This window comes from Macaca thibetana, chromosome 10 (genome assembly GCF_024542745.1).
Source record: "Macaca thibetana thibetana isolate TM-01 chromosome 10, ASM2454274v1, whole genome shotgun sequence".
Lineage (NCBI taxonomy): Eukaryota > Metazoa > Chordata > Mammalia > Primates > Cercopithecidae > Macaca > Macaca thibetana.
In genome coordinates this window covers 92,147,339-92,218,833 of record NC_065587.1, presented here as the reverse complement: position 1 = coordinate 92,218,833, position 71,495 = coordinate 92,147,339, and the positions used below count along the sequence as shown (strand labels likewise).

Sequence of the window (71,495 nt, the reverse complement as noted above, 5' to 3'; positions counted from 1 at the left end):
TATAGTTGATTTTAAAAAGCTTAGTATTTTTTAAAATTTCCAAATTTTTTACATTGACTGAATCAGGCCAGTAACTATTTAAAATCATATTGTTTTAAAATTTATTTTCCAAGGATCCCAGATACCCGCACTTTCTTCCTTTCTAAATACCTATAAATAAACCAAGAAAACAGATAGGGTCCAATCTATAGGAGCTTTATGAAACAGGAAAGGATCCCATGCAAGGGCAGAGACAGATAAAAATCTCCACATGGTAAATAGATGTGGGCAAGTGGATAAAAGTTTATTGAGTGCCATGTACTCAAGATAGAGGATGCAATCATAAGAGAAAGCAAAGACAGTAAACCACCTCCCAACCTCTTAAACCCGAAGCCATCCTGATTTTCCTCCTCTCACACTCCATGGCTAATCAATCAGCAAATTCTAAACAAACTTTCATAGACCCAGAATCTGAGCACCTCCCCAATCTAATCAACATTATCTCTCATTCGAGGTATCTCAATAGACTAATAATGGACTCATATGGCTCTCACATCTCCACCCTTGCCACTGTGTTAAATTTTCTCCTTTTGTCCCCCGAGGTCTGCACTCCTCCTGTCTCTACCTGGCTTGTCTTGGAAGACTGACCTCCATGAGCTGCTTCAGTGGGCACCCTTGCCCTCTGACCTCCATGGGCTGCTCCAATGGGCACCCTTGCCCTCTGACCTCCATGGGCGGATCCAGTGGATACCCTTACCCTCTGACCTCCATAGGCAGCCCCAATAGGCACACTTACCCTCTGATCTCCATGGGCAGCTCCATTGGGCACCCCTGCCCTTTGACCTCCATGAGCCACTCCAATAGGCAACTTTACCCTATGACCTCCATGGACTACACCAGTGGGCCCCTTACCCTCTGACCTCCATGGGCTGCTCCAGTGGGCACTCTTGCCCTCTGACCTTCATGGGAAATTCCAGTGGGCACCCTTACCTTCTGACCTCCATGGGCTGCTCTAGTGGGCACCCTTACCCTCTGACCTCCATGGACTACACCAATGGGCACCCTTACCCTCTGATTTCCATGGGCTGCTCCAATGGGCACTTTTGACCTCTGACCTCTGTGGGTTGCTTCAATGGACACCCTTTTCCTCTGACCTCTCTGGACCATGCCAATGGGCACCCTTGCTCTATGACCACCATGGACAGTGTCAGTGGGCCCTTCTGGCTTCCAGTTGAGTTTGGCCAAGGGGGAATAAAATCAGAAAAGTGGGAAGCAGGAGTAGAGCGAGGTCAGGGAGTCACAGCGGGTTGGCTGTGTTCCTCCACCTAAGGTTGTGGCCCCAACAGGAGCTGCCTTATTGCTCCAAAAAGAAGGATATTAAAAAGCAAGTCCTATAAATAAAAAAACAAAACAAAACAGAAAGTTCCAAAATTTATGTAAATTTTGAAAAGCATACAGAATTCTTTTACATAGGCAAAAGTTTTTAAACATAGGTAGAAATGTTACCCACCAATGATAGAAGAGTGGTTATCTTTGAGGGGGAGCATAATAGATGTGTAGCATTTTACTTTTTAAAATAAATAGTAATACCCTTTAGGATGGCTATTACCTAAAAGTCAAGAGATAACGAATGTTGGTGAGGGTGTGGAGAGAAAAGAGCCCTTGTACACTGTTTCTGGGAATGTAAACTGGCACAGTCATTATGAAAAACAGTATGGAGGTTCCTAAAGAAATTAAAAATAGAACTACCATATGACTTAGCAATCCCTCTGGAAATAAAATCGTTACTTCATAAAGATAGCTGCACTCTCGTGCTCATTGCAACATTATTCACAATACCTAGCATGTGGAAACAATGTAAGTGCCCATCAACTGATGGATGGATAAAGAAGATGCAGTACACACACACAATGAAATATTATCCAGCCTTAAAGAAGAAGGGGATCATGTCATTGGCCACAAGGATGAAACTGGAGGAGGCTGTACTAAGTGAAACAAGCCAGACACAGAAAGAAATATATGGCATGATCACACTTATATGTAGAATCTAAAAAAAAAAAAAAGAGTCAAATATACAGAGAGAGAATAAAGTAATGGTTACCCACAGAGCAGGCTGTGGGGGGTTGGGAGATGTAGGCTAGAAGCTACAAATTAGCAGATATAGGATGAAGTTTAATGTACATCATGAGTTAATTAAATTACACTATATTTGGAACTTCTTTTAGATGACTAGATATAGTTGTTCGTGTCACAAAAACAATGCATAATTATGTGAGATTATGTTATTTTACTTCACTATGGTAACCGTTTTACTATCTATATGAATGACATAATACCATGTGATATATTTTAAATATATCCAATACAATTTATTTTTTAAAATAAATAAAAATAAATTTTTAAAAATAGTGAAAATTAATGTAATAAAATGATAATATTTGTAAAATTTGTGTGGTAGGTGGATAGGCATTTGATATATCATTCTTAGTACTTTCTTGAATTTTTGAAATATTACTTAATTTAAAATTACTTCTAATCTTTTATAAGAATTCACTCTCCAGATTTAGCCACCTGCTTGCACTTGGCATTCTGCTAAGCTGTCTGCTCTTCATTAAAAGATGAGGATTTTGGCCAGGCGTGGTGGCTCACGCCTGTAATCCCAGCACTTTGGGAGGCCAAGTGTAATTCAGCACTCCTGAACACCTGAGGTCAGGAGTTCAAGACCAGTCTGGTCAACAGGCTGAAACACTGTCTCTACTAAAAATACAAAAATTAGCTGGGAGTAGGGGCACATGATTGTAGTCTCAGCTACTTGGGAGGCTGAGGCAGGAGAATCTCTTGAACCTGGGAAGCAGAGGTTGTAGTGAGCCAAGATTGTGCCACTGCATTCCAGCCTGGGCCACAGAGCGAGACTCCGTCTCAAAAAAAAAAAAAAAAAAAAAAATCCTCTTTTTTTCTTTTTTTTTTTTTGAGACGGAGTCTCACTCTGTCATCCAGGCTGGAGTGCAGTGGTGCGATCTCAGCTCACTGCAAACTCCGCCTCCTGGGTTCACGCCATTCTCCTGCCTCAGGCTCCGGAGTAGCTGGGACTACAGGCACCGACCACCACACCTGGCTAATTTTTTGTATTTTCGGTAGAGACGGGGTTTCACCATGTTAGCCAGGATGGCCTCGATCTCCTGACCTCGTGATCCACCCACCTCGGCCTCCCAGAGGCTGGGATTACAGGCATGAGCCACCGCGCCTGGCCTAAATATGAGGATATTTTTAATTGGTATTATGTCTGAGCAGTTTTTGCCAATCACTTATCTGCCACTATTTCCGGCTATCCATGTCTTGTGCTTGCTTTAGGTATTTAGTAAATAGATGAAAAAATACACAGGGCACAGAAATATGCATATATAAGATTTTTCAACATAGTTTCATTTATGAAAGAAAAAAATTGGAAATAATTTCTATGAGAAGATTACCAAGACAAATGTGAAAAAGAGGAAGTTACATCAAAAAACACACAGTATGTCAGCAGTTATTTAAATAAAAAGGGAAAGAGAAAAAACACTATGTCATTTATGTAAATTGATAGTGAAATTATCTTAAGGCTGTCCACACAAATGATCCCAGTGGAAACTCCTTGGCAGGGGGCAGAATTGGGGCATTATCCAGGAGTCCAAGGGGCATGACCTCACTGTTATCCCATATATTTTTATGAGAACATACTTTTAGAAAATATTTATATATATTTTAAAATATTAAATTTCAATCTGAAATGTATCCCTGCTAATCAACTGCGAGGAGAATAAGGGAACTTTTTTATTAAGCCTGGCTCCTCTGTGATGAACTTGCCTTTGTGACAGTTTCCATCTGACAACACCCTGGCCTGGCTGGGGTTGTCCCCCATCTTGGCCTAAAATAGCAGCAGCCTGGACCTCTGAGACTATGGCGAACATGCAGGGCCATTGGGCTGGAGTCTTGGGTCTGTCCCAGAGCCTTGTAGGACTTCCATGCAGTGGCTGGACTAGTGGAATTGAGACAGGAATACTACAGGGTGGTTGCAGGAGAATAGAACATTCCAGGCAGCAGTTTTGCCTGACTAGCAAAAGGAAATTGTTGAAATAGCTGCAGAAGCGAGGGGCCGATGATACCCTGAAAACCAGGGTGTGGACCAAGCTGGCTAAGACTGACTGGACCCAACATGGCACTGGATTTGACCTAAGTTTCACCTAGGACTTCATTATGTGCTCGTTAACATACTAAATACACACCCATCAGCACTGTGGAGTTCTGGGAACACCCATATTTGGTGTAAAAATGGGTGGCACATCAGTCCAAGAAATCTCCATCTTTTTCCAGGAATTTTCATGAATATTCCAGCTTTGGGTTAAACAAACCCACAAAGGTAGGAGCACCAAACCCTCTTGCACATGACTCTGTCAGGTACACACCCACACTCTCCACATCTTGAGTGTGTTCTTTTTGCTTTGCAATAAATCTATGTATTTTCACTATTTTCAAATTTGTCCTTGAATTCCTTCTCATGAAGGTATCGAGAGCCTGGACACTGTCCAGGGTCAAGGTCCTGCCGGCATTTGGGGACTTCCCCTAGCCCACTGGTATCAGAATCAGCCAAAAAGCATTGCTTCCAACCCTACTTCAAAGCAATCACAGGCTTGTGGAGTCCCTGAAGGAGAGGAAAGCTCTTTCAAGGACTGCAGTGGGGGAAGGTCATGCTGTACCTGCTACTGGGCCAAGACCCCTCAGCGAATGGTGCTGGAGTTGACAGTGCACCAAGGTGGCAGCCATCACTTTTTTCTCTATCAGGTCTGATGGCAGCTTCTGTTTCTTCCTCTTAGGAGCTAATTAAGAATGTTTACTCTCTTAGAAGCACCATGTTGTGAGAATGTCCAAGTGTAGGATGACCAATACATCTTGGTTTGACAAAATTTTCCTGGTTTTAGTACTGAAAGGCCTACATCCCAGGAAAGCCTACAGTCTTCGACAAACCAGGATGACTGATCACTCTACAAGTTTGTCTCATGGGGAGTCCCTGAGCAGAATGAGAAGGATGCCTGGCCAGCCCCCCATTGTTTCAGCCATCCCAGTGGAGGTGCCAGACACATGAGTAAAGCAGCTATCTAGAATATTCCTGCCCCAGTAGAACACAGCCCAGGTTGCAGAATAGTGAGAAATAATGAGTTTATTTTACTTTAAGTCACTAACTCTGTGTGTGTGTGTGTGTGTGTGTGTGTGTGTGTGTTGGTGTGTTGGTGGTGATGGTAGCAGCAGCACATGGAGAGTGGCCACTGCCAAGACGTCGGCTGTAGCAGGAAGGTGGGCCCAGGACTCTGGGACAAGCAGGAGCCACGCAGCTTCTGAGTTGTGGGAGGCAGGAGGCCCTGGGTTCAGCTGCAGCTGCCCAAGTCCAGGGATAGACCTGGGCATCTCTTTGCTCTTGAGGGCCTGGGAAGTTCTTCCTGCTCCCCACAGTCTTGGAGATGCCTGCTTATACTGACTGGCCTCTCCCCCTCCTGGCACCTGCTCTGATCATGGAGCAAGGCTGGGACGGAACCCGGAGTTGTTGCAATCCAGTTGGGTGCACGCCGGCTTAGGGCAGCTGTAATACTCTGACCCCCTCCAGTCTTTGGGCACCAGGGAGCACAGGAGAGAGGCTGAGGGGGGTGCTGAGGACAGCTCAGCACTGGCCTGCTGGTGCCACTTGGCATGAACAGCCTGGGCCATGAAGGGTGGTGGAAGGCAGACAGGCTCCTGGGCAGAAGGGGGTGGGTCCCGGGTGAAGCCCCACCTTCAGGCTGGGGAGGACCTGAGGCCTCTGGGCTGGACTGCCAGTCCTGCAGACCAGAGCAGGAACTTGTACTTATTGCTGGGCCCACCCATGGCTGACCATAGACCAATCAGCACACACTTCCCTCTCTGAAGACCATAGACACCGCCAGACTCAGATAAAGCAGAGGACAGACAAACAGCTGCAGAGAGGAGCTATCCAGATGACCAGTTGCAGAAAGGAGCTACCCTCTCTGCTGAGAGTTGAACGCTCTGAATAAACTGCCTACAGAGAGGAGCTACCCACCACGGAGTTTCCTCTGAGCTGTTCTAACACTCAATGAAGCTCCTCTTCATCTTGCTCACCCTCCACTTGTCTGTGTACCTCATTCTTCCCAGAAACAGGACAAGAACTTGGGCAAAGGTGCCACCAGTCGTAGAGGTTTCCAGCCAGAAAAGCAACACCCCAACGATCCCATAACATTCGGGAAGGGAAGGTTGGCATCAGTAACAGATAATAGAAATGATGCTCTGTGTCTAGAACCTGGTCATCCACAGTACTGAATATGATGTGGTACACAAATCTTACCAGGGCAAGGGATTCTCCTTGTCTCAGCCACATACCTTTTGCATTTTGGGATCCTCTTGAAAAGCACAGTTTTCATCTTCTGAAATTTTCTTGCAAATGGTTCGGGCAATTTTGACCTCAATATAGTACTCCAAACTATCTGTCACCTGTCAATGAATAATGTAAAAATAATATATTATTAAAGAATATGTAATATCAATTGTCATCTCTGGTAAATAAACATGTCATTGACTACTCAGGGGAAAGAATATCTTTCTGTCTTCCCCCTCTTCAACTGTTTTCTGTCCAGAAGTTTTGGGGTGATTTGGAAGGTTTCTTATCTTGATATCTCTGTCTCTCTCTCTCATCATAGTATTTAATTTTAAAGTAATGGTAACTGTCTCCAAAATAAAGCAAGAAAATGATTCCCCCAAAAATTATTTTCCTGGGGAAGCTAATGGTTTGCTTATTAGAGCTTGGGAAACAGCAGAGCTTCTAGCATCTTCATGCCTAATCCATAGATATTGAGGAAATAAAACTATGACCCAGAACTAGAACTCGCTTAGTGTGTATTTGTATTGATTCTCTCTAAAGTCTCCTATTCTTTGTCAATCTCAGTATCCACACCTTATTGAAATACGGATTCCTCCAAAATTTCTGCTTCTCAGGGCGTTCTACCTGCACGAAGCCCCTAGCAGCCCTTCTGTTCAAGGAGAGCCTCTTGGGGAAACAGAACAGCTCAATGGCAAAAGTGGAATTTATTTAAAAATGAACAAGAAAACAAGGTTTACAAGACTTGGGGGAGAGAACATATTAAAGAGAATGACCAAGTTTAAACACAATAACTGGTCCCAGAAGAATCAGAGACAACTGACAAAATATTTAAAAAATTTTTAAGAAATTCTAGAAAAGTTTCCTAGGCATTCAACAAAGGGAGTGTGGGAGGCAGAATTCTAAGATGCCCCCAGGAGTCCTGCTCCCTGTTGTGTGTGCCCTGTGGGATCCCTAGGACTATGAATAGGATGGATTTTACTTCTGTGATTAGGCTATCCTCTAGGGGAGAGCTGAATTAAAACAGGGAGATTGACTTGGTTGACCTGACCGATTCACATGAGCCCTTTAAATCTTGGATCGAGCAATTTCACTTTTGGATGTACACCTAACTTCAAAGACACACACATGTACAAATACAGGTACACCTCATTTTATTGTACTTTGAATTATCATGTTCTTTACAAATTGAAGGTTTATGGCAACCTTGAGTCAAGCATCTATCGGTACCATTTTTCCAACATGCACGTGCACATTTCCTGTCTCTGTGTCACATTTTGGCAAGTGTCAAAATATTTCAAATGTTTTCATTATTATTACATCTGTTATGGTAATTTGTGATCAGTAGTCTTTGATGTTACCATGTAATTGTTTTGGAGCACTAAGAACCATGACCATGTAAGTCAATGAACTTAAATCTATAAATAGGTGTGTCCCTACTGCTCCACAGACTGGCTATTTCCCATCTATCTCCTCTCCTTAGGTCTCCCTATTCCCTGAAACACAGTAATACTGAAATAAAGCCAACTAACAACCCTACTGTTGCCTCATTGTAATGTGAAAAGAAGAGTCACACATATCTCACTTTAAATGAAAAGCTAGAAATGATTAAGATTAGTGAGGAAGGCATGTTGAAATCTAAGATAGGCTGAAAGCTAGAACTCTTGCACCAGTTAACAAAACTATGAATGCAAAGAAAGAGTTCTTGAAAAAAATTAAAGATGCTCCTCTAGTGAACACGTAAATGATAAGACAGCAAAACAGCCTTATTGGTGATATAGAGAAAGTTTTAATGGTCTGGATGAAAGATCAAACTAACCACAACATTCCCTTAAGCCAAACTCTAGTCCAGAGCAAGGCCCTAACTGTCTTTAAGTCTATGAAGGCTGAGGGAGGTGAGGAAGCTGCAGAAGAAAAGTTGGAATTTAGCAGAGACTGGTTCAAGAGGTTTAACAAAAGAAGCCATTTCCATAACATTAAAGTACAAGGTAAAGCAGCAAGTACTCATGTAGAAGCTATAGCAAGTTATCCTGAAGACACAGCTAAGATCATTGATGGAGGTGGCTACACAAACAAGAGATTTTCAATGTAGATCAATCAGCCTTCTGTTAGAAGAAGATGCCATCTAGTACTTTCATAGCTAGAGAGAAGTCAATGTCTGTCTTCAAAGCTTCGAACGACAGGTTAACCCTCTTGTTAGAGGCTAATGCAGCTGGTGACTTTAAGTTGAAACCAATGCTCATTTACTATTCTGAAAATCCTAAAGTACTTAAGAATTATGCTAAATCTACTCTACATATAAGAAAACATCAAATCTTGGATGAAAGCATTTTTGTTTACAGCACGGTTTACTGAATATGTTACGCCTACTACTGAGACATAATGCTCAAAAAAAAAAAAAAAAAAAAAAAAAAAAAAAAAGCACATGCACAATTCCCTTCATAGGATTGCTGCTCATTGATAATGCACCCGGCCACCCAATAGCTCTAGTGGAAATATACAAGGATTTATATTGTTTCCATGTTGGCTAATACAACATCCATTCTGTAGGAGTAATTTCAACTCTCAAGTGTTGTTATTTAAGGAAAACATTTCATAAGGCTGTAACTTCCTCTGATGGATCTGGGATCTGGGCAACTTCTTCTGATGGATCTGGGATCTGGGATCTGGGTAACTTCCTCTGATGGATCTGGGCAAAGTAAGTTGAAAACCTGGAAAGGATTCACCATTCTACATGCCATTCAGAACATGCGTGATTCATGGGAGGAGTTCAAAATATCAACATTAACAGAAATTTGGAAGAATTTGATCCAATCATCATGAATGACTTTGAAGGACTCAAGACTTCAGTGGAGGAAGTAATTGCAGATGTGGTGGAAATAGCAAGACGACTAAAATTAGAAGTAGAACTGAAAATGTGACTGAATTGCTGCCATCTCATAATAAAATGTGAATAGATGAGGAGTTGTTTCTTAGAGATGAGCAAAGAAAATGGTTTCTCGAGATGGAATTGGTTTCTGGTGAAGATGCTGTGAACATTGTTGAAATGACAACAAAGGATTTAGAATATTACACAAACTGAGTTGATAAAGCAGCTGCAAGGTTTGAGAGGGTTGACTCCAATTTTAAAAACAGTTCTACTGTGAGTAAAATGTTATCAAACACCATCACATGCTACAGGAAAGTTTTCATGAGAGTAAGTCAATCAATGTAGCAAACTTCACTGTTGTCTTATTTTAAGAAATTGCCACAGTCTCCTCAACCTTTAACAGCCACTACCCTGCTCAGTCAGCAGCCACCAACATCGAGACAAGATCCTTCACCGGCAAAAGATTACAATTGGCCTAAGGTTTAGGTATCATTTGCATTATTAACAATACAGTATTTTGAACTAAGGTACACATTTTTAGATTTAGGGCTATTGGACACTTAATAGACTCCAGTATAGTGTAAACATAACTTTATTGGCACTGGGAATCCAAACTATGTGTGTGACTCACTTTAGTGTGATATTCAGTGTATTGCATGGAATACAATGCAATGGATTGTATTATAGAACTGAATCCACGAGGCACCGTATCCACGAGGTATGCCTATGTGTGCATAGTGTCACTACTCATACAGTCAAAGACGGAAAACAACCCCAATATGTATCAACAATAGCAGGATAAATACATGGTAGTGTGCTTATATGATGAAATTCTCTACAGCAGTAAGAATGAGCATACTTTTTTTTTCTTTAAGATTCCACACATAAATGAGATCATGCAGTATTTTTCTTTCTGCGTCTGATTTTTTACTTCACTTAACATAAAAAGGGAAGTGGGTCAGGGAAGAAATGGAGAGACATCGGTCAAAGGATAAAAAGTCGCAGATATGTAAGTCAAACAAGTCTAGAGTTCTAATGTACATCATGAGGACAAAGTCAAGGTTACTGTATTGTATTTGGGATTTTTCTGAAAGTGTGGATTTTGGGTATCTTGATCCCCATAAAAAGGTAACAATGTGTAATGATGGATATGTTAATTCACTCGACAGTAGTAACCATTCCTTTATCTACAGGCATATGAAAATATCATGTTGTATACTTTAAATATATACAATAATTTTTTAAAAAAATAAAACACTTGATTTTGAAAAAAACAAAAGGAGTATATTATTGCTACATGCCACAACATGAACGAAACGTGCAAACGTAATATTGAAAGACACAAGCCAAACCAAAATAACACAGTATGTGGGATCTCACACCTATGAAGTTCAAGCAGCAGGTAAAGCTGTGGTGTGAGGGCTATACACTTAGGCAGTGTTCACGGTAAAGGTTTCTTCCAGGGCAGAGCAGGGAAGAGTGGCATACATAACTCCACGAAGCCTGAGAAGTTCTCTCCAGACTATACGGGGAATCATTTCATTTTAAAGCATTCATTTTAAAGTGATTCATTCTGCTTGACATCTATGCGTTATGAACTTTTCTGTTTTTGTGTTGGTTTCACAATGAAAAGGTTTTAAGGAATAAATGGGAATTCTTATTTTTAAAAGGTTTTTAAAAGAATAATGTAAAGGGCTTTTCCTACTCAATAGCAACTCTACAATACCGACTCAGGAACAAATAAAATAATCAAGGATCCTACAACAAACCCAGTTATATTTGGATACTTAGTCAATGGTGAGCTGGCTTTTCAAAACACAGAGGCCTTTTATAGAGAGGGTTAGGGAAATTTACTATTTTAAAAAGTTAAAGTTAGATCCAGTACCCACATCATAAATAAAAAATAATTCCAAGATAAATTACTGAGCTAAAATTATAAATGTCTTAGAAGAACCGTGTTAGATACGAGTTCTAAATTTCTCTTCAAAGAATCAGTATGTCAGTATGTTCAATTCTTTGCCTTCTACTTTTAAACTTAACTTCCTCATAAAGCAACCTTTTTCGATCACCTGCTCCACCCTGACTCATTCAGATTACCTGCTCTGCCCTGACTCATTCTCCACCCTGACTCGTTTCGATTTCCTTCTCTGTCATAACTGTTTTTCCCGCCAAACCACTCACCCCGTCACTCTCTTTAAATTAGCCAATCAGAATTAGTTTAGCCTGTGCAGTCTAATCCTAGCCAGTAGGGGAATGACAGGGCAGCAGACGCCATGTGCGTCAGGAATAAGAACTTTTCCCCTCCCTTGTCCAGGTGTGGGCTCACCGTTGCTCCATCTGTGAGGATGCACCCTGCTATAGAAGTAAATTGCCTTGCTGAGAGGAAAAAAAGAAAATTTTATATTCGAGTGCTATTTCTTTTGCGGCACTGAAACTTTATGTATAACAATTGTAACTGTTGTACTCAAAAATGGAAAAGGACTTCTTAAGCAAGATATAAACTCCAAACAACATATGAGAAGAAAAAACAAATGTTATTATGTCAATTTTTAAAAAAAATCTTAAAGACATTGTAAGCAAAATTAAACTGCAAGCAACAGACAGGCAAGCACAAAATATTGGCAGTACATACAAGAACCATAGTTTAATATGAATAGTACATAAAGAACATCTATGATTCTGTAAGAGCAAGACAAGCAATGCAAAAGAAAAAGAGAAACAATTCTTAGAAGTAAACATATATTGCAGATAAATTCAATGAAAGACAATTGCTCACTCTATAGGGGAATTTAAAAAATGTTATTTTTGCCTCCATCAGACTGGCAAACATCTGAAAGACAAAATGAGACCGCAGCTGGAGAAAATGAGAAGCAAGAGGTACTCAGACCTGCAGTATTGCCAAAAATCTAACGTAATTTAGCCCTTTTAAGAGGCAATTTGCCATTATTTTGCAAATGTACTCTTTAACCAATGAATTCAAATTCAAGATACTATCGGTATTAGTCAGGGTTCTCCAGAGGGACAGAACTAATGGAATAAATTTGTATATAGAAGGAGTTTATTAGGGAGAATTTGTTGACACGATTACGAGGCAAAAATCCCATAGCAGGCTGTCTGCAAGCAGGGAAAGAGAGAAGCCAGTAGTGGCTCAGTCCAAGTCCAAAAGCCTCAAAACCAGGGAAGCTGGCAGTGCAGCCAAAGGCCCAAGAGGCCCCAGGGACCCACTGGTGCAAGTCCCAGAGTCCACAGGCTGAAGAACCTGGAGTCAGATGTCCAAGGACAGGAGAAACAAACATCCAATGCAGGAAGAAAAGAGCCAGAAGCCTCAGCAAGCAAAGCCATCCTTGTCTCCCACCTGGCCTGCATTGTCCTAGCCTCACTGGCAGCAGATTGGATGGTGCCCACCCACACGGAGGGTGGGTTTTCCTCTCCCAGTCCACCGACTCAAACATCCATCTCCTCTGGCAGCACCCTCACAGACACACCCGGAAACAAGACTTAACCGGCCATGCCGGCATCCTTCAATCCAGTCAAGTTGACACCTGATTTTAACCTCACAATATCATAGCAACACATAAAAAGGAATATTCATTGTTTCACTTTTCCTATCAACAAAACTCATGGTCCATTAGGAAATGGGCAAAAAAAATTTATGGCATATCATCTCATGAAATATGACGACGAGGTGGATCTAAGTGTGTTTATGTAGCTTTTTCAAGACATGTTTCAAGTGGCCAAAAAAGTAGAGAATAGCATAGAAAGCATGATTTTATGACTATAAAGTATACTTTTAAATAATTCAGACACATATGTAAGTACATAGAAAACATCAAGAAGGATAGAGCATGCTGCTCTTAGTGGTGCCCTCAAGAAGGACAAGCCAGACTGGAAATGCAAGAAATTGAGGGTTTGCTTTCATTTTTTTTAAAAAAACTTCCAACTGTACTCTTCAAACTTTTTGGTGACTGTATATCAAGTTTCTTAACCTCAGCGCTATTGATATTTTGAGCTGGATCCCTCTTTGTTTGGAGGCTGCCATGTGCATTGCAGGATGGTTGGTAGAATCCTGAGACTACACTCACTAGATGTCAGGAGCAGCCACCTCTAGTCATAACAACAAAAAAGTCCCTCCAGGCATTGCCGAAACACCCCTAAGGAGCAAAAGCCACTCCTAATTGCAAATCACTGCTGTATATTTGAGTCGTATGTCATGAGTTGAAATTACAGTAAAAAACTAACAGCTCTAGGCCGGAAGCAGTGGCTCATACTTGTAATCCCAGCACTTTGGGAGGCTGAGACGGGTGGACTACGAGGTCAGGAGATCAAGACCACCCTGGCTAACACAGGGAAACCCCATCTCTACTAAAAAAACACAAAAAAATTAGCCGGGCATGGTGGTGGGCACCTGTAGTCCCAGCTACTTGGGAGGCTGAGGCAGGAGAATGACATGAACCTGGGAGGTGGAGCTTCCAGTGAGCGGAGATTGTGCCACAGAGTGAGACTCCGTCTCAAAAAAAAAAAAAAAAAAAAAAAAAAAACTTACAGCTCTAATTCATACTTGTCAGCTACCAAAGCAACCACTAATCCTATCTTGACCCACACTTGCTCAGGAAATAGTAGGCAGGTGGAGTCCTGGCTGCTGAGGAGCCCCTCAGTCTTTACACAGACAGGCCCGTCTGACTCCTGGCCATCTGAAGACCCCTCCCCTCCGCTCCCCTGTGGCTACACTTTTTCCCCCACCTTCGCTCCATTGGGCATTGTTCAGAGGCAGGTGCTGATGAAGAAGAGCATAGCAGCCTGAGTTTACTTTTATTTATTTTCTTTTATTTTTTTGAGACAGGGTGTAGCTCTATTGCTCAGGCTGGAATGCAGTGGCACAACTACAGCTCACCGCACCCTCGAACTCCTGGGCTCAAGCAATCCTCCAGCCTCAGCCTCTGGAGTATCTGGGACTATAGGCAGGCACCACCACACCCAGCTAATTTTCTTTTTCTTTTTTTTTTTTTAAATGTACAGACGAAGTTCGCCATGCTGACCAAGCTGATCTCAGGCTCAGGCAATCCTCTCACCTCAGCCTCTCAAAGTCTGAGATTACAGGTGTGAGCCACCACACCTGGCTCAGCCTGGCTTTAAATCTTGACTCTTCTACTTACTAGCTGTGTGGCTCTGGGCGAGTTACTAAACCTTTTTGTGACTGTTTCCTCCCCTGTAAAGTAGAAGAAGGTAGTTCTAGCTTAGTGAGCTATGAGACCTGAGTGCACCTGCAGAAAGCAACCAGCCCTGGTGCCAAGTAAACTAGAATTCTCTCATTGCTGTGTGGCTCCAGGCTGCTGGGGATGGGATGCTCCTTGCACCAGCACTCACGTTGCACAAACACTGTAGCAGAACTCAGTCTACCAACAGATAGTCTAGCATGATGACATCAGTTATTAACAGTGTATCGTATGCTTGAAACTTGCTCTTAGAGTAGATTTTCAGTATTCCTAACACACACAAACAAAAAAGTAACTATGTAAGGTTACGGGTATGTCAATTAGCCTGATTTTGGTAGTCATTTCACAATGTATAGAGCAAAACATCATGGTGTATACCTTAAAAATAAATAGAAACATTTAATGTGTCGAGAAATAATTAATAAAATTGCTTCAAATGTCCAAAAGAAAATAAAAGAGCAGCATCTATAAACTTTTCCCTAAAGGAAAGTTGGTAAAGATTTTAGGCTTTGCAGGCCAAGCTGTTTCTGTAACTACTCTGTTTAAAAGCCTGCAGCAGGCTACACTTCACTAATCCCTGACACAAATCGGCGTATTTTTGTGTTTTTTTGTTTGTTTGTTTGTTTGTTTTTTGAGACGGAGTCTCACTGTGTTGCCCAGGCTGTAGGGCAGTGGCGCGATCTCGGCTCACTGCAAGCTCCACCTTCTGGATTCACGCCATTCTCCTGCCTCAGGCTCCCGAGTAGCTGGGACTACAGGCGCCCACCACCACGCCTGGCTAATTTTTTGTATTTTGAGTAGAGACGGGGTTTCACCGTGTTAGCCAAGATGGTCTCGATCTCCTGACCTCGTGATCAGCCCGCCTCGGCCTCCCAAAGTGCTGGGATTATAGGCTTGAGCCACTGCGCCTGGCCCAAATCGGTGTATTTTTAACTTAAATCTCCCAATAAGCTATGGCTGTTTTCTTTCCATAACGCCTATGTATATATTATTAAGTTTAAACTGAATTGTCACCAAGAATTTTTCTTTTTGCTTTTATGGTGTGTTGTTTGGGGGATGGCACATAAAAAAAATATTTTTCTGTGCTCTTTTTCCAGCAGTATGTAGCTGTAAGGTCAAGGAATTTTAAATACTTGTGTTGTAGTCTCTTACTGAATCTGTTTCTACCTGATTGTTTTGAATTATTGCCTGCATTCCAAAGCTCACAGCGAACTGAAAAATAAAACGTTCATTCATGGAAAAAAAAAAAGCAAGAAACAATACAAAATGGTATATAATTTTTTAGATATCCCAGTATTCGGTTTACTGTTACTATTAAACACCTGCCTATAAAGCAAAAACACTATTTTACTGATGTAAGTAGGGAAGCTTAGACACGGAGAAATCCAAGAAAGTGGGATAGTTCTGGAGGGGGTGGGAACTCACTGAGAACAGCTGTTAAACATGCCTGAGAGGCTGCAGGCTGCCTGTGTTCTAAGGTTTTAATTTCGCTCATTCGTGGCACATTTCTGGTCACAGGTGTCCTCTACTCAAGCAACACAAGCAACATAACCAGACCTACAGAAAGAACCAGAGGGAGCCAAGGTCCCACAGAGCATGGCAAGATGCATAAGGGGCCTCATGTCCCAGCACTATGGGGGATGCAGCCTCCCAGTGAACCTTCTCTCCTGATCAGATAAGAAAACAGGAAAGTAGGGCAGGTGGCCTGGCAGCCTGGAGATATGAACATGAAAAGTCAAAGGGAAGGCAGCAGAGATGAGCTCGAGGAGGAGGAGGAGGAGCACGGAGAGGCATCTCTGCATGGTGCTTCATGTCAGCACCTCCATGACCCAAGCTCAGTGTCGCCTTCCACCTCTGCCACCCTCTCACCCCCCGGACTCCGGAAGACTAATCTCATTCCTGGGTCTTCATGGTATTCCACCCTGTCCTGTCTTGGGCGCCTGCCAAGCCACAGGACAATAACTTCTCTCAGGAAATTTAACGCAGGTACAAGGCTCTCTTCTATTATATAACCCAGACTAAAATCTCATCAATTGTCCCAATAATATCCTTTATAGTTTTTTTCTTTTCTTTTATTGAGAAATAAACATAAAACCCTAAACTCCAATGGACTGAATAGACCCCCTCTAGGCCAAGGGGACCCCAGAGAAACCTTAAAAACTGAATTCCCAGCCATAATGGGATGGGAGGTCAGACACACTTCAGTGTGTCCTCTCCTCACTAACCTTTAATTTGTATCCTTTCTTAAGGAGTAAGCAGAAACCAACACTGGAAAACAAGAAATAAACGACTAATTCTTTTATGGCCATTAGTCAATCACCTGAGGCCAAGACCAGACACCCTCTTCCCTCTTTGCATTTTGATGTGAGAGCTCACCAGCTTCACAAGGCATCCCTTCCTGAAAACTAACCACCACCTCTGGACTGGTTTTGGCTGGCGTGTGAAGGATGCACAGTGAGGGTTTTTGTGACTCTGCTTCAGCTTTTGCCATCAGAGGACTGAAAATCCACCTTTGGATCATGCTAATATCATCAGTTTTTTAAGATGCAACCCATGAAGAGGCATGAAGCTCAACTGTGCATGCATACATTTTTCTTTAATAAATATTCATGACTCCTCCTATACCTTATTAAATATGTATACTTAGCCAGCTCATTCAGCACAGATTCCTGTCTTACGCTTCTTCCCTCAAAGTGCCTGTTTCCAGCTTCTGTCAGAATTCCCAGCCTGTCAGAATGGTCACCCTGCAGGCTGCAACCCTTTAGAGAAACAACGCTCTCCTTTTCAAATTCATAAACCAGACTGAATCTCTCTCTAGTTGATACCGAGATAATACAGGACCACCTTCTGCATTTAGTTGTCATGCTTCGTAGGTCTCCTTTGTTGGGGAACAGTTTTCTAGCATTTTCCCCCATTTCTCATGATATTGGTATTTTAAGTGGTCTTATAGAATGTACTGAATTATGGATTTGTCTAATTTCTCCTCTGATTACATTCAAAGTATGCATTCTGGGCAAGAATACCATATACAGGTGCTGGCATCCCCTCTGTGCACATTGTGTCAGGAAGTATGTGATGCCAATTTGTCTCAGTGTTGGTGGTGAGCAGTTGGTAAGAAAGGTGTTTATCAAATTTCCTGATTAGAAGGGTGTCTTTTCCCCTGGTAACTAATAAGCAATCCCTGCAATGGTTCACACCAAACACTCTAATCCAGTGGTTGTAGGATTCATAGATGATCTTTGCCTGAAATAGTTATGACCGTGGTGGTGGTGAGAAGATACAACTAGAAGGTGGCATAGTTTTCTAGTTAGGCCATTTCTTTTACATTTTTGAGTTGGCATTTTCCTGTAAAGAGGAGCCTCCCTTCTGTCCAGGCTCCTTTCCCAGCATCAGCTGCACTCACTCAATGTGTTGTAACCCATCCTTGCCACGGCCCACATTGATGATGCACAAATGGTCCAAACTTGCTCCCTTTAAGCTGCCTTCTGGGCCCTTATCTCTGCTTTTTGATGTGACTATAACCACTTTTAAGTGATTTTAATGGATATTTTATGTTTCATCTCCATCCCAGTATAACAAATAATTAAATATAATTTGTTTTCCTTCAAAAACTCCTAAAATAAAATAAATATATTGTGGCTAAAGGCATCTCTCAGTTGTGTCTTCCATTCCTAGTTTCAGTAGCCATCTGCAGATAATGGGCTCTGTTCAGACTGATGTAAACCAAAACCAAAACCAAAATTCTAAGACCTCTCAAGTGACTGAATGGACCCCCTCTCAGTCAAGGGCATTCCAAAGTAAAACTGAAACACTAGTTCAGGCCATGACGGGAAGCGGGGTCAGACACGCCTCATTATACCCTCCTCCCTTTGAAATTCAGAAACAACTGATCAGCTTTAACATTAAAACAGAGGTCTTCGGACTGACAGAACAGATTATTTGTAGCAATAAGATACCAAATTCCAACTTGACTCTACTATAGCATCCCAAGACACATACAGGTCCTGAAAGAAGCATTTAACCCCAAAATATATTTCTCTGATGAATTTTGAAATGGCCCTGCAAAACCAGCTCTTACGGGGGTAAATCTGCATTCTGTAGAGAATCCTCTTCCTGTTCCAGGTCTTTTCCTAATCCAGGAGATAATTAACTAAAAGTTTGGCACTTTTAAAGGCCTGATAAGAGACATTTACCATCTATTCTCTCTGAAGCCTGCCACCTGGAGGCTTCATCTGCATGATTATTAACTTTGGTCTCCACAACCCCTGATCTTAACCCAGACATTGCCTTCTATTGATTCTAGGTTGGGTTTTTTTGTTGTTGTTTGTTTGTTTGAGATGGAGTCTTGCTCTTGTTGCCCAGGCTGGAGTGCAATGGCATGATCTTGGCTCACCACAACCTCCGCCTCCCTGGTTCAAGCAATTTTCCTGCCTCAGCCACCAAAGTAGCTTAGATTACAGGCATGCACCTCCACACCCAGCTAATTTTGTTTTTTTTTTTTAGTAGAGACGGGGTTTCTCCATGTCGTTCTGGTTGATCTTGAACTTCCGGCCTCAGATGATCCACCCCCCTCAGCCTCCCAAAGTGCTGGGATTACAGGTGTGAGCCACCACGCTGGGCTGATTCCAGGTCTTAAGGTAACAACTTAACTCTTTCAACCAATCGACCATCAGAAAATCTTTGAATCCATCTATGACCTGGAAGCCCCCACTTCGAGTTGTCCTGCCTTTCTAAACCAAACCAACTTACACCTATGTCTATTGAATGATGTATGCCTATAACTTCTATCCCCCTAAAATGTACAATATTAAGCTATAAACCACCTTGGGCACACGTACTCAGGACCTTCTGGGGCTGTATCACAGGCCTTGGTCACTCAGGCTTGGCTCAGAAGAAACCCTTTTAAATATTTTAGAGTTTGACTCTGTTTGTTGACACTGAGGGCAGGGAGTGAAAGGGCAAGGAGCAAGCACCCCACCCACCTGCTCCTGGCTCTTCAGAACTTTCAGCGCCCTAAAGCTGAACTTGTCTCTGCTGGCCTTGTTATACTCCTTCATGGCGAACCAGAGTGCCTGCTGCACATAAACGTAGTTTTGAGGGATATCTTGGAATGTCCTCACCACCTTCGTTGAGCTCCAGGCTTGGACTCCTCTGGATGCAAGGGCCATAGTGGCCACTACCAGCAGCAGGGCCTGGCAGAGCCTGACCATTGTGCCTCAGCCAAGGGTCACAGGCCAAGCACCATCTATCCTTTCAGGACTGGGGCCAGATGTGGCACGCTGGCCCCCTGCTGCCTCTGAAGATGCACAGACACTGGCACCCCAGCTTCTCTTGGCACTGCTGATTAAAAGGAAGGAACTTCTGTTAACACAGTGGTGATATTGTAGTAGAATTAGAAATATACATTTGGTCTTCACCCCAGGTTTTCAGCAGGAAGCACCTAAAACCCTTACAATTGCCTGAGTGGTTGAGATGTGACAGCAGCATCTTGGTTATTTCTAACATGCCCTTTTTAACCACACCTGAGTGTATGCTAATGAGGTGAATCCTGGTGGGATCCCAGATAGTCTCAGGATGGAGGCTGGTTGCAGTGTGGTTAGTGGGTTGGACCTTTCAGCCCCACCCTCCACCCCAGGGAGGAAAGAGAGGCAAAAGATTGTGTTAATCACCAATGACCAGTTAATCAACCATGCCTATGAAATGGAGCCTCCATGAAAACCAGGGTTGAGAGCATTCCATAGGCACTTTGTGTGCCTTATGTAATCACTGCCATCCCCCATGGGGCTGTTTAGTGAGTAACCCCTTTATATAGGAGGAAAATGAGGCTCATCAAGAGGTCAAGAGAGCACCTAAGCATACTTGATGGAAGCATCCACTCTTTAACTCAGGGCCTGCCCTTCCTTGTAACCTATCTCAATCTAAGAGATACACACATGTAGATAACAGCTTGGAATGTACATTTGCTTTTGAGGATATCCAATTCTACTATAGAATATAAATGAGCATGTAGTTTGTAAGACAGGCAAACCGGTTAAAATGTGTATAGAGAGTGGGCAAATAGAGACACACGTAGGCAGAAATCGTAAGTTGTGTTAATGAAATATATGTGGAGGCAGTGTATATCTAAGTTGAACACAGAACGTGTTGACAAAACTAAGAGACACCTGATATCTATCAGGCACTAAATATAAATGACATACACACAGCCAGAAGATTCATAAGGTTTTAATCTGGCCACCCTCTGGTGACATCATTCTGGTACCCTACAAGCTCTCCCCTAGAAATGCAAATCAAGTCCTCAGCTATGCAGGAGGTTCATCAGCTGGCTGGGGCAGCCCTGCCTGCATCTGTTCATAAACCAGTGTGTGTGACTGACAAGCACCTTCCATCTCTAGGACTCTTGCCCAAGTGTCCACTGTGGCACCCCCACCCTACCATTACTGGGGAGCTGATGCGACTGAGAGAGATGGGGGATGTGAACACGGAGGACCTAGGACCAGGCAGATGGTCTCCTCACCGTCACCCCATTTCTCTGTGTTTTAAGCACATTGACCTGTTCCACCCTCTTCCCGCTCCTTATTTTACACTGACCTGACACTGGTGGGCTTCCAGCAGCTCACTCTGACAAGGAAGCCTTGTGGTCTCTGGATCACCTTCCAGGGTGGGCTTGGAGGCCACTCTGGCAAGCACACCACAGCTACACCATGGGCCCACTTCAGATCCAAGTTCTTCACCACGTTCCTGGCTGCTGGCCCTCGAGCCGACGGTCCCGGCCCACAGGTGGTATCGCCCTCCTTCGTGAGGACTTGAACTGACTGCCGGCTGCCCCTTGGCTGTTCTCTATCCCCAGCACGCTCAGTTCATGCCTCTGTGCATGGTCAAGTGTCTGCTGGGGTCTGCACTCCAGGGTGCTTCTGCCCTCTGGCTTTACTCCCCAGCCAGGTAGTCACACCCATGGCCCCTTTATGAGGTCAGCCCACGCCCTCTGATGCTGCTCAAGTGAAGGACGCCTCTGGCCACCAGCCCTCGGAAGGCCATGGGCTCACCAAGGCCTGCCAGTTTGCAGAAGTCCCTCACCTTGTCCCACACCTGCTGACTTTCTAAACTTCTGTCCCCTGGACTGTGCTGGGTACATGTGACAACACCTCGATGGCCATGTCTTTCAGAGCCCCATTATGCGATACCATGACCCTAGAAGCAGAAGGAGCCATCAAAGAACAAGGCTAAAGGACTTTGGGACCAATAGGCCTTCGGGAATGCACCTGGCCAGGAGCTAAGGGGCCACCAGCTGACAAGAGCTGCCATCAGACACGCCAGGTGGAAAGTGTCAGCTGGCAATGGCCATGCCGGCCTAGGCTATCTCTGTGGAGTGAACAATGTAGCTCAGAAGAGCCAGCACAGATCCCTCCCACCTGCCAGTCCTGTCTTCCCCCATCTTGATGCATGTCCCAGGTAAGCATTCCTGATTCTCCTTACTTGGGACACAGTTCTCTCCCCTGTTTGTGATCTCAGGACCTGACACCTGTCTGCCCAAACCAGTGGGCTTGGCCAGGGAGGAGGAGCTATGCCAAGAGGAGGAGCAGAACTTCATCTCACTCTGCATTTAGGGCCTGCCTCAGTGACAGTAGGGGAGCTCCCAAGAACTCACAAGTTTGGAAATTAATATTTCTCTTTGCAAGATAAAATACAGATCAGCCCAAAGTACATCAGACCTGAGATCCAATTCCAAACAGAAAGCCAGGCCTGAGAATCCCTGGGTTAAAAGTTCAAGTGTTTGAAACTGAATTGCATGCTCGACTAGGGAGCCCTTTCTAAGCTGGTACGACATGCAGAGGCCAACGGAAAAGAATAATAAATCTGGCTATACATTTTGTGTAGTGTGCACACGCGCACAAACACACACACCCGACACAAACACCACAAAGGTCAAAAGGAAAGGGAACACAGAATAAGTCATTTAGAACATATATGGTAAAGGGCTAAATTCCCTTTTATGGAAACAGCTCTTTAAAAGTGAAAAGAAAAAGACAATTTCCTCAATTGTCTTGGCTCAAAGTGAGCCAAGAATTCAAGCAGACAATCTACCCAAAAGGAATCCATTTCCCCTCTTGGCCACACATCAGTTGTCTGAGAACAGTCAGCCTGTGGTGATGCCTCACTCCAACTGCTACGCTGATCCACACATCTTGTGTCCGAAGCAGAGCACAGGTGTCCATGGGAGGCTGCACAGCACAGAGCCGAGAGATGCCTGCATCCTCCACTGAGCATTCCACAGGGGAAGGAGTCTGGTAAAAGGAAAAGGACGGAGGTAGTATTTGTTGAGCACTGTGGTGGGTGTGGACCCACAAGCCTGCAAGAGAACCAGAACTCTCATGGGCTTCCTCAGGGCTGGGGTGGGGCCTCTTAGAGCTCCCAGGGCCTGTGCATGGGCCTCTATGGCATAGGGACAGGAGGCAGCCCTCCTCTCCTCTTGGCATAACTCCTCCTCCCTGCCAATGTTCACATCACCAAACACATTCTGTCTAAGGTGGGGTTATCAGGACCACAGGCGCTGGTTGCTCCAGGAACTATTGCCTCATAGAAAGCATTTTACTTTGCTCATGTCTCAGGATAATCAGGATTTTAGGAAAGGACCCAGTTAGGAAGGTCCCAGGAGGTGCAGGCCGGGGAGTGGCTGGGACCGCCATCATCTACATCACGACTGGGCTCCCTGATAATGAGGAGGAGATTTTATAATGTATTTATTCAGAGGTAATTCACACACTGTAGGATTCGCCCATTTAAGCATATAAGTCAATGACTTTAGCATATTCACAGAATTTTATATCCAAACCACAATCAATTTTGCAATATTTTTGTTACCCTAAAAAGAAACCTTAAACTTTTTAGCCTTTATATGCCAATTTCTCCATCCCCTTTCAGCCCTAGGGGGCCACTGACGTGCTTTCTCCACAGATGTCCCTCTTCTGGGCATTGCACGTAAACGGAATCACTGTGTGTATGTGTCTGGTTCCTCTCACTTAGCATGTTTCCAAGGTTCTTCCAGGCTGCAGCTTGTATCACTACTTCATTTATTTTTATTACAAATAATAACCTGTTGTATGGATATACCATATTTTATGTATCCAGTCATTAATTAATGAGAAGCAGGGTTATATTGGCTATTGTTTTGGCTTTTTGGCTGTTTTTAATAAAATACTGTTATGATCATTCCCGTTCAGACTTTCATGTGGACCTATGTTTTTCTATCTCTTGGGCATATACCTAAAAGTAGAATTATTGGGTCATATAATAACTGTATGTTTAACTTTTTGAGAAACTGCCAGATAGTTTTCCAAAAGTAGTTGCACCATTTTGCATTCCCATCAGCAGTGTATGAGGGTTCCAGTTTCTCTATATCCTTGCCAACACTTATTACCTGTCTTTTTTATTATAGCCATGCTAGTGGGTGTGGAGTGAGACAAGTGGTAAGAATTTGACAAATGTGACACCTGGAAATTTTAATTTTCATAATATCGAAGGGCTCTTGTAATTTTTTTTTTTTTTTTTTTTTTTTTTTTTTGAGACAGAGTTTTGCTCTTGTTGCCCAGGCTGGAGTACAATGGCGTGATCTCAGCTCACTGCAACCTGTGTCTCCAGGTTCAAGCAATTCTCCTGCCTCAGCCTCCTGAGTAGCTGGGATTATAGGCATGCGCCACCATGCCTGGCTAATTTTGTATTTTTAGTAGGGACAGGGTTTCTCCATTTTCATCAGGCTGGTCTTGAACTCCTGACTTCAGGTTATCCGCCCTCCTCGGCCTCCCAAAGTGCTGGGATTACAGGCGTGAGCCACCATGCCCAGCAAGAAAATTTTTTAAAAAGACAAACAATCCAATAGAAAATCTGGGGAAAAGTCATGAACACAAATCACAAGAAAATAAATATAAATGTCTCTGCTATACATGTGAAAATATGGTTAAGCTCTTCAACAATAAAAATTTAACCCAAAAAGGAAATGTTACTATTTTCTTACATTGGAAAAAAGTTAAACACAACAACAATGCTGGATTGATATGTGGCCTTCATGCCACGCTGGCAGAGTGGGAATTCAGTAGTCCTTGTTAGTAGCAATTTAGCAATCTGTTAAACATTTAAAAATTACATATTCATCAACACAATGTTCCACATCTAGGATTTTTATCCCACGGAAATATTTGCCTACGTGCGCAGAGTTGGCTGAAAAATTATTCACTGTGATATAGTTTCTAAGAGTAAAAAAACAAAGAAAATGAGAGAAACAGCCCAAATACATATCAATAATAGATTTATTTATTTATTTATTTTCATAGTGATGGAGTCTCACTATGTTGCCCAGGCTGGTCTCAAACACCTGGCCTCGAGCTATCCTCCAGCCTCAGCCTCCCAAAGGGCTGGGATTACAGGTGTGAGCTACCATACCCAGCCCAATAGTAAATTTTAAATACAATGTTTAGTATTTGTGATATCAGATTTAAAACATCAATCAAAATATGTGCATGCACTGAAAGAGATCTGTCATATATAAAATGCTGTAAGCGAGTTGTAAAACATTAAGCAGAGGAGAATTTGCATTTTTTAAGAATGCAAACTGATTTCTTAAGGTCAACGAAAGGAGATCTGGGTATTTCCAACCATTCGCAGCTTTGTGCCTGAGGCATGATGTTATGCAGGAATTTCACTTTCTAAGTGAATTATTCCTGTAATGCTCACTCTGTTCAAAAATAAAGTTATTTTTAAAAAGGTCATATTCCCATAGTAAAAGTCAAACGCCTGAAGATGATGAAAAGCAAGTGCCCACTCCACTCCTTACCTCCCAGTTCCGCTTCCCAGGTCTCCTAAAGGTTGTGGAGTCCTAAATATAGAAGATGAGAGGCTAGTTCACACAGTAGTTTATTATTCATTCCTCTGCCTCTCACTGTTTTGACTAATTGATCAACAGATAGATAAATATTCTACTAGTTGCTTTTATGAGATTGAAAACTATCATCACACTCTCCCAGTTCATCATCTCCCAGGAGTCCCTGGCACTTCTCTCTGTAGGATGAGGATGTCAGCACAGCCCTGCTGTGGCCCTCACCACCCCTACGCCTGTGTGCCACCTTCTGTTGTCAAAATTCTCATTTTTTTCCTCAAGACTGTGCTTTTCCCAACATTTGACCTAAAATATTGAAAACCAAGAAAATAGATGCTTAAACACACAGGCATGGCATGATAAGATGTCTATTTTTTTCAGTATGATTCTCAGTATGATGAGAGATGATTGACTGAATCTTGGCCAAGGTGGTAGAGCTGCGTTTAAGGCCATTGGAATATTGCAGTTGTGAGCAAAGGTGACTTCAGCTGGGGGATGTGTCACACGTGTCCGTGTGAAGAGACCACCAAACAGGCTTTGTGTGAGCAATAAAGCTTTGTAATCAGCTGGGTGCAGGAGGGCTAAGTCCGAAAACAGAGTCGGCGAAGGGTGGTGGGATTATCATTAGTTCTTACAGGTTTCGGATAGGTGGTGGAGTTAGGAGCAATTTTTTGTGGGCAGGGGGTGGATCGTACAAGTCACATTCTCAAGAATGGGGAGAATATTACAAAGTACCTTCTTAAAGATGGGGAGAATATTACAAAGTACCTTCTCAAGGGTGGGAGGGTATATCATACAAAGTACATTCCCAAGGGCAGGGGAATATCACAAAGTACATTATTGCAAGGGCGGGGAGAGTGTGCTGTCATAAAGTCAATTGATCATTTAGGGTGGGACAGGAACAAATCACAGTGGTGAAATGTCATCAGTTAAGGCAGGAATTGGCTATTTTCACTTCTTTTGTGGATCTTCAGTTACTTCATGCCATCTGGATGTACACGTGCAGGTCAGGAGATATGATGGCTTAGCTTGGGCTCAGAGGCCTGACAGTACTTACAGGCAAAAGGGAAAATGAGCCATGCCTGGAGCTATGGAGCTGACTGAGTTAACACAGCCTGGAGAAGGAGGAGTCAAAGGTGACCCCCAGACAATAAATGGCTTCAGCAGCAGGTAGTGGTGGGATGTGCTAAAACAGGGAGTGGAGGGGAAGCAGATTTGGGTAGGAAATGTGAAGGGTGAAATTTTGGCTAAATGGATTGTCAAGTACCGCAAGTTGCACCTGTACCAGGTGGCCCATATCCTACCTCTGGTTGCCAGCCAGTCTCCAGCCCACTACCCCAGTTTGCATTTCATTGGCACTTGGAAATACCAGAGATACTCTTATTTGCTTATTGACCTGTTGCTGCCCCCCTCCAACTCCTATTATATAAAGAGTTCCTTTTTTACCTGTAATGCTGAATAATGTTCTGTAACTGATTTCATGTGGTCCCTATTCTGAGCATATGTGTTATTTTCATCATTTGCTATTATTACCAACAGCATAATTCTTGTCCTGTGTATAGCTCCTTGTACATACCCAATGTCTTGCTTGGGAGAAATTCCAGAAAATCAAATAGTCAATAAGTATGCAAATGCAACAAGCTACCCCAGTCCTGTAAAAGAATTGTTCATTTGTGTGTGTGTGTGTGTGTGTGTGAGAGAGAGAGAGAAAGAGAGAGAGAGAGAGAAGGAGGAAGAGGGAGAGGGAGAGAATACATGAGCAGTATATGTAGTTCTTTAGATTCCTAAAATGAGGAACCAAAAAAAAAAAAATCAGTACAAAGAGATAATGATTGACATATACAGTCATGCTTTGCTTAACAGTGGGGCTATGTCTGAGAAATGTGTCACTAGGTGATTTTGTCGTTGTGTGAACATCATAGAGTGACTTACACAAACCTAGATGATAGAGGCCACTCCACACCTAGGCTGTATGGTATGGCCTATTGCTCCTAGGCTGCCAACCTGTACAGCGTGTAACTGCTGGATACTGCAGACAATTGTAACACAATGGTAAGTGTTTCTACGTCTAGTCTAAACATTTCTGAACATAGAAAAGGTACAATGGAAACATGGCACTATAACTTGGGCCCACCGTTGTATATGTGGGCCGTCGCTGATGGAAGTGTCCCTATGCAGCACAGAACTGTAGCTCATTCCCACAACAAGCCCAGTGGAGAGAGGTGAGAGGGATGCAGAAAAGGAAATGAGGGAAGAGAAAGAAACCAGAAGAAAAGTATAAGCCAAATGGGGAAAACGTAGTAACAAAAGGTTGCCTTTGAGGCCAGGCGAGTGGTCAGATGAAGCCAGCAAGCTGGCCTGGGAGGACAGAGGAGGAAGGAAGGAAGGAAGGCCTCCCACACCGGAGGCGCCCCCAACCCGCCCACGCCCTGGGCCTCTGAGGCTCCGGGTGTTCCTCCTCCCTGGGCTGTGCTCTTCCTCCGCCTTCCTCCTTCTCCCCTGCCCAGGTGGATTTCTTCAATGCACAGTCAATTCCCAATTATGGGCTGGAGTCTCCTGGGAAATCCGTCCTTGTTCCTCAACCCCCTTGGGGGCAGATACAGACTCCACAGGCATCCCCGTGATGAGGGTGCTGCCTGTGTGCCCCGCCTCTTCCAGCCCTTCCTGATTGGCATCTGCCAGCTCTTGCTTACCGTGAGAGGTGCATGCAAAGACGCCTGCTGTCACTGGGGCTGCCTCCCTGTCACCTGGTGATGATTCTGTCCACTTTGGCTCTGTTTTAAAGCATCTATGTAATTTGGGGTGCATTTGGGTTCATAATTTTTACATCTTCCACATGAATCATTCTTTATGACATTAAATGGTGGCTTTACTTAGTACTTCAAGAAATATTTTCTGAGGCCTACCGTGGGAGCAGCCTGTTCTGAACATAGTGGTCAGTGCCAGGTTCCACCGAGCGTGAAATGTAGGGGTGCCACCTCCTCAGGTCGCTCCTGGGGGTCCACCGACCAGGCAGCCTTCTCACCTGAGTCTTAAGTCCTCTAGGTGAGCAACTGTACACAAAGAGATGTTTTACCTCCTCTTTTCTAACTTTTATATCAGTTCTTTCATTTTTTGGCCTTAGTGCATTTTCTAAAACGTTCCAGGACAGCATTTTATTTTAGTTCCTGAGACCTATTTTCATCAATTTATTTACATATAATGTTTCATGGTCATTTCCTTTTACAGCTATCATTTATAAACATATTACTGGACCTTGGTTTCTTAACAAATATGAAATTACCTGTCTTTTAGTAGAGAAATTTAATCTACTCACATTTTTGTGGTCACTAATATTTTCTTTTAATCCATTTACAACTCATTTATTTTCTTTTCTTGTAATCATGATTTCTATCATTTTTTCCCTTTACTGATGTTTGGAAAATCAATTTTCTCTTCCTCTTCTAGTAAACTGGAAGTTCTCCATTCCGGTTCTTTTGTATAAGTTTAACTCTTATGTATTAAGAAATGTTACTCTTAAGGATCTTGAAATGGGGAGATTATCTGGGATTATCTAGATAAGACCAATACAAACACACAAGTTCTTGTACAGGGAAGAGGGAGGTCACAGGGTTATAGAAAATGGGACACAAGAAAGAGAAGAGAGGGAGGCTGAGATGTGAGGATGCTGCATTGCTGGCTCTGAGGATGGAAGAAGGCAGTACTGCCTTGGGCCTGGGGCTGGAGAGAGCAGGCTTCTGTTGGAACCAGGAACAGCAGGACTGTTTACAGAATGACAGCCACCATCATCACCAGCTTTGCCAGCTCACATCAATTTTGACCTAGTAGGCAGGGCTTGGGAGAAGGAACAAAACACATAGTGGGTGGTGGGTGTGGAGGAAGCTTCACAACCGGCATCACAAGTTGAACACAGGGAGTGAATCCCACTGAAACTGGTGCATGTCAGGAGCGTGGCAGGCTCATGGTATGAGCGAGGACCTGGGCCCCCCCCAACTTCCCAGGTTGCATACATCAGCGGAGCCTCTACTTCTGCATGTGAACAGTTGTAGCTCTCTCACTTTTATACACTCTGTGGAAAAGCAGATCAGGACAAGACCTCCAACTTCTCCCGGGATTGCTGCGGGAGAGCCCCTTCTCTGCAGAACTTCTGGAGCCACCTCAGGCTGGAGGGCCCAGATGACGCTACTGAAATAAGTTATTTAGTGATTGATTGATTGATTGATTGATTGATTGATTTCTCTGTCTGTCTGTAGGCCTCGGTCCCTTCCTTCTGACCTCCCCGAGATTTCTCCAGAAACCACCTAAAGCCCTTCTCCATCTGTAGGATTAGGGGTCTCCTGAGAGGCAGGTCTCCCATGAGGCTGCCACATCCACACCTGGAGAACTCTGTCACATTTGGATTAGTTCCCTTTCAAAGTAAATGAGCCTGGGAAAGAAAACAGTTCCACCACCCCTTCTTTCGTAGACCCATCATTTACTGGCCACTTCCTAGATGTTAAGCTGCATGTGCAGCCCCAGCTGGGAGGACAGCGCCCAGCGCAGCCAGGCTCACTGTGAGCATGGGCATGAGCCTATGGTCAGCACCCCGGGCTGCAACTCGTGTTTGGGAAAGTTGTCTAACCTCTCTGGCACTCAGTTATCTCTACGGAGCAGATAGGATGATCTGATTCAGTGATTCTCCTTATAGCAGGGCCCTCAAGTCTTGCTTCAGGGATTGCTGAATTAGGAAAGACCCTGTAGAAACTTCTGTCTTCATCACCTCTCCCTTTGTCCAGGGAAGCATGGGGGGACTTTGAGCAATTCTCTGACTGCAGCCTGGCACTGGGTTTTGTCTTATAGTTGCAGTTTGCTGTAAAATTTAGCAATTAAAGCTGATCCCACCACAGGGTCACGTTCCTCCTTCGCAGCGAGTAGAGTTTCCATGTCCTACGCTTTTCCTACTTGTAAGGTGAGGCTGAGTGAACTTCAGCAGGCACAGGACACACTTCCCATGTGCACCTATTCCTGCAAGGGCCCCAGTGTGAGCCCTGAGGCTCCTGGAGGGAAGGGCAGGCAGGGTTCTGGAAGCAGAGCATGCTGGTCGCCCGACATGTGCACCCACTGGGGCCAGCCTGCTGTGTCAAAGAACCAGAGGGCTGTCACTGTAGTGTCTCTGGTGGCGAGATCACTGGGACAGGGGATGAGGGCCCTGGGGAGGAAATGGAAAAGCATCTTCACTCTCCCATGGTTGTCTTCCTCAGCGAGGCCACCAGACTCACACACATCCTCGCATCCATGGAAGCCTGGGAGCTGCAGATGCCCCCTGTGTTTAGGCAAAACGTGGGGGCTCCTGAACTCGAGCCCTCCCTACACCCCAATCTGAGAACCTTCTGTTCTTTGGAAAAGAGATTTGCAGTCTCTCTTTGTCCCTGGCCTACTTTGAAGTTGCAACAATCAAACTCTGTGTCAGCTCAGGAACAAAACGGACCTGAGAAGTAACATTTCTCAACTCTGGTGAAAGGAAGTCTGTAGCCAGCCCGTGGGCGGAGGCAGCAGAGGCAGGGATGGGCACCTTGCTGCTCTTTTATCTGTCCCAGGCCCCCGGCTTGACCCCATCAGTGACTCACAAAAGTGTCCAAATACATCCATGGCCTAGACAGAGAAAGGCCACCACCCTCCCATTCCAAGGCCACTGAAGCTGCTCTGCCTGTCCACACTGCCCACTCCCAGGAGGCCAGCAACCCTGTCTAAGGTGGGAGGCAGGCCTTCCTCCCAAGTTGCAGGTGAGCCACTGAGGGCTGAGCTGCATGGCGAAGCCTTAAAGCCAGATCGTGGCAGAGCTGAAACTGGAGCTACCTTCTGAGCTGGCCTGTGGCTGCACCTCTGCCCTTTTCCGGGTCAGCGACCTGGAACTCAGATGCAGGGTCTGGGAGGTTACTGCAGAGCCAGCCTCTGCTCTGACCTTACTTCCCACTGACCAATCTGGCTCCCGTGGCCCAGCCAAGATGTTGAAACTCATTTTCCTTGTGCTAAAACATGGCTAAGAAAGAAAGCTACTAGCTAGGATTGACCACAAGGTAGCCAGACACTGCCTGCCTGAAAAGATGGATAGAATACTGAGGGGAGAGTGTTTCCCTGCACTCCTCAGCCTCTTCGCCTCCCACTACCCGAGAGTGGTCTCACAGCTGTGGGCAGTTACTCAGACCACATGGATCCTTTGATCACGCCCCGTTGCCCTGGTCATTCCCTCCGTCCTCCGTTCCACATGGCTTCCTCAGGCACTGGTCCTTCCACAGCTTGGACTGAACCTGCCAGGATGCAGCCAGGGAGGTGGGAGGCTGCCAGTCACTGGGGAGCAGTCCTGGCTCAGGAGGGACAATGGGCTGTGTGTGTGTGTGTGTGTGTGTGTGTGTGTGTGTGAGAGAGAGAGAGAGAGAGAGAGAGGAGTTTCTGAAAAGGGAGTACTGACCCCAGGATTGGGATGCTTCCTGTGTGATTGGGGTCGGGGTGTAGGAGCAGAGGAGGGTGGAAGGCCTTGTGTGGAGAGCATCTAACAGCTCTCGGCAGGGTGGGAGCACAAAGGCACTGTCAGCCATCACCACCAGCAGCAATGCTGCCAGGTCCGCACAGGAGGCTGTCCAGACACTGAAGTCGCCTCTCCCCTTCCGGAGGCCCGACACCAGTCCCTCCATGGGAAAGAGCAGAGCAGACACTTAGGTAGGCCCAGAGAGGGGCTCCCATTCACCCTGTGGGAGGGCGATGTTGCTGAGCTGACCCAGCCCCAGCACATCCAGCCGAAGCTTGTGAACTCAGCACAAGTTTATTTTTGTTACTTCTCTTTGGTCTATGAAGAGAAAAACAGCTAATTTTGAGAGTGAGAAAAATGCACCAAGTAATGACAAAGATAGTGTGAGTTATGCTTTAAATCTGTTTTATGGCCCTTCGATGATGAGGAAAATAAAGGAATTATCTGGCTGTGGTTTTGTGACAATAATTATACGGTGGGCATTGACTGAGCTAGAGGATGCTGGAGGGGGACGAGGTCGTTTTGACCCTTCCCCCTTAGTTGCCCATCTCATTCCCCGTCCTGCCAGGAAATTGAAGACAAATTCCATAGGGCATCTGAGGAGAGGTAACAGAGGGATATTTGCCAAGGAAAGCCAACAAGGGAGGGTAAGGGACCCACAGTCAGCAAAAGGGGCACGTGCACCATCCCTAGGCCCCACGGGTGAAGGGTGCAGTGGTGGCCAAGCCCAGTGTGTTAGTTTCCCACAGCTGCGGAACAAATACCACCGCCTTGGCAGCTGACAGCACAAGTTTGTGCTCCCACAGCTCTGAAAGTCAGAGTCAGGACGGGCTCACCGGGCTCCAGGCAGTGTGACAGGGGGCTGTATTCCTTCCGGGCACTCTAGGAAAGAACCCGTTTCCTTGCCTTCCTCGGCTCCTAGAGGCTGCCCACAGTCCTTGCCTCATGGCCTTCTTCCATCTTTCAAGCCTGAAGTGAGTTGAGCTCTTCTCATATTGAATCACTTCAACTCTGACTCCCCTACCATTCTACCATCTTTTAAGGAATTTGGGCCCATCTGGATAATCCAGATAATCTTCCTATTTTCAGGTCAGCCTATTAGCACCCTTAACTCCCTCTGCAACCTGAACTTCCCCTTACCAGTTTGCATAACACATCCACAGATTTCAGGGCTCAGGATGTACACATCTCTGGAAGCATTGCTCTGCCTGCCACATGCACCGGGGGTTGCTATAGGTGGTGTGGAGGACTGCCCAGCAGGAACGCTGGCCCCTGGTGGAAGAATGCAGCTGCTGTTAACTGGGTTCCAGCAGCCAGGAAGAAATACCCCAACACTGGCTCCAGCTGCCCTCATGTCTCCTGCTGCTCCCATTCCCCAAAATTAGCCAAATGCAGCCATCAGTGAAAGGACTAGGGAGCCTGTTACTGGAGTCCAATAATGGCAGACTCCCAGGACCCAGAGCTGCCTGTCAGTGAGAACCATGAGGCCCAACCCCAGAGTGGAAATGAATATCGAGTTTATTATAGGTATGTATAAAATATATATACTCTAAATATATATCTACACATACATATACACGTACACATATATATGATTCTGGAGTTCAGAAGGATGTAGCACAAATATGAAATATCTATTAAAAATGAAATGTTTAATTCACCTAAAGATACAAAAGTGAAAAGACCAGTTGGGAGTTTATTACAGGTGGGAGTGAAATGTATTCAAAGGAAAGAATAAGCTCCCTCAACAGGATAAGTAAAAATACTGGGACATGTGTGAACAAGGCATATACATGCAGTCACAAGCTCCAAGAACTGCCAACCTAATGTTTATGGTGATCAAGGTTTAGACCATAGATGAAAGCTCCAAGAGCCAGGGCACCCCAAACCTTAAAACATTGGGGCTGGAGGGAGAACTTCTCATTGCCAATGGACAGCTCCCCTAAATCCTCAATGAAGCAAGTTCTTCTTGGAGCTGATGTGGCTGAGAACTCATGGGACCCTGTGTTGATGGCACTAAAAGAGAAAGGAAGGAAAAGCCAGAGGTAAGACTCAGGAGTTATGAAGGGACCATTTCCCTGGCTATATATGATGCGTAGTGAGAACTTTAGCATGAAGGATTTGTAAATTATCTTTTATTTTTGAATTCTTTGCTATGCTGTTATGTGTTGTTTTACAGAAAAAAAAAATCTGTGTGATACCATGATGCTCTTTTAGTGCAGAATGTCAGGGATTTCTGAAGAATATAGCAGAGATAAGAAAAAAAAAGGAGGAGGTGTCTTGAAAATCAGAATATGGGGTATAGAAAGTTCTAAAATCGTAGAACCATGGAATCCTCATAAGCTTCAGGAATGGGGAATGGGGTTCCTTTAAACCAGGTTTTCTATAAAACTGGTAGGTCCCAGAGGAAAGCGAAGCTGTCAGTCACTCTCCACACACCTACAGGCAATCCCACACCTGAAGGAGTCTGGGAGCCCCGCAGCTCCCACCTTCACCATGTCTGAGTTGGTGTCCTCGCATAGGTGTGCTGTGTTTCCTCGTGTGGCCATCTTGTTTCCCAGTAATCCCTAAGCCCCTTGACTTACCATCAAAGGAGTCAATGAGTATTTCACTTAAATTATCCCAAGAAGTAAGAAAAGTGGCAAAATGTTATAATGTAATCAGATTCACAACATTCTCCAGCACAAACTACCAGCAACTGGGGAAAATTTCTACTTACAGCGACAACTAAAAACCATTTGGAATCTATTTAGTAGCAAAATGGTATATAGGATCTTTGTAAAAAAAAAAAAAAAAAAAAATCTAAGAGATTTAAATAATTTAACGTATTAAATATTCTTAACATGCCAATTGTCCTGCATGTTAATGTGTAGAATTAAGTGGTTTACCATTGATATTCAGCAGAAATTTTTAAGACTCTAGGGCAGTGCTTCTCAAGCTTTAATGTGCACACAAACCACCTGAGATCTCATTAAAATGCAGATTTTGAGTCAGTGCATCCAGGATAGGGCACGAGATTCAGCATTGCTAGCAAGCTCCCAGTGCCACCGACGCTGCTGATCCATGGCCCACATCTGTGCAGCAAGTCTAATGGAGGACATCTCATTTTCCATTGGATCCACCTCAATAAGGGTGTTCCTCAGGGAATGAGCCAGAATCAGCACAAATTAGACCATGTGTGGCCCCACGATCGACCCCACTCTTTCTTATTCTTCAAAAGTGGGTTGGGTTTTCAAGGTAACGTTTACAAGAAAGGGCGAAGAGAGTTCTGTTGGCCTTTATCTTTAAATGTCAGTAAGCACTCTATGCTTCTTTTTTTTTTTTTTTTTTTTTTTTTTTTTTTTGAGACAGAGTCTCGCTTAGTCGCCCAGGCTGGAGTGCAGTGGCGCGATCTCGGCTCACTGCAAGCTCCGCCTCCCGGGTTCACGCCATTCTCTTGCCTCAGCCTCCCGAGTAGCTGGGACTACAGGCGCCCGCCGCCTCGCCCGGCTAATTTTTTGCATTTTTAGTAGAGACGGGGTTTCACAGTGTTAGCCAGGATGGTCTCGATCTCCTGACCTTGTGATCCGCCCGCCTCGGCCTCCCAAAGTGCTGGGATTACAGGCGTGAGCCACCGCGCCCGGCCAGCACTCTATGCTTCTTTCCCAAACATCCATGCACGAATATATGTTTAGCTCCATTAGGAAAGAAAGAATCTTGCCTTCAGGGTGACAAAAATCTGGGCAGGAGTTCCAGCTGGTTTCCTTCTTCTGTGCCTGTCCCTAGAGTGCCTGGCCCAAAGACAGGAGTTGTGTTTGCCTTACTGGCCAGAGAGGTTGCTTTGGAAACCCCAGCCTCATCTCAGGGCTTCCAGCAAGGAAACCCTGGGCTTGAGGGCTTCCCTTGAGGCAAAGGGAAATTGCTTGCCCTGAGCAGCCCTTGGCTGGTGTGCGGTTTTTCTTTTTCTTCTCCTACTTTTTAAAATTAGCAGTTGTTCCGTATACCTTTGTCCATTTAGAAGCCTCAGTCAAGTATACTTCTTGCGGCCAGGCCCAGTGGCTCACGCCTGTAACCCCAGCATTTTGGGAGGCCGAGGTGTGTGGATCACAAGGTCAGGAGATCAAGACCATCCTGGCTAACACAGTGAAACCCCATCTCTACTAAAAATACAAAAAGTTAGCCGGGCATGGTGGCATGTGTCTGTAGTCCCAGCTAATCAGGAGGCTAAGGCAGGAGAATCGCTTGAACCTGGGAGGCGGAGGTTGCAGTGCGCCGAGATCGCACCACTGCACTCTAGCCTGGGCAACAGAGCAAGACTCTGTCTTGAAAAAGAAAAGGAAAAAAAAAAAAAAGAATGCTTCTTGCCTGTAGGATCTACCGGAGCTATTTCTCTGGGGTGAGTTATGGTCATCTTAAACAAGGAGATTGCCCACAACAATCACAAAAGAGCTTCAAATTCAGAATTCAAGGAACCCCAATCAAGAAAAGGTAGTCACAGGGCAATTATCAAAGTAGCCGTGCATGGTCTGATCAGAGGGAAGTCCTCCAGCTCCGGAACACCTCCTGATTGCAGGTTCCATTTGCCCTCCCGTGAGCAGCCGTGGTGAGCACCCCAAACTCCCAGCCTCCCCAGCTTCGTGGAAACTAGTACTTGTGACATATTTAATGTTAAATCTTCCTGTCAGGAATATGATCTGTCTCTCCATTTTGCCAGATCTTTTGTTCCATCAATAAAAGTTCAGTTTTCCCTCCTTGAAGTCATTCTAAAGTATGTTCTATATGTTTGTTGTTATTGCATTATAAATGTTATTTTTATCATATATTTTCTATATATGCATTAGATAGTAAAGAATTTCATTTTCACATTTTCAAGGTAAACATTTATATCTATAAATAAAGTTACTTTGGCCTCTTACTTTTCAAATTCTCGAAAATTTCTCTGGTCCTCTTTGGCTACCTAAAGAAAGAAACTGAGGCAAAATTAATATAGAGAGTTTATTTGCGCCAAGGTCAAGGACAGCAGCTTTTGCTATAAGCAGGCTTTTAAAGGCAAGAGGAGACAAGGAGTGGGCAGATACAAAGGTGTTTGCCAGGAATTCTCACTGGTTCACAGAAAGAACTTTGGGTGATTATTGGCTCTACACTGTTGAACTATATAGGGTATGGATAGTGGTGTCCGGCACATGGCACGTTGTAGCTACTTGGCATCCATTAGTCCAGAGTTCACATAGCCGGCGGCTTCAGGAGGTCATGATTTAGTTCAAGGTGGGAGGGAGACATGGCTGCTGTGTCTGCTGTCACATTTCAATGCCTCTCTGGGCTTGATAATTAAAAGGGACTCACATTCCTCAGATTCAAAGTTTCTTTTTTTCCTTACCTTTACAGCAAAATCTTTCAAAAGAAGTGTCTGTCCTCATGGTCTCCAATTCCCCTCTTCCTGCACTCTCTGCGACCTACTCCAGTCTGTGATCCACGTTCTCACCAAGGTGAGAAATGACGTGGGGAAGGCTGAACCCATGGTCAGCTCTGAGCATGCATCCTTCTTGACCAGCCCACCATGTCTGGCACAGGTGGGCACTCCCTCCCTTTGAGGACAGCACGTCTCTGGCCTCAGTGCTCTTGCTGGCCGCCTCTCACCTGGGAGTGGCCGGGGCACAGTCCTCAGACATCTGTCTTTCCTGTACTTCCGCCCTTGTTGATTTCCTCCAGTCCCATAGGTGGGAGCCGCACCTTCGTTTGCATGTACCTAGGAAAATAATGGCTTCTTTACTTTATCCATCTCATTTATAGCCTTAATGTTTCTGTACTTCTGAAAGATTTCTCAGTCTTTAGCTCTATTTGTGATTTTCTCATTTTTATAATCTGACATTGGCTTGTGTGTCATTTTGGGCCATTTTATTTGTATTTTTTTGGTGTCTTATGTGTTTTGTTGACACATAATTCTTTACCCCACCTAACACTCTTTGCCTAAATTCCATGATGCCTGATATTAATATTTGCTCCCCTGATATTAATATTTTCTCCCCTTTAATTGGCAGCTGTTCAGTACATCTTCATCCTGAGCAAATTTTCACAAACGTCAGGATTAGTTTGTGGTCAATGTGGCTTTTATGAGCATCCTGTGAGTTTTATACTCTAATAAAAGTCTAAGACTCTCAAGTCTATTGGTTTATAAAATCCACCCACATTTATTGTTTCTATCACTGTGTTTTATTTCCTGGTTTTAGCTTGGGTAAATTTTAATTCCTTTGGATTTCCCTCTCATGCGTTCGTGCATGCTACCTGATATTTCCATTTTACTATCACTTACTGCTAAAATTTGTTAATTATACATTTACCCTGGTATTTTTTTCAATGCATCAGTCAGTATCTGCCCAACATAGCCTGTTAGACACCTGCTGTGGGAAACTGGTTTTTCTTCTTCCATGATTGCTCCTTTAAAAAAAAAAAGGTAATTAATCATTTTTCTTTTTTAGAAAGTAATTTATTCTTTTTTCAGTAGGAGCCAACCCCTAGATTGGTAAATTCTCCACCATGAGAAAAAGCACAGTAGTGATACCTGACCGTTTTCTAGTGTCGACTAAAGAAAAACATTAAGTTTTTCAAGAATTAAAGTTCATTTTGTTCAGGAGTCTTACTGAAGACCATAGATGGAGGTCTACAGCCCAGGAGCAGCCCTCTAGAGAAATTCCATCAAACAGTTCTGAAATAGGGCTTTAGCCGACAGTTTATATATGAAGTGTGGAGGTTCAGTACGTGCAAAATCACATCACACTTGCTCAGAAGTTACAGTAAAGCAGAATCATGTGAAGGTTTGAGTATAAGAATCCATCTGGTTATAGATGACAGAAGTATCATCACTAATCCCAGCAGGCATCATCTCATGTGCAGCGGGAAGCAGAGACTAGGATGGTTTATCTTTAGAGGAACATAGTGGCTCAGGCCAGAGATGTGGGGGCTGTGCGGCACTCTATCTTGTTTTGTCTTCAAAGCATCTTTTGGGAGAGCTGAGTGTTGTCACAGAGTCCGGGGCTTTGTGAGAGTCTGCTGCAAGCATGCAAGAGCACACAGGCTTCTCACGTTTGCTACTTTGTCTCACACTAGCACATACCCGCACCATGCTTTCCCCTTTCTTTTTTTTTTTTTTTTTTTTTTTTTTTTTTGAGACGGAGTCTTGCTCTGCCGCCCAGGCTGGAGTGCAGTGGCCGGATCTCAGCTCACTGCAAGCTCCGCCTCCCGGGTTCACGCCATTCTCCTGCCTCAGCCTCCCGAGTAGCTGGGACTACAGGCGCCCGCCACCTCGCCCGGCTAGTTTTTTTTTTTTGTATATTTTAGTAGAGACGGGGTTTCACCATGTTAGCCAGGATGGTCTCGATCTCCTGACCTCGTGATCCGCCCGTCTCGGCCTCCCAAAGTGCTGGGATTACAGGCTTGAGCCACCGCGCCCGGCCCCTTTCTTTAATTTTGTTTTAAAACAGCAATGATATGTGCAGAGGTGATTTCCAAACTATTTGGTCTCATTGGTTCTCCACCCTGGACTGGTTTCCTGGACACTTCAGCAAGTGCTGGCTTTCAGGTGGCTTCTGTGGCTACACCAGTAGAGTTGGTTTCATCCACATTGGAAGTCAAGGCAGAATTCCACAAGCAGGTGTGGCTTTTACCTGCATGCCCTGAGGTTCTGTCACCTTACTTCTGGAACAGGACTCACTCACTGAGTCTTGAACTGTCAGATTGTCAGATTTGGAGTTTTATCAGCTTCACCTGGGTGGTCAAGGTACAGCATAGTGTAGGTGACAAAGCCTCCAGCAATATGGTTAGCAAAGCAGAAAGCCAGCATGTCCACACAGAGGGTGCCCCCAGTGGCTCACTCAGAATGTCTCTGTATTTGAGGATGCAGGTGTGTTATTAAAAACAAGGAATCTGAAGGAGTTTGGAACCAGAAAAAAGGAACAATGATTGCTCCGGGGACATGTTGCTCGTTTTATTGCCTTCAGGCATCATAAGTTCATGACCGAAAAGTTCCCATCTGGCAATGGGTGGCCATCATCAGAGTCTGAGCACTTGCTCTCTTCCCTGGGCAGGATCCAAATAGGACGTTCTCAGAGTCGCCCTCTCTGGACCCCAGCCGACTCCTAGGTGGCCCTGCAGTTGCCAAGCCCCTACATAAGGGGCCAACGTGCATGTCCATCAAAGGCATCTCTTGGCCATTGGGTATTTTTCTGTGTATCACTTGCACCCTTCACCCCTGTCCCCTCTATAGCGAGTGTAGGCCTCTGAGGAGGCATGCCTTAGTCTCCCTGCAGGGACCTGACAAGGGACGGGGCAGAGGGAGGGAGCGCAACAGGTCCTAAACCCATCGGACAAACCTGATGCCCTGGAGTGTGGGGAACTTTGGGGGATTCACATGGAGACTGCAATAGGGTAATTTTCAGAAAGTTACAAACGTAGACCACTTACAAATACAGGAGCGTCTGATTTCCTCAATTCTGTAAAGAGAGAACCAGCAGCAGGCAATGCTGGCTGGAGGAGAACTGGAGGAATCGTGGTTATTGGGCATGAGGGGAAATCCCAGGTCAATTACATAACTGGTTCACTTCCTGAAAAACCACAGCATCTGGGGAGATCTTTTCTGCTGCACAGAAATCACTGGGATCTCCCTTGGACAAAAAGCTCCACAAGTTAACAGTAATTTTCGAGTCTTGCCTTAAATAACAAAGACCAAGTCAAACAGAGGTGCATTGCCTAGATAACTCCATCACCAGCAGTAGGCCTGTTGAGCAATGTTCCAGAATGGTGGTGGAAGCTCTGCTAATCTCCCTCTGCCTTTTTCCAAATTTCAAGCAATTTTTTTTCTGGACAGAGTCACAGAGGAGAGTAAGAAGAAAGGAACATGGCCTGAGGGTGGGAGTCCCCTTCACTGAGGCACAAGTGGGTCCCCCAGAGCTCACCCCCTGTGCACCCCCTACCTGCACCCCCTCTGTCCAGCCACCCCACCACACAGAGGTCCAGAAAGAATCAGTGGAGGACACTGATTGGCTGCCATCCGCACCCCCACACTGTCAGGGGCATCGTCTGTTCCCAAGTCTTAATGACTGTCTGTCCCTGACATTTTTGCAGATTTTACAAATGCATCTAATGGTCTAAGTATACCAACCACGTAGGAGAAGGAGGGCCCCTCCTAGGACGCACATGGGACATTGCTCCCAGACCCACCCCTCTTACCTCTCGTTCCACAGGCCCCTGGTGGGCAGGCAGTCCTGACGCTCTCCCAGGTCATGTGTGAGCAGATGGGATTAAGTTAGGTGGTGAAGGCCCTACAGGTAGAAACCAGCTAGGCTGGGACAGCACTCACGTCCTCTGAGACCAGAGCACACCAGGCTCCTTCCCAAGTCTGTGGTTCTGAGCTCCATGCTGCTGCTGCCCTGTGGTCCGCAGGCAGCCCACCCCTGGTCCCAGCAGGGTCAACACCTTGCATTTTGACATAGTTTGGATGTTTGTCCCCTCCAAATCTCATGTTGAAATTTGATCCCCATCTGTTGGCGGTGGGGTCTGGTGGGAGGTGCTTGAGTAGATCCCTCATGAATGGCTCGGTGCCTTCCTCGAGGTAATGAGAGAGTTTCCCCCTGCAAGATTGAGTGTTAAAATGTGCCTGGCACCTCCCTCCCTGCTTCTCTCTGTGTCTCTCTTCTCCCCTTCTCCTCTTCTCCTCCCTCTCCTCTCTCTTTCTCTCTTTCTCTGTCCCTCCCACTCTTCCCCTTTCTCTTTCTCACGTTCTCTCTCTCTCCTGCACAAGAAGCACTATGCTGCTTCTTCAGCCTACAGAACTGTCAGCCAAATAAACCTCTTCTTTATAAATTAGCCACCTCAGGTAACACAAACAAGCTTTTATCGCAACACAAACAAACTGAGACAGACCTCACTCCCCACCAGACTGCGGGGTCCCCACGGCCCTGCCCAAGATTGTCCTCAGCTGAATTCCTGCTTATTCTCACGCACAGTATGGTCATGACTGGTCATCAAGTGGACAGACCATGCATCCCTGCAAGGAGGACAGCAAGGTAGAGGGCAAGGACCCCCCCTTGTGAATCCCGAACCTGGGCAACATCCAAGACCACACGAATTGCCTGCCTCTGCCCGTCCCCTCAAGCTCCACGGTCTCCTGTGTTCCCAGTGCTCCTGCATTTCAGGCCCAGACAGTGCTGGACATTCAGAGCTCCCCATGACCTTTAAGAGAAGCCAGCAGGCCCTGTGACAGTGGGCTCATTTCTGGAAAAGTCAGGGAAAGGTGGTGGACAATGAGTTCATGTGCATGCACATGTGTTGTGTGTTCTCCTGTAATATATTAGCAAAAAGACATTAAATGTTGGATATGAAAAATGAGGCTTGTTTTGCATTTTATTTCAGTTTGGCAGTGTTTAGAGGGAAAATGAAAGGAAGAGATTAGGACAGGCAGGTTGAAAATTAAATAAAATTTTACTATAACTAGAAATGCACTTCGAAATAGACCTGTGCATAGAAACACATATACGTGATGTGTCTCTAGGCCATACAGGAAGCTGATCTGTACACAGCACAGGTGGGCGTCACCCCCACTGCACCGCATCCAAGCTGGTCACACACTGCTGATCCTTATCTTCTCCCGACATCTGACTCCTTGAGGCTGCCTCTCACCTGTCTATTAGGAAAGACAATTCAAGATGTTTCAAAAATACTGTCTTTCTTAAGATACTCCCTTCCCAGAAAACCAGAAAAGACACATGGAGCTGTAAGTCCGTACAGCCACTGGGAGCCCCTGGAAGGTTGGGCTGCGGTCTTCTCTAGTCTGCTGTTCCTCATGGCTCATGACTTCCTGTGTCTGGGGTAGAGGGACGGGAGGGCAATTTCTTATGGAGTCTTCCTAGCACATGGGAAAGAAGCACTTTCAATCAGGATATGTGTATTAAGCTCAAGTCATAAAATATGTGTCACATCCCAATCCTGGTTCCTTTGTTAGTTGGGGATTTGAGAAGGCAAACAAGTGAGCAGAGTGGGGCCTCAGCAGAGGAATCAGGGTGGGCATAACCGGAGTGGCACACAGGCAGGGGCTGAGGAGGGAGAGGAGACAGTTAGGAACAGCAGAGGCGTTCCAAGGCAAATTCCACTTGTCTCTGTTGCCTGAAGGCAGGGCGGGAGTCTCCAACTTCCAAAACACACATTGGTTAAGTCAGAGGAACCAGAGGAAAAAGAAGCTTGAGGCCTTGGCGTTTCATGGCCTCATCCTGTCCGGGGCAGAAATATTGAAATCCCTACCACCTACCAAGCAAGCCATGGGAGATAAAACCTGGCTTCTCCTAATGGACATTGGAGATACAATTAGCCTCTTGAGTCATACCCAACACTACGTTTAAAATAGATACATCTATTTAAAAATTTTTTAATTATGGTAAAATACATACAAAATGTACCATCTGAACTACTTTTGAGTGTGCAGTTCAGTAGTGTTGTCTATTCACATTGTCATGCATCCAACCTCCAGAGCTTTTCATTTTGCAAAACGAAACTCCACCCATTAAATAATTCTCTATTAGACACGTCTGTTTAATAATTACTTTCTTCAAGAGAATTTTATCTCCTGCTCTTGTCCTTGTTTGGCTACTTCCTTCTCCAAGTCCCCCTTCCCTCTCTCCCTCCTCCTCCTCTCTCTACACACAACACGCACACACACAAACACACACATGCCCACACACATACAGGCACACATGTACACCCATGAACAGACACATGCAAACAATGTAATACAGTTTATCCTTCAAGATTTATTGCCACCACCCGTCTCTCTTTGTGACCATTGTTTACCTACACAGTGATATGGTTTGAAATCTCACTTTGAATTGTAATAATCCCCACATGTCAAGCATAGGGCTAGCTGGAGATAATTGAATCATGGGGGTGGTTTCCCCCATACTGTTTCTGTGGTAGTGAATAAATCACACAAGATCTGACGGTTTTATAAATGGGAGTTTCCCTGCACAAGCCCTCTGCCTGCCACCATGTAAGACATGACTTGGTTCCTCATTCACCTTCTGCCATGATTATGAGGCTTCCTCAACCATGTGGAACTGTGAGTCAATTAAGCCTCTTATCGTTATAAATTACCCAGTATCAGGTATGTCTATCAGCAGTGTGAGAACAGACTAATACATATAGAAAGATACACAAATCCCCCAATTTATAGAGATCGCACAGGGGAGGGCTACTAGTTCTGCCACAGGGGTCCCCCAGCCCAAATGACCTGTCCATTCAGGACTCTTAGACAGGAAGAGCCTCAGGCCAAAGGAAGCATCCAGATGGAACCTGCTGAATTGGCACCCACTGAGTGCAGACCTCTGTAAGGGATTGTTACCCAAGCAAAAGGGGTTCCTCCTCTGATTTGCTGTAGGGAATGGAATCAGGCCTCACCCTATCCTTTGTACTTGGTGGTGGGTCTACCATCAAGCTGACCAAAGGGGCGTGGCTGTGTTCGGTGCCAGGAAAGAGGAGCTGGACATGCCCATCTTCTGTCCCCACATACTATGAAACTGAAAAACAAAACACCAAGCAGAGAGGCATGCATGAAGAAAGCACATTGGGAACAGCCTCCCACCTGCCATTGTTTTATTTTCATGGATCAAGTAGTCGCGGAGGTTGGACGGATACCCCAAAACACCATTAGGCATCTTCACACTTTTTCTCCATCACAGTAAATTCGCCATTCCAGGGAAGTGCTCCTACCAAAAAGCTGCAGCTTAATTTCTGAAAAAGATGACAACAACAAAAATCAGTCGAGTGGCGAAAAAAACAGAAAACCCATTGTCCTGTTGTTAGGTGTCAGTTTAGGAATGTGCTGAGAGATGGGTCGCCACCCTCAAGCGATGCTCCCAGGAATCTGCAGAGCTGGAGGCTGTAGACTTCATAGCCATCAGGAGTTTCCCAGAGGGATCTCTGTTCTATTTTAACCACAGGAAGACAAGAAATGTTAATAATCCTAACATTGTGGTACAAGTTCAGATATAAACTTGACATTATTTTAATTCTCTTTAATGCAGTGTAAATAAAACAATTCTAATTGTTAGCTAAAATATGTTATTTTATTGAATAGAGGGCAGGGGAGGGAGAGGATAAGAAAAAAATACCATATTGGGAACTCTGCTTACTACCTGGGTGATGAAATAATCTGTACATCAGACCCCTGTGACACGAATTTACTTATAACAAACCTGCATGTGTACCCTTGAATCTAAAATAAAATTTGTAAATCCCTTTTGTTCTAATAACAAGTCAAGAGCAATTTATAAAATGTTAGGGCCTAACATATCTTTTCTTCCAAAGAACTCTGCTTTTCTTTCAAAATATCATTGAAACAACAAATAAAATATCCTATGTGTATGTGACAGATAATGAATGGATGGACGGATGCGTAGATAGATGGGGAGGCAGAGAGATGGTGGTCCTGGACAAACTGCAAAGGCCATGTCAAACAGACTGAAATCACTGGGGCACTTCCAGGAGTTAAGAGGCAGACAAAGTCAGAAAGTAGAAAGTTTAGTCCCTGCTGAGTATTGAAAATCTGCAATAAAAAGTACTGGATCAAGATGACCTTATAGGCAGCAGTCATCAGGGTTTGTCAATACCGCCAAGTGATTGTGACGCCTGCTCACGTTGGAGAACCATTAATGTAAAGACAGGGGCAGTGATGCACCTGTTGGGCAAACCTGCAGAATGCTCAGGCCTTCATCAGTCTGGGACCAAGTACTGGCATATGAGCTGATCTAAGATAAAAAGATACAGGCTTGAAGCCAAAAGCCCCTGGGCCAAGTCCTCCTTTTGTTGGGAGTCTTTGGGTTTGCCCCAGCCTTCCTGGAAACCTGCGCTGACCCCAGCAAAAATCAGCTGTAAACCCAGGAGGGTGGAGCCACCATCTGGCTTAGTCATCGCTTAATCTTCAGCACCCAGAATAGACCTGGTGCAAAGCACACAGCACCTGGTGCTCAGTAAGTTTCTATGAGTGGATGAGTGAATGAATGAAGTTCCTTTTGTGTCTGCACAAGGATGAGTGACTGTGGGCCCAGCAATAGCAGGTGGCTGGTCTGGACCCAAGAAGACAGGCTTTTGGTGATTATGTGTTGTCCGGTGTGCCTGCCTCAGAAGACCAGAAGTCAATGGAGCCCTTGAGATAGCAGTGGTCTTGACAACATCCTTTCTGCAGGATGAAGGATGAGAAAGAAGCTCAGAGGGTTCCACCATATTCTGTGGCCCTGGATCCTCTGCTCTAAAAGCCACAGGGTTGGCTATCTGGGGCTAAACATTGGGAGCCACCCAGACCTCAAAGAGAAGGTCTGCATGCCTCAGCTTTCTCTCTTGGGCTCAGAGCTCCCCAGGCCATCACGGACAGGTGATTCATCACATACCTTTTTCAGCTTGGGGTTTTCTTGAATGGCACAGATTTCATTAGTGCTGAAAGGCTTTCTGCAGTCGCTGCGGGCAATTTCTACATCAATAAGGTATTCCAGACGATTTGTGACCTGTTGGTTAGCAGTTATGCAATTTTATTCAAAAAAGTTGTATTTTTTTTTAAGTTTTGGCAAAAAAAAAAAAATTACTCTCACTCTCGTCCTTTCCACTTTCCTTCCTCCCTCACCCCACGACAGAGCTTTAGCGGAAGGCTAAGGCCCACTGCCTGGAGCCCTGTTCACACCAAGACCAGTCAGCACTCCATAGCCTCCGGGAGCCGGACACTTGGGTAAAGGCTCCTCTCCAGCTTGTCACCTCCTTGAAGGCAAGGCCTTCTCATTCCATTTCCTGTCCCCAAGCCCAGGGCATGCTGCATGCTCAGTGAGGACTGAGAGGAGAAAGGCGGGCTCTCCAGAACCATCAGCTCTCCTGGGTCTGAGATGCTCAGGTTCACACAGGCCTGACCAGGGGACAGCCCCCTCAGCCACATTAGGCCCCAGTCCCCCAGATTCCAGTGAAACCTCCCACCCTCTAGGGTTTCCCCACCCAAAGCCCCTCCCACCAGCTCAGCACACAGTCCATAACGACCCATGCAGGCATGAGTTTGTCTGTCTTGTTCTCTGCTGAGTCTTTAGTGAGTAGAATAGCAGTAGGTTTATAGCAGGACATTAGTATTTGTTGAATTCATTAGTGACTGAATGCAATCAAGGCTACTTGTGATACCCACTTAAATCTGTTTGCATTTGGCATTAAAGGATTACAGCAGGAGATGAAGGAGTGTCTGCTAGTTGGGTCCGGGTTCACCTGGATCCACCCTTCTTTATCAGATCTTTTCTCATGGCTAGCGCTCTATTTGTCTCCCAACCTTAGCAAATACATGAACATTTGATTAGAAGTTTGGGGTTTAAACGAGTTAGTCTATGCAAAGGACTTAGAACAACAGCCCAAGCATTTGTGGAAGGCGCTCTGTGTGTTCACTGCCTTATTGATGCTGTGGAAATGTCTACGCTGTTAAGCATTCACATATTTAGGATTTTTGCATACGGATATTTTTCTCATATGGCCACTCTTTCAGTCTGACTTCAACTGTGCCGCCACATGAAAATGTCCACCTATATGGAGAGACACATTTACCTGCAGCTGGGCTTGCAGCGTCTTGACCACCAGGAAGGCATACTTGTCCTCGCTCTCTTCGTTGTATTCTTGCATGGCAAACCACAGACACTGCTTTACGTTGGCATTTGAGGCATTGACGGGTTTTAATTTCCTCAACACCGCCATCTCATTCTTGTTTGAGTCTTTCCTGGCCACCAGGGCCAGGGGAATGGTGAGGAGGAGCAGGGAGAGCCACCGGCACCTGGGCATGGTCCCTTGGGCAAGAGGCACAGTCAAGTCTCCTCGTCCTTTCAGGGCTGGAGCTGTGGGCAGGATGGGGTGGCCGCGGCTGCTGCTTTGGATTCAAGAATCTTCGAGCCACACACTGCCTCCTGTTAGCGTCAGCCTAGCTGTATTCAAGACAGGGCCATTAGGGTCATTCTTGGGGTTAGCCCTCTCTTTCTCCAAGGAAACCCACCCAGGAATGCCAGTTAAGGGGTCTCTCTACCAGCCTCCCCTCCTTATCCTGAGAGCAATCTGTGTTTCTAGGGAGAGCTCCTCTCCCCTTAGGCCCTGATGTGTCTATGCCTACCCCTGCGCACGTCACTCTTGTTATCTGCTTCTCAGTCCTGTGCGGTGTGATCACGAAAACTGTGGCTGCCTCAGAGGCCTTGTGGCCTCAGCCCTTGGTGGACTTTCAGCCTGCTCTGCCTGCAGCTCCCTCTTACTCCCTGTGGGGTTGGGTGACGACCTGACCTGTGGTTCTCCTGGGTCTTTGGCACTCTTAGTTCATGCCTGTGGCCCAGTCAAGGGTCTCTGTGGGTCCTGGTCTCCGGTCTCTCTTGCCCTTCTGAGTCCACGCCCTGTAGGGAAGTTACGCTTTGTGATGTAATTCAGCACCTGTGTCCTGTCCCAGTGAGGACACCTCCCACTTGCCAGCCTCAGGCCTTTGGTCTAAACAGCTCTCACAGGGTCACAGAGAGCAGGCAAATGCCTCCTGCTCTGCCCTCAGAGTCGGGCGCCTGCAATGGTTAATACTGAGTGTCAACTTGATTTGATTGAAGGACACAAAGTATTGATCCTGGGTGTGTCTGTGAGAGTGTTTCCAAAAGAGATTGACATTTGAGTCAGTGGGCTGGGAAAGGCAGACCCACCCTTAATCTGGTGGGCACAATCTAATCAGCTGCCAGCGAATATAAAGCAGGCAGAAAAACGTGAAAAGGAGAGACGACGGGCCTAGCCTCCTAGTCTACATCTATCTCCCATGCTAGATACTTCCTGCCCTCGAACATCAGACTCCAAGTTCTTCAGTTTTGGGACTCGGACTGGCTCCCCTTGCTCCTCAGTTTGGCAGACAGCCTATAGTGGGGCCTTGTGATCATGTAAGTTAATAGTTAATAAACTCCCTTATATATATATATATAATTTATATATATATTGTTTATACATATATAAAGGGGAGTTTAAGTATTAACTATATACACATATATATGCATATATATACATATATATATATGTATATCCTATTCGTTCTGTCCCTTTAAAAGAACCCTGACTAATACAGGGCCCCTCTGGCATCTTCTGCTTACCTGTGCCAATGAGTCTGGCTTCCTGAATGCCTGGCCTCTGAACTCCCTTGACTTGGGCCAACAGTACCCCCCTGCCCTGTCCTGCCAGGGTGAGAGTCACATGGCCCACTCTGATGCCCAGGTCTGGCCCTTAGTGGGAGGAGGGGGGCATGCACCTGTTAAGTTCTCAAAGCTTCTGCTTTTCTGTGAAAATCCCAAATCAGTGTCCAGAAAGTTCCTGGTGAGGCAGAGAGATGAGCATTCTTCCTAGGCTTCAAAGATCAATGGGTTCTATGAGCCAGGGCAACATACAGAAAATACATAAGGGCAGGAATCTGTCAGGCAAGTGGCAAAGCATTGCAGAGTGCAAATGCATTATGCTGTATTTAAACTTTTTCCCTATGAGTGGATTATTCAGATGTTTCTCATTTTCAGCTGTTACAAACAGTATTGCAGTGAACAATCCCTTTCCAATATCTTCATGATGTTACACAAGTACTTTTGTGTAATAAAAGACTAGATGGAAAATTGATGTAAAGCTTTAGGCAAATTTAAATTTATTATTTATTGCCAAAATGTTCATCACTTCCTAATTATGTATTCATGATTTTTGAATCCTGCTGCATGTTAAAGGTACTGATGAAGATTTAAAACACCAGGGCATACCTCACTGATAAAATCAGAATCTCTGGAACAGGGTCCAGGAAGCCAGCTGTTTTAAAAGTTCCCCAGGGGTTCCAATCTGCAGCCAAGTTTGAAAATCAGTGTAGTGGATCTGCAACTTCCTGATATTAATGTGCACATGAACCACTTGGGACTCCTGTTAAAAGGCAGGTGCTGAGTTTGTGGGTCTGAGGCAAGGCCTAGATTCTGCATTTCTAACTAGCTCCCCATGTGATCCAAATGCTGCTAATATTCAGATCCCAGTTTGATTAGAGAAGTATTGACCTGTGACAATCCCTGTTTCTTCATATCTTTGCCTTCAGTCGAGCCTTTCTTCATGGGATAGATGATTATGTTCCGTTGATTTGATTTGTACCATTTGTATTATTGGTCAGGGTTAACCATGTTTTCATAGAGACTCACTGAGTCGAGGAACACCTGATCTGGGCCCCAGGATGCATGTAGAGCAGACTTCCCCTTGGTGAGGCCAGCTGTGACACCCTGAAGTAAAGCCAAGCCTCCTGGACCAGCCAAGGGGCAGTCAGCCTGTAGACCTATGTGCCTGAAAATGAAGGCTCACTGTGGTTAGCTACAGGGTAGGGGTGGTTTGTTATGCAGCACTTCTGGGCCAATAGCTGACTGATACACACACATTCACTGAAGCAAAGCAGTATTTCTAGGCTTTAGACTTTGGAGAAGTATGTGGTGGTGGTTGATAAGTAGGTAAAAGATCCAAATCATATACCCCTAACACTTTCATGCCCCTCTGGCTTTCACAAGAATGCACACTCACATGCACACACACACCATCATGTTGATATTACTTAGAAATTTTTGATCTGGGCTTTCTCTGAACATATTCAGAGAGCTGCTCCTGTTACTTTGCATACTTTTAAAGGAGGGGTAAATCCTCACTGCTGCATGCTATCAGTTTTGAGGCTGTTTCTTATGTAGCATAGCTTATTGATACCAAATCTTTATACCTGAGGTCTTCTGTCTTCCTTTAATTTTAGAAAATGTATCTCTATAATTTCTTCAAATATTTCCATCTTTTTATTTTTCTTTCATTTTGAGATTTCTATGGTCTTTTGGGGAGCAGTAGTTGCAGGGTTTTTGTTTGTTTCCAGCTTTATTGAAGTATAATTAACAAATAAAAACTTGTTTACAGGGTGCACATGTGATGCTTAAATAGATAGCAAAATGATTACCACAATCAAGCTAATTAACATATTCATCCCCTCATATAGTTACTTTTTTTTTTTTTATGGTGAGAACACCTGCGATCTACTCCCTCGGCGAACTTCAAGTATACAATATATTATTATTAACTATAGTCACCATGCTGCACATGAGGTCTCCAGAACTCATTCCTCTTACAGTTGAATGTTTGTACCACTTGACCAATATCTCCCTCTCTCCTCACCCCTAAACCCTTGGTAATCACCATTCTGTTCTCTTTCTATGAGTTCGACTTTTCATTAGAGTCCACATATGAGGGAGATCATGCAGTACTTGTCTTTCTGCATCTCGCTTATTTCACCTAGGATAGTGTCCTCGAGGTTTAAACATGCCACTGCAAAAGGCAGAAAACCCCATAGCCTTGGCCCAAAAGCTCCTTCAGCTGATAAACAACTACAGCAAAGTTTCAGGACACAAAATCAACTTACAAAAATCACTGGCATTCCTACACAACAACAACAGCCAAACCAAGAGTCAAATCAGAAAGGCAATCCCATTCACAATTGCCACAAAAAGAATAAAATACTTAGGAATACAGCTAGCCAGAAAGGTGAAAGATCTTTACAATAAGAATTACAAAACGCTGCTCAAAGAAATCGGAGATGACATAACCATATGGAAAAATATTCCACGCTCATGGATAGGAAGAATTAATATCGTTCAAATGGTCATACTGCCCAAAGCACTTTATAGATCCAGGGTTATTCCTCTCAAATTACCAATGCCATTCTTCACAGAATTAGAAAAACAATTTTAAAACTTATATGAAACCAAAATTCAGCTCAAATAGTCAAGGCAATGCTAAGTGGGAAGAACAAACCTGGAGGAATTAAGTTACCTGACTTCAAAGCATATTACAAGGCTACAGTAATTAAAACAGCATGTTACTGGTACAAAAACAGGCACATAGACCAATTGAGAAGAATAGAGAGCCCAGAAATAAAGCCATACACCTACCACCATCTGATCTTTGATAAAGTTGACAAAAACAAGCAATGGAGGAAGAACTTCCTGTTCAATAAATGGTGCTATAACTGGCTAGCTATATGCAGAAAATTGAAGCTGTACTACTTCCTTCCACCATTTACACAAATGAATTCAAGATTCATTAAGGACTTAAGTGTAAAACCTACAACTATAGAAACCCTGGAAGACAACCTAGAAAATACCATCTGGACATAGGCTTTGACAAAGATTTCATGGTGAAGATGCCAAAAGCAATTGCAACAAGCCAGAAATTGACAAATTGTACTGATTAAACTAAAAAGCTTCTGCACAGTAAAAATAAACTATCAACAGAGTAAACAGACAACCTACAGAATGGGAGAAAATATACGCAAACTATGTATCTGACAAAGGTCTAATATCCAAAATCTATAAAGAGCTTTGTTTAAATTTACAAGAGGAAAACAAATGACCCCATTAAAAAAGTGGGCAAAGGACATGAACAGACACTTTTCAAAAGATGGCATACATGTGACCAACAAGCATATGAAAAAAAGGTCAATATCACTGATCACTAGAGAAATGCAAATCAAAACTACAATGAGACACCATCTCACACCAGTTAGAATGGCTACTCCTAAAAAGTCAAGAAATAACCAATGCAGGCGAAGTTGTGGAGAAAAGGGAACATTTATACAGGGTTGGTGGGAGTGTAAATTAGTTCAACCATGGTGGAAAGCATATGACGATTACTCAAGGAGCTAAAAGTAGAACTACCATTTGACTCAGCTACCCCATTACTGGGTATATACTCAAAGTAATATAAATAATTTTATCATAAAGACACATGCATGCAAATGTTCATTGCAGCACTCTTCACAATGGTAAAAACATGGTCTCAACCTAAATGCCTATCAATGGCAGATTAGATAAAGAAAATGTGGTACATATACACCATGGAATACTATGCAGCCATAAAAAAATACAAAACAAGATTATGCAAGATTATGTCTTTCATGGGAACATGGATGGAACTGAAGGCTATTATTCTTAGCAAACAAACATAGAAACAGAAAACCAAATACTGCATGTTCCCACTTATAAGTGGAAGCTAAATGATAAGAACTTACGGAGACAAAGAAGGGAACAACAGACACTGGGGCCTACTTGAGGGTAGAGGGTGAGAGGAAGGAGAGAACCAGAAAAGATAACTATTGGGCACTGGGCTTAATGTATGGGTGATTAAATAATCTGTACAACAAACTCCCGTGACACAAGTTTACCTATGTAACAAACTTTCACATGTACTCCCCAAAATAAAATGAAGTTTAAAAAATTAAAAATAAAAAAGAGTAACTTTAAAAAATGCTTTTAATAAAGCAATTTTGACAGTCTTCAAAAATTGGAACCCACTTGCATTCATTTCCTGTGTCTGCTGTAACAACTTACCGCAAATCTGGTGGCTTCAAAGAGCAACTGTGTGATCTCACAGTTCTGCAGGTCAGAAGTCCAAACTGGCTTTCACTGGGCTAAAATCAAGGTATGGGCAGGGCTGTATTTCTTTTGGAAGCTCTAAAGGAAAGTGCATTTCCTTGCCCCTCCAGTTCTGGAGACTGACTACATTTCTCAGCTCATGGTCTCTGATGGTTAACATTATGTGCCAATTTGACTGGGCTGAGGAATGTCCAGATAGCTGGTAAAACATTATTTCTGTGAGGGTATGTCTATAAGGACATTTCTGCAAGACATTAGCATTTGAATAGGTGACAGAGCAAAAAAAGATCTGCCCTCACCAGTGTGGATGGGCATCTTTCAATCTATGAAGAGCCAGAATAAACCAGAAAGGTGAAGGAAAGGCAAACACATTCTCCCTGTTTGGGCTGGAACATCATCTTCTCTTGTCAAATATCAGAGCTCTTGGTTCTTAGGCCTTCAGGCTAAGACACCACCATCAACTTCTGTAGTGTCTCTAGCAGTGATTTCAGAAAGAAGGTTTTCGGACTCGGTCTGAATTACACCACCAGCATTTCTGCTTCACCAGCTTGCAGGTGGTTGGTCATGGAATTTCTCAGCCTCCATAATTGTGTGAGCCAGTGCCTGTAATAAATATATAAATATGCTATTGATTCTCTTTCTCTGGAGAACCTGGACTAACACAGCCCCTTCCTCTATATTCAAAGCCAGGTGTGGAGTATATTCAAACCTCTCTCGCTTGCTCTCTCTCTCTCACTCTCTGCTGCTTCTGCCGTCACATCTCTATCTCTGACTCTGATTCTGACCCTCCTGCTTCCCTCTTATAAGGACCTGTGTGTTACATTGGAACTGCCCAGATAATCCAGGATAATCTCCCCATTCCAAGATCCTCAATCACACTTACAAGCTCTACATGCAAAATATATTCACCCCTCCTCAACATTCGAATAGTCTCAACCCTTCATACCACCATACCAGGAGATTTGGGATGGGCCATGTAATTCCCTGAAAATAGACTTTTGACCCCACTGGTTGTCATCAACTCCTGTTACTGAAAGGAATCTTGCACTGTCCTGTTCTTTCCTGGGGCCCTGGTACCTGCAGTCTTAGAATTTGCTGCCAGTTTCGACGGTGAAAAATTGCTTCAAAGCAAGAGCCAATCTGTAGCCTCTAGTCACTCAGGAGTCTCACATAGATTTTGTTTTGTTATTCTTTGATGGTCACTAGAATTTGTTTCCTTCTCGTTTCTGTAGTCTCTCTAGCATTGATTTCTGAAAGAAGCCAGCAGCCTGTGCTAGTTCACCATCTTGACAGAAACTGGAGGCCATAGGGGAAATGAGCATGAAAATGGTCCTGAAGCTAAGTGAGCAGTAACCACAGGAACAGAAACAGAGTCGAAGAAGCAGAAGGAACTTCAGCTTATCCATCCAAAGGCACATCAGTAGGAGGGTGTACAAACACAAAATGAGAAAATACAGTAAACAGAAAGGCTTGAAAATAACAGAGAAGATATCTAGTATAACAGTAATAAAAATACCTCAGTAAATAAAATATTGAGACTCACAGATTGGATTTTTGAAAAAGACCCACAGCATAGTGTCTATAAAAGACTATCAAAACAAAAGATGCCCAAAATGTTTTTTCAAAAAAAGTTGGAAAAATGTTTGGACAAATTTGAACCAAAAAAAAATTAGTCTATCAATCTTAATCTATGGCAAAACGGAACTGAAAGCAAAAAATAAAGTGATAAGAAACGGTGGTAGATAGAAATCTTAAAAAAAAAAAAAAAAAAAAAAAAAAAAACCAAGATATCCCCTCAGGGATACACTCTCTGTATCATCTCCTCCCCTTGATTGTGGGTGGGACATAGAAATATAACGGAATGTCATTGCTGGGATTAAGTCAGGTTATAGGGCACAGGTGACACTATTTCGTAGATGTAATTCAAGTCTCCAATCCGTTGCTCTGAGAAAATATAAAGGCATATTTCCCTGCATGGACCTTACCTAACCAGTGAGTCCTTAAAGGAGAATCTAGAGAAGAGTTCTACTTTCAGGATGACAGAGTGGGGAACTCCATGGACCCATTCACCCAAGAAAATGCAGGAAACCCAGACTATAAAAAACAATCTTGAAAAAGAACAAAGTTGGAAGACTCATACTTTCCAGTCTCAAAACTTACTATAAAGCTACAGTCATCAAAATGGTATGGTACCAACATAAGGTTATATAGAGAGATCAATGGAATAGAATTGAGAATCCTAAAGTAAACTCATATGAGCTTGGAGGAGGACCCCAAGCCTCAGACGAGTCCACAGTCTTGACTGACGACTTGATTTCAGCATTATGAGACTCTGATCACAGGACCCAGATAAGTCTGACCCACAGAAACTGAGAAACTCAAATAATAAATAGATGTTTTAATCTTCTAATGTTGTGGATATTTGTTATATAGCATAGAAAACTAATACAGGAACAAAAATAAAGGAAAAAATAGGACAAGAAAATACAGTCATCAAAACATTTATATATCATCATTGCAGTCTAACAAATATCTAGCAAAAAATAAGAGAACTGCAGGAAAAAAAAGATAAGTGACCAACATTTTATTTGATAGTTCTGAAGCCAAAAATTTTTAAGTCAAGAAGACAAAAAATAAGCAGAGAGGAAAAGACTTCAAGAGTACTCTAAAAATGTTTAGTATAAAATGCCACACCCCACATTAAAAATTATAAAATTAAGGACTTTTGATCCACAGAAGACATAAAAGTCAATAGATAAATGACAGTGTAGGCAAAGACATTGACCATGTCTGAATTAATACGTAGAACAGAAAATCAGTGTGAAGATAAACCTCATAGCCAATAGAACTTCCTGTGTTTCTCAAAATCTGTTTTGAAAGACCAGCCTTTTTTGACATTTCCAATCAATTACAGACTGTATTTTTAAAATATAGAAAATATAAAATATATTTTATATTTTAAAATAAATTTTAAAATATAGAACTAATTTGAGGTTATGTATGATTTAGACGGCATTTTAGATTTTTCTAGCAATGCACAGGATGTAAGCCTGGGACATGTCTGTGTAAAATATAGACCATTGCAGAGATAATGGGTATCATCATTTAAAAAGCAGCAGAACTCTTCAAGTGGGGTGCTGCCAGGAGGCTGGAAGAGGAATGGGAGGAGGCCATTCAGGGTCTGTGGAGCTCAGAGAGCAGATGGGGCAAAAGATGAGTATGGCATGGCTGGAGACCAGACAAGGGGTTCTTCGTGACAGATAGATTTGTTGCTTTGATCTGCTGATTGCATTCCTGTGCTAACAGGAGAAAGGAAATAAATAATAGCAGATTTGTAGTGGGTGATTTTGTTTTGAAAAAAAAAAACATTTGGGAAACATCAGAAAAAGGAGATAAGTGGCAGTTGCAAGTGTTCCTAAGCCTTTGATTTGTTCTTTACTGAATGCCTGTGGATCCGTGTGGTTGGAAACTCAAGAGTTAGAAGGGCAGTTGGTGATATGGGTAGTGGACTCGTTTGGCCCTGAGTTCAATTTCAGAAAATCCCAGTAATTAACCACAAGAGTAGCTCAGTGCCCTAATATGAAGATGGGGAGGGGGCTGTGGTGAGGGTTAAAGGAGATGATTTCAGTGACACATATTTTACAGTGTCAGGTGTGTGGGGACATAGCTCTCCTGTGTTTCTCTTCAGACTCCCTCACTCCAATGCTGAGGTTTCAATTAAGTCCTAATTTTAGGAGGGGTCTCAGCAAACGCATTCCAAAGAGCCCTGCTGCTTCAAAACATGCCACCCGATAAGATGTAGAAAACATTCGGGGTTTGACAGAGATCTAGAATTTAGAAATATATGTCAATTTTGTGTACTATAACTTTCAAATAAATTTTTACTTCCTACTTATTCAGGCCACTTAATGACTGAGCCAAATCCAGAGAGATTTCTCCAGGACACAAGACAGACTCGTGGATTCTTCTGGCTGATCTTGGATATTGACACATTATTCAAAACTCTACTAATTTGAGGTCATGATATAACTAACAAGAGTGGCAGGCACAAAATTTACTAACCCTATCAAAGCTGCTTACGTAGCTCATGACTACTGGACACCATCAACTCAGTGAAATCTGCAATGGGGCCATGTTTTTAATTTCTGTGAGAGCCGGAACTAAAGAATACAGGCCATGGACAAAATACTAAACTGCAGTAAACACAATTTCTAAAATGTTGGAGTACCTTAAAGAACCACTTCACAGCCATGGCCCCAAGCACTGAACACCTGAGGACTTCATGTATTTCCGATTTAGGCCCAAATTTTCTGTTGCTCTACAAATAGAGGTGATGCTTGATCCCTAAGAGAAATATAAAATGAAACCAGTGGGATTTTGTGTGGCTCAAGGTAGAAAACAACTGGCATATTGTGAAAAAGAGCAGGATGCCAGGCCTTCCTTGTGAACTTGGAATTGAAGGTAAAGGTGCATCCATCAGTGAGCAATGCTGACCAGAGCTCAGGGAGGGTGTGGTTGTGCTTGTCCGGAACAGTAGGCCTGGGGTCCATAAACAAGGGCTCCACCCCTCCCCACCTGAGTGCTCTCAAAGCCAAGGGCCAGCAACAGATTGGTTTTGCTAACCACGCAGACACACCTTTGGTAATATAAATATGCCCTATCAAATTGTGGAAGCATGTTGCCCACAAATCCTGCACAGAAATTGGCTGAAGGACCAAAGCTGCCCCATCTTTTTGCCATGACAGATGGAGCTACCCAAAGCTGTTTCTGAAAATTCTGTCCCATAAGCCCTTATGGCAAATTCATGCAAATGAGCCAGCCAGGAAAAAGGCAGACTTCTTACCAAGAAATATTCATTCAAATCACCCCCTAAACCAAGGATGGAGGAGTAAAGACTCCCTAGCCCTTCTGTTCGGAAAGACTCCTCCAGAAACTGTTGCACTGTCTCTTTGTCCAACGCAGGTCCGCCCACCACACGATCCCCTCATCTCTCTGCCCCTCCAAGGTTGATCCCCCACCAAGACCCCAGCAGAGAGGCGTGCTCATCAGGATGGGTGTCTGTCACCACAGTGCTTCTCCCAGGGGCAGTGAGGGATGCTGACAGCTATGAAGCCCTGGCTGGGTCCTAGATGGGTAACACAGGTATCAGGATCAGGTGGGGGCATGCAGACTGGAGCTGCCATCTTCTGAGCCCTGGAGAAGACATCGTTGTGATTCATGCAGCCCTCGGTGTCTGCAGAGGGCAGAGCCTCCTGTCAGCTTCAGTGACCTCCTCTGACCCCTGGGTCTGGGCCCGACCCCCCTGCTGAAGGGCCACACACTGTGAGCCTGTCCTTGAGATGGAAACAGAGGGGACACATGTGGCTAACAAAATGTTCTGCATTCTTTTGAGTAGATAGATGAGAGCATAGAGAAACTGGAGAAGGAAGAAAGGAAGGAAGGAAGGAAGGAAGAGAGGGAGGGAGGGAGGGAGGAAGGGAGGGAGGGAGGGAATAGAAGAATTAATGGGTGGACGAATGAGCACACAAACCAACTGGTGGGAACCTTACAGTAACTGCCTCAAATCAACCAGGGAGTTTGATTTATTTAACACTCTACACCTGCAACCAAAGTAATAATGATGATAATAAATTCGCCATTGCTTATCAATGGCTTATAAACAATATAGGAGAGAGAAAACTGCTCAGGGACTCAGAAAGTGCTTTGAAATGCCTTTAATTCTGCCAGGCTGCACAGATCTAGGACTACAGACTGTCACACTCTGGAGGAAGAGGGGACTTCTGCTGCAAAAAACCATGGGCTCTGTCACCACCTTCTCTCCACACAGGTGCTGTTCAGGAGGGTGAACTGGGAAAACCAAGATCGAACATCTACTATAAAAGTGCAGCGCACCTGAAAAAAAAATTGTAAGACTCAAATTAGAAAATGTAAGCATTGAGAGCATCTAGCATGCAATAGGGTGTTAAGATGTATTAAACAATACAAAAATAAATCAATAAAAAGCAAAAACAGTCACCCAGGAACAGGGCTTGAAATGCCTAAGGCTCCACCAGGACAACGGGCACAGGTGGTTTAATCCTCCCACCTGAGCCTGAGGATTTCCGAAGGCATGCCTGGTTGAGTCATCATCTGACCCCTGAAACATCCTGTCCACTCACAGCCTCCAAAGAGCGTATGAGGGTGGATAAGCTGCCCCCACCCTGTGTGTTCTGGGGGAAACCATGGGCCTACTAAAGGGATGGCCCTGCCAGTCACCCACCAACTGAACAGCAGCTGCGAACCTACCCCAAAGGGAGGCTGCCCATGAGGCTGGGGGTTGGAGGGTGAGATCAGCCCCACTGATCCTGTAACTCTGATTCAGGGCATCCTCAAGCTCCAGGATCCCATCGATCACGTGTGGGTCATGGAAGGATGGTGTCAGAACTCAGACTGACCAGGACACATCCTTACCAAGCAGGAACTAAAGGGACAGGTTGGGTGACGAGAGAAACTAGACAATCCTCCAGTCCCCAAGAACATGAACAAAAGAAGAGTGAGGGCCACAGGGAGAACACTGTCGGCCTGGATCTTGAGGGTCTCAGGAAGGTACAGGGCTGGGACCCAAAGTGAGGGCTCCATCCAGAGACGTAGGCCTTGCGGAATCTGCAGGTACCTGTGTCCGGCCAGCTGGGCTGTGGGCTGAGGGCTCTCCCTGACATTGAGGGCCAAGCTCTGTCTGTCAAATAAATGCCTGCCTTCTGCCTTCACTAAGGGAGCCCTGACACCAGGTGGGAGAGGGCCAGGGACCCTCATTCTGCCCTAGGATCACCTCAGATGCCTTTCCTAAGCCTCCCCGCAAAGGCCTGCCTTGACATTATTTTTCATTCCTGAGAGATTCATGATTTGGGTTCATTTTATTCTCAAACCATTTTCTCTTCTGTGCCTTCTTGCAATGGGCAATTGTCAATGTCTTCATCATGTTTCTTACAAACTGTACGCCCCATCTCCAAGTCCATTAAATATATCAACGTCCATCTCTGTCAAGAAGAAATTGGAATGAGAAAAACAAAGAGAATCAAATAGAAAAGTTGCCAGAAGAGGTGAATGTTAATATTCATGCAAATAAAGATATACATATCCTGTGCAATCTTTCTTCTCTTATTTTTTATTTCAAGTTTCTTGTTTCAAATTTTTCTCTTAATTCTCCATTTTTTTTTTTTTTTTTTTTTACAAAAACAGATATTCATTCACTATACCTAAAGCATGCACTAGAGTCTTTCCTGTAGAACTCTTCTTGATGTCTAATACCTAGCAGTCATATTGACAGGACAATGAATACACAGGGTGTGGACCATCACATGATTGAATCCTACACAGCAGTACAAGCAGTGTAAACAGAATGGCACTATCCCTTGGGAGATAGATCTAGATGGTAACCTGGGGTGGGGAGTCCTGGGGGCTGCAGTATTGTGTCCTTTATGTGAGTGAAGACCGCACAAAAGTACTTGAGAATATTAATTGAAATAAATATTAAGGTTGTTTTTCAGTATGTTTATTAGGGTGCTATAAAAAGTTATTAAAAGTTATAGTCATTTCTGTAAACAGAGGTTCATAAAACTCGGGAAGCACCCAGAGAGAGAGAAATCAAATCCAACCAGGAAATCTTCCCAGGCTGGAGCTCACATCTCTCCTGAAAGTTGTCTAAAAAGTAGACATCTCTTGGGGATAGCAATCCATGCAGGTGACAATGATATCCACTCATGCCCCTACACACTCACACACTCATGCTCCAACACATCAACACACTCACACACACTCATGCCCCAACACACATGACCTGCACACTCACACACTCATGCTCCAACACATCAACACACACACACTCATGCCCTAACATACACCAACTCACTCCCAGTCATGCCCCAACACACACTCATGCCCCAACACACACCAACAACACACACACTCATGTCCCAACACTCAACACACATGCACTCCTGCCCCAACACACACACACTCATGCCCCAACACACACCAACACACTCACACACACTCCTGCCCCAACACACACACACTCATGCCCCAACACACACCAACACACTCACACACCCTCCTGCCCCAACACACACGCACTCATGCCCCAACGCACACCAACACACACACTCATGCCCCAAAACCCAACACACACACACTCATGCCTCAACACACACCAACACAGATACCCACGCTCTGACACTAACACGCTCACATGCTCATGCCCAACAAACACCAACTGCACAGTCACACACACACTCATGTCCCAATATACCAACACAAACACACTCTCATGCCCCAACACACCAACTACACACTCACATCTATGCCCTGACACACACCAACACACACACTCATGCCCAACACAAGCCAACACACGCTTGCACCCATGCCCTGTTTGCAGGGGCTACCCTCATTAAGGAAGTAAAATAGAAAGCTGGAGCTCTCCTAATGATACCTTGTATTTAAATTATATGCATATTTTCTGAATTTGGAATGCCATTGCTCTTTCCTGCAGACCAAGGATCCACCCAGCCCTGGCCTGGCGCCGGGGAATTCACGGTTCATGGGGAGAGACAGCAGCTGCTCACCTTGTGCTGGCTCCGGCGTACCTGCAGAAACTTGTAGGCAAACTCGTCTTCCTGGTCCTCATTGAACTGAAACACAGCATACTCCACAGCACTGGCGAAATCCTTCGAGTTCTTATCAATGTCTACAAATTTGCAGCTGCAGACATGGGTTCTCAGCACGATGAGCCCCACAAGCAGGGGCACCTTCCACTGCATAGCTGTCTCCGGAGTTGGCACTGGAGGCCAACTCAGTGGAGGAGGAGGTGGCCACCACCGCTGGTGACACCTTTCCCAGCTCTGACCCCACGTAGCACTGCCTAACAGAGGCGCTGAGCTGCTGAGCCTCCCTTTGACTAGTACTTCTGTCCAGTGCCTCTTTCCACTCCCCCACAGCGTTCTTCCCACTATCTCCAAACTGAAGGCCAGCAGAAGGTCACATAGCCTTGGACCCACAGGCATGTATGCTACACACAAGCCTGCACATTTTCAGGGCTGCCTCTTCTGGCCCTGGTCCAGCCCTGATAAGACTGGGGAGGAGCTCTCAAGCCCACCTGCCTTGCCTTCACGGGGCTGCATCCCAGGACTGGCAGAGTGATGGGAACGCTTAGGAATAATAATGGGCACTGAGTCCTGAGCAGTTAAGGGAAGAGCCATGTCTGCCTGTGACCCTGGCTGCAGTCCATGACCTCAGGGAGCCTCGGGAGGGTACAGGGGGGAGGGGCCAGCTTTGGGGGCCGGGATCATCCTCTCCACCCTCTCTGGCACCTGCTAGCTAACTTGCCACATCCCCCTCCTGCTCTGTGGCCTTGCAATACCTGCTCTCAGCACAGGGGCCAGAAAGAAGCCAAATACAAGGCTAGAGCCCTGCTAGGATGGGTGTGGAAGGCAACCACAAACATGAGAAGGGACCAGGGGCTGGGAGAAGCCCTGGGAGCACTGGCCAATGTGTGTTCTCACCCAGCGCTGCCTCTTTGTAGTTCCCTGGGCCCGCACCAAGCCACCGTGTCAGACTATCCTGAGGGGAACTGATCCGAGCTCTATTTGACTCCTGGGGAAGCCTCTGGGAGGTAAACAGGGCCAGGGGATGAGCAGGTTGGGAGGGTATGGCGGTGCCTGCACCACATATTAATGCACCAACATGCACAAGGGGGCCCATGCTGGAGCAACTGACCCTACCTTGGCTATGTGGTATGTAGATCGATGACCTCAAAAAATGTCTCAGAACTTGGGCCACTGCCTTGGGGACTGGTAGTAAGGGCAGGACTGGGGGTGGACACAGGAAGAGACGGGACTGTGGCCAGAATGATGAACACAATTATGACCACCTTCTTGCAGCTTCTCAATGGGAGGAGACACAGAGACTCGGGTGCACTTCCACACAGGACTGACCTGAAAGTGGCCAACCGTGGGGGCCTGAGGAGCACAGTGGCCCTGTCAGGTTGATCATGCTCAAAGTGTGCCTGAACCCCCATGTGTCCTCCTGCCGGAGAAGCTGCAGCTCCCAGTTCTTGCTCATCTTTGCCATTCCTGCCAGCAGGCTGATTAAAATGTCTCACTGTTGTCTTCTGAGGTTGGCAGGATCTGTCCTGAGGCCCCTCCTCACTGCTGGTGTGGGTTGTGATCGCTTTCTCTAATTCCAGCTCTCCCTTACCCAGGGTTAGATATTTTATTAGACCTTCAAAAAATTAACTGTTGGATTTCTTGATCCTTTTTGTCAGTCTTTGCTTTCTCTTTCACTCACCTATGCCTTTTTGCTATGATTTTCTTCTTTCTTTTTCACCAGTTCAGTTTACACTTCTTTGATTCTTGACATTGAAAGGGAGGTCATCAGTTGCATCTTGTTCATTCTGTAGCATGTGCATTTTCAGATCTGGAGGTGACCCTCAAAGCATGGTATCAGCAGCATCCGATATGTTCTAGCATGTGCATTTCCAGATCTGGAGGCAACCCTCAGAGCATGGCATCAGCAGCATCCCATAAGTTTGCTACTCAGGTTTCAATTCCAGTGTTTTAAAAGTGCAGCCTAATCTGCACTGGGATTACTTCTTTAGTCCATGTGTTCTTTACAGGCGTGTAGCTGAATTTTCAAATATTTCTGTCCTTAATTTCTACGTAAATTTCACAGAGAACATATTCTATGTGATTAAAATTTATTAAGAATATGTTCAATTGTGATAAATATTCTATCAGGTGAAAAAAAATGAATGTTCTCCAGTTGTTGGGTGATATTCTGTATAACAAAGATCAAATATGTTTAGTGAGCTCTTAAATTTCTTGAGCCTCTTCTGAGTTTTACTTGGTGGGTTCTGCAGTTCTTAAGAGAGGTGCCTGAAACGTTCCCATGAGGATGATGGGGCTGCTGGTTTTTCTTCTAGCCCTGCAATGTGTCTTTTTATATACTTTTAGGCTGTGTAAGAGTGGGCACCACAGATAGAACTGTTGCAAATTCAATAATTGAGCAAAACTGTGCCCTTAAGTTCCCAAAAGGCCATGTTTCTAATTCCGTAAAATCGGAAGAGAGAGAGGCCACAGTCAGAATTGGTCATGCCTATTTTCACCATGGTGCCCAACTAGAGGCTCATGAGAATCATCAGAGGAAATTTCCAAATAACCCAGCATCTAAGCCCAAATGTTAAAGAGTGTGGCATGAACACTGAATGCCGCCTGGTGCACTTAAGTGCATCTGACCTCAAATCATAACTTTAAATTGAAAAAGAGCGGGACACCAGGCCTTCCTTGTGAACTGGGAATTGAAGGTAAAGGTGCTTCCATCAGTGAGCAATGCTGACCAGAACCCACTGTGCTTGTCTAGAACAGTGGGCATGAGGTCCATCAACAAGGGCTCCACCCCTTGCAGCCTGAGTGCTCTCAAAACCAAGGGTCAGCAATAGATTGGTTTCGTTGACCACACAGACACACTCTTGGTGATATAAATATGTCCTGTCAAATTGTGAGGGGATGTTACAAATCCTGCACACAGGTGGATCAAAGGACCAAAGCTGCCTCATCTTTTTACCATGACAGATGGAGCTTCCCAGAGCTGTTTCTGAAAATTCTGTCCCATCAACCCTTATGGCAAATTCATGAGAATGAGCCAGACAGGAAAAACGCAGACTTCCTACCAAGAAATATTCAAATCAAAGTCCCCAAAACCTAGGATAGAGGAGCACTTCAGGTTTGAAAGACTCCCCAGAGGGCTTTGCATTGCCTTTCTGGCCCATCCATGTACCCCCTCCCCCCAGACCCTCATCTCTCTGCCCCTCCAAGGCTGCTCCCCTACCAAGACCCCAGCAGAGAAGCTTGCTCATCAGGATGGGTGTCTGTCACCACGGTGCCTCTCCCAGAGACAGTGAGTGGTGCCAACAGACATGAAGGCCAGGCTGAGTCCCAGCTGGGGAACCTATGCACCAGATGGGGCCTGGGGGACATGGGGACTGGAGCTGTCATCCTCTGAGCTGCCATCTGAACCCTAAAGAAGACATCCCTCAGTGTCCACAGAGGGCAGAGTCTCATGTCAGCTTCAGTGACCATCTCTGACCCCTGGGCCTGGACTTGGCCCCTCTGCAGAAGAGTCACCCTCTGTAAGCCTGTTCCTGAGATGGAAACAGAAGGGTCATGTGTGGTTAACAAAATTGTCTGCATTCCTTTTGAGTAGATGGATGATGGCATAGAGAAATGGAAGAAAGAATGAATGAATGAATGCATGAATAAATGAAGGAACAGATGGATGGATGGATGGATGGATGGATGGATGGATGGATACACCAACCAACTGGCAGAGGGATCCTACATGAACTGCCTCAAGTCAACTGGGGAGTTTTGTTTATTCAACACTCTGCACCTGCAGCCAAGGTAACAATGATAATGAATTCTCCCTTGCTTATCACTGCCAGCAACATTCGTGGCAAATAAATAATAGGAAAGAGTGCAAAACTGTTCACAGACCCAGAAGTAGTTAAGATGCCTTTAATTCTGCTAGTGCAGCATAGGCTTAGAACTACAAACTTTCATACTGTAGAGGAAGAGATGACTTCTGCTGCGAAAAATCAGGGGCTCTGCCACTACCTGTTTCCACATTACAGGTGATGTTTAGGAGGTTGAACTGGGAAAACCAAGGTCAGGCATCCATGACAAATGTGCAGTGCACCTGAAAACAAAATAAGTATAACATACAAATCAGAAAAATGTAATGCATCGAGAGCATTTAGCATGTAGTAGGGGGTCAAGATGTATTTAAAAACTACAAAAAATGAAAAACAAAAACAGTCACCCAGGAACGGGGCTTGAAATGCCCAAGCCTCCACCAGGACAAGGGGTGCAGGTGGCTGAATGCTCCCACCTGAGCCTGGGGATTCCTGAAAGCATGCCTGGTTGGGCCATCACCTGACCCCTGAAGCATCCTGTCCACTCACAATCTCCCTAGCACACATGATGCTGGATGAACAGCTCTCACCTTGTGTGTTCTGGGGGAGAGAATAGAATTCCCAAGGGATGATCCTTCTGGGTGCCCACCAACTGAGCACTGCAGTTGACAGCAAGGCTACAGATGGAAGGGCGAGACTAGCCCTGCTGCTCCTGTAACTGATTCAGGGCATCCTCAAGTTCTGAGCTCACATGGGTCATGGGAGGATGGTGACAGAACTCACATGGGAGGATGGTGACAGAACTCAGACTGACTAGGACACATCCTTACAACACAGGAACTAGAGGGACAGGTTGAGAGACCAGAGAAACTAGACAGTCCTCCAATCCCCAAGAACAAAAGAAGAGTGAGGACCGCAGGGAGAACATCGTCTGCCTGGATCTCGAGGGTCTCAGGAAGGTACAGGGCTGGGAAGCAAAGCGAGAGCTTCATCCGGGGACAGAGGCCATGTAGAATCTGCAGGTGCCTGCTATGTCCAGCCAGCCGTGCTGTAGGCAGAGGGCTCTCCCTGGCACTGAGGCCAGGCTCTGTCTGCTTACATGCCAGCCTTCTGCCTTCACTGAGGGAGCCCTGACACCAGGTGGGAGAGGGCCAGGGACCCTCATTCTGCCCCAGGATCACCTCTGATGGCCTTTCTAAGCCTCCTCGCAAAGGTCCACCTTGATATTATTATCCATTCCTGAGAGATTCATGATGCTTTGGGGTTGATTTTATTCTCAGACCTTTTTCTCTCCTGAGCCTTCTTGCAATGGTCAATGTCAATGTCTTCATCATAGTTTTTACAAATTGTGAGGCCCATCTCCAAGTCTGTTAAAAATATCATTATCCACGTTTGTCAAGAAGAAATTATACAAACAGTTGCTAAGTATTTTCTTTTCATGAATTTTTAAAAAAGGCAGAGAAACAAGTAGGAAAGTGGATAAAAGGTTGTCATGTGCGTGTCGTATAAATAGGGCTAGACAGGGCCATGTACAATCTCTCTGCAGGTCAATAGAAGAGAGTCCACTAAGTGCACTTCAGATACACACTGGAATATTCCCAATAGCTAATGCTTGACAGTCAAATTGACAGTGATAAACATATAGGGTATGACACACTCACACAATCGAATCCTATGCAGCAGTAAGCCTGCGCATGCCACAGCCACACCTGACAATACGCTGCCTCCTCCTTACACCTGAGCCTCAGCTACACACAGAGGGCTCACACTGGGTGGTTCATTTTACACAGAGTGAGAAATGGGCGAGACTAATGCCTGGGATTAGAAACTAGATCAGCAGGACTCCTTGCAGGGATAGAATCTAGATGGGATCACAGAGGGGATTCTGGGGGATGGCACTGTTCTGCTTCATATGGGTGCTGACTGCTCGTAACTGTCTACCTTGCCAGTTTTCACTGAGGTGAATGCAGAGCTGCACCATGCTGTTGTGCATGTTTCTTAGGCTTCTATAAGAAATGATTAAAAGTTATTTCCATTCCTTTATGCGGAAGTCCATGAAACTCAAGAAACACCCAAACGTAGAGAAAAAACCAATCCAGACAGGAAGTCTGGGCAGGCTAGGGCACAGGTCTCACCGGACAGCCTAGAAATGATCAAGAAACCTGACCCAGTCAGGGGCTCAGCAATCCATGTTGGGGATGAGATGATACCCAGCTATGCCCTGGCACAAACTAACAACACACACTCATGCCCCTATACAGACAACACACTCACACTCATGACCAACACACAACACACTCACACTCATGCCCTATACACACAACACACTCACACACTCATGCCCAACACCTGCCAAAAACATGCACTCATGCCCAACATACACCAACAACATACACTCATGTTTAACACACACACTCATGCCCAACACATGCCAACACACTCACATTCATACCCAACACACACAACACACTCACCCTCATGCCCAGCACACAACACACTCACACATGCATGCCCAACACACACCAACACACTCACACTCATGCCCCTACACACACAACACAGATGCATGCCCAACACATGCCAAAAACATATACTCATGCCCAACACCCTCATACGCTCATGCCCTGACACACACCTACACATTCATAGTCATGCCTGACACACACCAACATACACTCATGCCCAGCCCTCATTAACACACTCACACTCATGCCCCAACACACCAACACACTCACACGCACTCCTTGATACACACCAATAGCACCCTCATGTTTTTACATATATCAATAACACACTCACATACTCATACTCCCATACACACCAAGAACACTCACTTTTGCCCTGCCCCTCCTTACATTCTCCCCTCCTGGGCTGGCGTGAAGTCCCCCCTGGGCACTGTGGCTGGGCAGCAGCATAACCCCCTGTGCCCAGGGCTCCTGCAGCCTCCCAGGGTCCACGGATGGAGATGCAACCCAAGGAAGGGGCAGATGGCCAAGGAAATGGGTAAAGATGAGGAAGGCTGTGTGCCCTCCACAGGAGGAAGGGTCCCCTGAGCCCTGTCTTCAGAAGTGCGGTGCAGACGTGGGACCCCCCCCATGTGAGCCCCTGCTGCCATCACCCCTGGCTCTAGGCTATTCAGCTGAAGAAGAGAGTTCTGGGAATGCCACCAACCTTCTGCTGGGCTCGCTGTACCTCCAGCAACCTGTACATGTACTCTTCCATAATGTCCTCATTGGACCAAGCCACAGCAAGCTCTTTTGATGTCATAAAATACTGATGTCTATGAATTCTTTTTGAATGGTCCAGATATGGGTGCTCAGCACAATGAGTGCCACAAGCAGAGGCACCTTCCACCACATGGCTATCCTCAGCGTTCGCACTGGGGGCCAGGGACACCGGGTGGAGGAGTGGTGGCAGCTGCTGCTGGTGACACCCTTCACAGCTCTGGGTCCCACACAGCCCTGTCCACCAGGGGCCCTGAGCTGTTGAGCTCCTCCCTTTGAGCAGCACCTTGTCCAGTGCCTCTCTCCACTCCCCCGCAGAGTCTGTCTGTTATCTCCAAACAAGGCAGAGCATGAGGTCACATAACCTTGGACTTGCAGGAATGTGTGCAACAAGACTGCTGCCTACACCTTTTCAGGGAAGCCTCCTCCAGCTGCAGCCCAGCCCTGAGAAGACCCAGTGGAGGTCTCCAGCCCACCTGGTTTGCCCTCACGTAGTGCAGGTAAGGCTCACCAGGTACAAAGGAATCTCTGAGACCTCTGGTGAGCCAGTTCCTGAAGAGTGGAAGCAGTTGCTAAGCCTGCCCTGTGACATTGGCTGGAGCCCACATGGCCAGCTGGGCCCAGGGGAGCCCAGAGCGTGTGGCCAGTGGGGCTCGGCAGGGTGCGAGGGGGATGTCTACAAGAGTCCATTTTCCCTGCTGCCAGACCTTCCTCCATCAGAAGGTGCAACTGGCTTCATCCTCCCAGGCTGATTATTAGCTTTCCCTCATTTCAAAACCAGTTCTAATTTCCACTATCACATTTTTTTTTTAACCTGTGGGCTATTATAGCTGTATTGTTTAATTTCCAACCATAGTTGATTTTCTAGTTATCTTTTTTCTTATCAACTTCTAACTCAAGTCCACTACAGTTAGAAAACACCATTTCATTATCTCCCTTCTTTGAAATATTTGAGTTCTTTTTTGTCAAGAATAACCAATGTTCTATCAATATATGCAGCTGAAAAGAATATGTATTCTGCATTTTATAGATATAAAGTTAGATATTTATATACATCAGTAAGTCCATTCTGTTGAAACTTTTTATATATTTACTCTTTTTTTTATTTTTATTTTTTGAGTCAGAGTCTCACTCTGTCACCCATGCTGGAGTACAGTGGCACGATCTCGGCTCACTGCAACCTCTGTCTCCTGAGTTCAAGCAATTCTTAGGCCTCAGCCTCCTGAGGAGCTGGGATTACAGATGTGTACCACCATGCTTTTGTATTTTTAGTAGAGACAGAGTTTCGCCATGTTGGCCAGGCTGGTCTCAAACTCCTGGCCTCAGGTGATTTGCGCAAGTCGGCCTCCCAAAATGCTGAGATTACAGGTGTGAGCCACCGGTCCTGGCCATATTCACTCTTTTTACTTTGTCTTGTTTCATTGAGTTTGGTTTGGTTTGGTTTTGGTTTAGGTTTTGGTCTCCTTTTCTGCCAGTTACTGAGGGGTATGTTAAAATTTATCATGATGATTATGATTGTGAATTTGTCTATTTCTTTCTGACAATTTTCGCTTTATTTATTTTCAGACTATGTCATCAAGTGCTTATACAAGTAGAATTGTTACACTTTCTTGGTGGCTGACCATTTTATCATTATAAAATGTATCAGTTTATGCTGAGTAATTCCTCTTGCTCTGAAGTCTGATGTCAGAGACTTTAAAACATCTAGCATTGTTTTGATTCTTATTTACTTGAATATCTTCATCCATATTGTTATTCTAATGTGATGTCTTAATTAATATGTGCCTTTATAAGCAGGCACATATTAATTTAAATCAGTCTAAGCATGTTATTTGGAATGCTTATTCCATTTATAATTACTCATATTATTAGTTACTAATGACTAATATTAGCATATGTTTGGGTTCAAAGCTACCATATTGCTATTTATTTTCTATGCATTTCATTTGTCCCTGTTTCTGGTTTTATTCAATTTCTTCTCCTCAGTGGCTTTTAGTTATCCTCCCCTTTTTTCTTTTCTTTTTTTGAGACAGAGTCTCGCTCTGTCGCCCAGGCTGGAGTGCAGTGGTGCAGTCTCAGCTCACTGCAGCCTCCTGGGTTCAAGCAATTCTTGTGCCTCAGCCTCCCAAGTAGCTGGGACTACAGATGTGAGCCACTCTGTTTGGCTAATTATATATTTTTAGTAGCAACAGGGTTTCACCATGTTGACTTGGCTGGTCTTGATCTCCTGGCCTCAAGTGATCCACCAGCCTTGGCCCACAGTGTTAGGATTACAGGCATGAGTCACTGTGCCCAGCCAAGTTATCCTTTCTTTACCTCTTCCTTTAGTGGTAACTTTAGTGATCATAATGAGTATCATTGACTTAACTGAGTCTACCATAAATTAGTACCTTTACCACTGCAAAGATGGTGGGGAAACCTTAGGGCACTATTACCCGTTTGTCCCCCTTCTACCTTGTATGTTATTGTTGTCACGTACTTAAATTCTACATATTTGATAGCCCGCAAAATAATATTACTGTGGTTTTATACATTTAGTAT

General features: G+C 44.8%; 3 protein-coding genes across 6 annotated transcripts in view; all 3 read right to left on the bottom strand.

Moving 5' to 3' along the window:
- Positions 1-21,381, bottom strand: part of LOC126929321 (cystatin-13-like) — a 23,067-nt gene extending 1,686 nt beyond the window's left edge. The window contains exons 1-3 of one of the 2 annotated variants that reach the window (XM_050745532.1): positions 21,050-21,381; positions 19,441-19,798; positions 6,382-6,492 (exon numbers count right to left, since the gene is read on the bottom strand). In XM_050745532.1, the coding sequence (XP_050601489.1) occupies positions 6,382-6,492; positions 19,441-19,668 (339 nt within the window). In that variant the 5' untranslated portion in view covers positions 19,669-19,798; positions 21,050-21,381. The remainder of the gene's footprint in view (positions 1-6,381; positions 6,493-19,440; positions 19,799-21,049) is intronic. The other variant, XM_050745531.1, reaches the window with a different exon arrangement.
- A 23,018-nt stretch (positions 21,382-44,399) lies between these two features.
- CST8 (cystatin 8) lies at positions 44,400-48,244 on the bottom strand. 3 transcript variants are annotated; one of them, XM_050745524.1, is made up of 4 exons: positions 47,969-48,244; positions 47,416-47,786; positions 46,239-46,352; positions 44,400-44,583 (listed from the first exon to the last, which is right to left on the bottom strand). In XM_050745524.1, exons 2-4 carry the CDS (start codon positions 47,644-47,646, stop codon positions 44,500-44,502), a joined length of 429 nt encoding a protein of 142 aa, XP_050601481.1. In that variant the 5' UTR covers positions 47,647-47,786; positions 47,969-48,244; the 3' UTR covers positions 44,400-44,499. The 3 variants fall into 3 exon arrangements, with proteins under 3 accessions (XP_050601481.1, XP_050601480.1, XP_050601483.1); XM_050745523.1 differs by having other exon boundaries at positions 48,133-48,244; XM_050745526.1 differs by having other exon boundaries at positions 47,416-47,782; positions 48,133-48,244.
- Positions 48,245-58,983: 10,739 nt separating this feature from the next.
- On the bottom strand, positions 58,984-62,269 carry LOC126929305 (cystatin-12-like). Its single transcript, XM_050745509.1, has 3 exons — positions 61,889-62,269; positions 60,191-60,301; positions 58,984-59,177 (listed from the first exon to the last, which is right to left on the bottom strand). Exons 1-3 carry the CDS (start codon positions 62,081-62,083, stop codon positions 59,091-59,093), a joined length of 393 nt encoding a protein of 130 aa, XP_050601466.1. The 5' UTR covers positions 62,084-62,269; the 3' UTR covers positions 58,984-59,090.
- Positions 62,270-71,495: the final 9,226 nt, after the last annotated feature.

Coding starts and splice junctions, on each gene's coding strand:
- CST8 (XM_050745524.1), bottom strand. CDS start 47,646: ATGCCCAGGTGCCGGTGGCTCTCCCTGCTCCTCCTCACCATTCCCCTG. Junction 46,353..47,415: donor CGCTGCAAGCCCAGCTGCAG/GTAAATGTGTCT, acceptor GCTAACCAACAG/GTCACAAATCGTCTGGAATA. Junction 44,584..46,238: donor AAAACCCCAAGCTGAAAAAG/GTATGTGATGAA, acceptor CATCTTTTTCAG/AAATTAAGCTGCAGCTTTTT.
- LOC126929305 (XM_050745509.1), bottom strand. CDS start 62,083: ATGCAGTGGAAGGTGCCCCTGCTTGTGGGGCTCATCGTGCTGAGAACC. Junction 60,302..61,888: donor TACGCCGGAGCCAGCACAAG/GTGAGCAGCTGC, acceptor TCTTCTTGACAG/AGATGGACGTTGATATATTT. Junction 59,178..60,190: donor AAGGCACAGAAGAGAAAATG/GTTTGAGAATAA, acceptor TTTTTTTTTCAG/GTGCGCTGCACTTTTATAGT.